Raw genomic sequence first — 71,911 nt, forward strand, 5'->3', positions numbered from 1 at the left:
GGAGTCACAGACCCTGGGTTAGGAAGGGGGAGTCACTGCTCTGTGACCCTGGGTTAGTGAGGGGGGAATCACTGCCCTGTGACCCTGGGTTCGGGAGAGGGAAGTCACTGCCCTATGACCCTTGTTTAGGCAGGAGGAGTCACTGCCCTGTGACCCTGGGGAAGGTAGGCGGTGTCATAGCACTGTGACCCTGGGTTAGAGATGGGGAGTCACTGCCCTGTGACCCTGGGTTAGGATGTGGGGGTCACTGCCCTGTGACCCTGGGTTCTGGAGGGGGAGTCACTGCCCTGTGACCCTGGGTTAGGGAGGGGGTGCCTCTGCCCTGTGACCCTGTGTAAGGGATGGGGAGTCACTGCCCAGTGACCCTGTGTTAGGGAAGGGGAGTCACTGACCCTGGGTTAGGGAGGGGGAGTCACTGCACAGTGACCTGGGTTAGGGAGGGGGTGTCACTGCGCTGTGTACCTGGTTTAGGGAGCGTGAGTCACTGCCCAGAGACCCTGGGTTAGGGAGGGGGGAGTCACTGACCCTGGGTTAGGGAGGGGGAGTCACTGACCCTGTGTTAGGGAGGGGGAGTCCCTGACCCTGGGTTAGGGAGGGGGTGTCACTGATCCAGGGTTAGGGAGGGGGAGTCACTGCTCTGTGACCCTGGGTTATGGATGGGGAGTCACCGACCATGGGTTACGGGGGGCGGAGTCACTGCCCTGTGACCCTGGGTTAGGGAGGGGGAGTCACTGCCCTGTGACCCTAGTTTAGGTAGGGGGAGTCACTGCCCTATGACCCTGGATTAGGGAGGGGGAGTCACCTCCCTGTGACCCAGGGTTAGGGAGGGGGTGTCACTGCCCTGTGACCCTGGGTTAGGGAGGGGGGGTCACTCCTCTGTGACCCTGGGTTAGGGAGAGGGGGTCACTGCACTGTGACCCTGGGTTAGGGAGGGGGAGTCACTGACCCTGGGTTAGGGAGGGGGAGTCACTGCCCTGTGACTCTGGGTTAGGGAGGGGGAGTCACTGACCCTGGGTTAGGGAGGGGGAGTCACTGACCTGTGACCCTGGGTTAGGGAGGGGGGGTCACTGACCCTGGGTTAGGGAGTGGGAGTCACTGCCCTGTGACACTGGGTTATGGACTGTGGGGGTCACTGAACCTGGGTTAAGGAGGGGGAGTCACTGCCCTGTTTCCCTCTATTAGGGAGGGGGAGTCACTGCCCTGTGACCCTGGGTTAGGGAGGGGGAGTCACTGACCTTGGGTTATGGAGGGGGAGTCACTGCCCTGTGACCCTGGGTTAGGGAGGGGGTGTCAATGCCCCGTGACCCTGGGTTAGGGAGGTGGAGTCACTGCCCTATGACCCTGGGTTAGGGAGGCTGTGTCACAGCCCTATGACCCTGGGTTAGGGAGTGGTAGTCACTGCCCTGTTACCCAGGGTTAGGGACGGGGAGTCACTGCCCTGTGACCCTGGATTAGGGAGGGGGGGTCACTGCTCTGTGACCCTGGGTTAGTGAGGGGGAGTCCCTGCCCTGTGACCCAGGGTTAGGGAGGAGGAGTCACTGCCCTGTGACCCCGGGTTAGGGAGGGGGAGACACTGCCCTGTTACCCTGGGTTAGGGAGGGGTGGTCACTGCCCTGTGACCCTGGGTGAGGGAGTGGGACTCACTGACCCTGGGTTAGGGAGGGGGAGTCACTGACCCTGGGTTAGGGAGGGGGAGTCACTGCCCTGTGACTCTGGGTTAGGAAGGGGGAGTCACTGACCTATGACACTGGGTTAGGGAGGGGGGGGTCACTGACCCTGGGTTCGGGAGGGGGAGTCACTGCCCTGTGACACTGGGTTAGGGACGGTGGGGGTCACTGAATCTGGGTTAAGGAGGGGGAGTCACTACCCTGTTACCCTCTATTAGGGAGGAGGAGTCACTGCCCTGTGACCCTGGCTTAGGGAGGGGTAGTCACTGACCTTGGGTTAGGGAGGGGGAGTCACTGTCCTGTGACCCTGTGTTAGGGAGGGGGAGTCACTGACCCTGGGTTAGGGAGGGAGAGTCATTGCCCTGTGACCCTGGGTAAGGAGGGGGAGTCACTGACCCTGGGTTAGGAAGGGAGAGTCACTGCTCTTTGACCCTGGGTTAGTGAGGGGGGAATCACTTCCCTGTGACTCTGGGTTAGGGAGAGGGAAGTCACTGCCCTATGACCCTGTGTTCGGTAGGAGGAGTCACTGCCCTTTGACCCTGGGTATGGTAGGGTGTGTCACAGCCCTGTGACCCTGGGTTAGAAAGGGGGAGTCACTGCCCTGTGACCCTGGGTTAGGAAGTGTGGGTCACTGCCCTGTGACCCTGGGTTCTGGAAGGGGAGTCACTGCCCTGTGACCCTGGGTTAGGGAGGGGGGGTCTCTGCCCTGTGACCCTGGATAAGGGAGTGGGTGTCACTGCCCAGTGACCCTGTGTTAGGGAGGGGGAGTCACTGCACTGTGACCCGAGGTTAGGGATGGGGAGTCACTGCCCTATGACCCTGTATTAGGGAGGGGGAGTCAACTCCCTGTGACACAGGGTTAGGGAGTGGGAGTCACTGCCTTGTGACCCTGGGTTAGGGAGGGGGGGTCACTGCTCTGTGACCCTGGATTCGGGAGGTGGAGTCCCTGCCCTGTGACCCTGGGTTAGGGAGGGGGAGTCACTGCCCTGTTACCCTGGGTTAGGGAGGGGGGGTCACTGCACTGTGACCCTGGGTTAGGGAGTGGGAGTCACTGACCCTGGGTTAGGGAGGGGGAGTCACTGACCCGGGGTTAGGGAGGGGGAGTCACTGCCCTGTGACTCTGGGTTAGGGAGGGGGAGTCACTGACCCTGGGTTAGGGAGGGGGAGTCACTGACCTGTGACCCTGGGTTAGGGAGGGTGGGTCACTGACCCTGGGTTAGGGAGTGGGAGTCACAGCCCTGTGACACTGGGTTAGGGAGGGGGAGTCACTGCACTGTGACCCTGGGTTAGGGAGGGGGAGTCACTGACACTGGGTTAGGGAGGGGGAGTCACTGACCCTGGGTTAGGGAGGGAGAGTCACTGCCCTGTGACCGTGGGTTAAGGAGGGGGAGTCACAGACCCTGGGTTAGGAAGGGGGAGTCACTGCTCTGTGACCCTGGGTTAGTGAGGGGGGAATCACTGCCCTGTGACCCTGGGTTCGGGAGAGGGAAGTCACTGCCCTATGACCCTTGTTTAGGCAGGAGGAGTCACTGCCCTGTGACCCTGGGGAAGGTAGGGGGTGTCATAGCATTGTGACCCTGGGTTAGAGATGGGGAGTCACTGCCCTGTGACCCTGGGTTAGGATGTGGGGGTCACTGCCCTGTGACCCTGGGTTCTGGAGGGGGAGTCACTGCCCTGTGACCCTGGGTTAGGGAGGGGGTGTCTCTGCCCTGTGACCCTGCGTAAGGGATGGGGAGTCACTGCCCAGTGACCCTGTGTTAGGGAAGGGGAGTCACTGACCCTGGGTTAGGGAGGGGGAGTCACTGCACAGTGACCTGGGTTAGGGAGGGGGTGTCACTGCGCTGTGTACCTGGTTTAGGGAGCGTGAGTCACTGCCCAGAGACCCTGGGTTAGGGAGGGGGGAGTCACTGACCCTGGGTTAGGGAGGGGGAGTCACTGACCCTGTGTTAGGGAGGGGGAGTCCCTGACCCTGGGTTAGGGAGGGGGTGTCACTGATCCAGGGTTAGGGAGGGGGAGTCACTGCTCTGTGACCCTGGGTTATGGATGGGGAGTCACCGACCATGGGTTACGGGGGGCGGAGTCACTGCCCTGTGACCCTGGGTTAGGGAGGGGGAGTCACTGCCCTGTGACCCTAGTTTAGGTAGGGGGAGTCACTGCCCTATGACCCTGGATTAGGGAGGGGGAGTCACCTCCCTGTGACCCAGGGTTAGGGAGGGGGTGTCACTGCCCTGTGACCCTGGGTTAGGGAGGGGGGGTCACTGCTCTGTGACCCTGGGTTAGGGAGAGGGGGTCACTGCACTGTGACCCTGGGTTAGGGAGGGGGAGTCACTGACACTGGGTTAGGGAGGGGGAGTCACTGACCCTGGGTTAGGGAGGGGGAGTCACTGCCCTGTGACTCTGGGTTAGGGAGGGGGAGTCACTGACCCTGGGTTAGGGAGGGGGAGTCACTGACCTGTGACCCTGGGTTAGGGAGGGGGGGTCACTGACCCTGGGTTAGGGAGTGGGAGTCACTGCCCTGTGACACTGGGTTATGGACTGTGGGGGTCACTGAACCTGGGTTAAGGAGGGGGAGTCACTGCCCTGTTTCCCTCTATTAGGGAGGGGGAGTCACTGCCCTGTGACCCTGGGTTAGGGAGGGGGAGTCACTGACCTTGGGTTATGGAGGGGGAGTCACTGCCCTGTGACCCTGGGTTAGGGAGGGGGTGTCAATGCCCCGTGACCCTGGGTTAGGGAGGTGGAGTCACTGCCCTATGACCCTGGGTTAGGGAGGCTGTGTCACAGCCCTATGACCCTGGGTCAGGGAGTGGTAGTCACTGCCCTGTTACCCAGGGTTAGGGACGGGGAGTCACTGCCCTGTGACCCTGGATTAGGGAGGGGGGGTCACTGCTCTGTGACCCTGGGTTAGTGAGGGGGAGTCCCTGCCCTGTGACCCAGGGTTAGGGAGGAGGAGTCACTGCCCTGTGACCCCGGGTTAGGGAGGGGGAGTCACTGCCCTGTTACCCTGGGTTAGGGAGGGGTGGTCACTGCCCTGTGACCCTGGGTGAGGGAGTGGGACTCACTGACCCTGGGTTAGGGAGGGGGAGTCACTGACCCTGGGTTAGGGAGGGGGAGTCACTGCCCTGTGACTCTGGGTTAGGAAGGGGGAGTCACTGACCTATGACACTGGGTTAGGGAGGGGGGGGTCACTGACCCTGGGTTCGGGAGGGGGAGTCACTGCCCTGTGACACTGGGTTAGGGACGGTGGGGGTCACTGAATCTGGGTTAAGGAGGGGGAGTCACTACCCTGTTACCCTCTATTAGGGAGGAGGAGTCACTGCCCTGTGACCCTGGCTTAGGGAGGGGTAGTCACTGACCTTGGGTTAGGGAGGGGGAGTCACTGTCCTGTGACCCTGTGTTAGGGAGGGGGAGTCACTGACCCTGGGTTAGGGAGGGAGAGTCATTGCCCTGTGACCCTGGGTAAGGAGGGGGAGTCACTGACCCTGGGTTAGGAAGGGAGAGTCACTGCTCTTTGACCCTGGGTTAGTGAGGGGGGAATCACTTCCCTGTGACTCTGGGTTAGGGAGAGGGAAGTCACTGCCCTATGACCCTGTGTTCGGCAGGAGGAGTCACTGCCCTTTGACCCTGGGTATGGTAGGGTGTGTCACAGCCCTGTGACCCTGGGTTAGAAAGGGGGAGTCACTGCCCTGTGACCCTGGGTTAGGAAGTGTGGGTCACTGCCCTGTGACCCTGGGTTCTGGAAGGGGAGTCACTGCCCTGTGACCCTGGGTTAGGGAGGGGGGGTCTCTGCCCTGTGACCCTGGATAAGGGAGTGGGTGTCACTGCCCAGTGACCCTGTGTTAGGGAGGGGGAGTCACTGCACTGTGACCCGAGGTTAGGGATGGGGAGTCACTGCCCTATGACCCTGTATTAGGGAGGGGGAGTCAACTCCCTGTGACACAGGGTTAGGGAGGGGGAGTCACTGCCTTGTGACCCTGGGTTAGGGAGGGGGGGTCACTGCTCTGTGACCCTGGATTCGGGAGGTGGAGTCCCTGCCCTGTGACCCTGGGTTAGGGAGGGGGAGTCACTGCCCTGTTACCCTGGGTTAGGGAGGGGGGGTCACTGCACTGTGACCCTGGGTTAGGGAGTGGGAGTTACTGACCCTGGGTTAGGGAGGGGGAGTCACTGACCCGGGGTTAGGGAGGGGGAGTCACTGCCCTGTGACTCTGGGTTAGGGAGGGGGAGTCACTGACCCTGGGTTAGGGAGGGGGAGTCACTGACCTGTGACCCTGGGTTAGGGAGGGTGGGTCACTGACCCTGGGTTAGGGAGTGGGAGTCACAGCCCTGTGACACTGGGTTAGGGAGGGGGAGTCACTGCACTGTGACCCTGGGTTAGGGAGGGGGAGTCACTGACACTGGGTTAGGGAGGGGGAGTCACTGACCCTGGGTTAGGGAGGGGGAGTCACTGCCCTGTGACTCTGGGTTAGGGAGGGGGAGTCACTGACCCTGGGTTAGGGAGGGGGAGTCACTGACCTGTGGCCCTGGGTTAGGGAGGGTGGGTCACTGACCCTGGGTTAGGGAGTGGGAGTCATTGCCCTGTGACACTGGGTTATGGACTGTGGGGGTCACTGAACCTGGGTTAAGGAGGGGGAGTCACTGCCCTGTTAGCCTCTATTAGGGAGGGGGAGTCACTGCCCAGTGACCCTGGGTTCGGGAGGGGGAGTCACTGCCCTGTGACACTGGGTTAGGGACGGTGGTGGTCACTGCACTGTGACCCTGGGTTAGGGAGTGGGAGTCACTGACCCTGGGTTAGGGAGGGGGAGTCACTGACCCTGGGTTAAGGAGGGGGAGTCACTACCCTGTTACCCTCTATTAGGGAGCGAGAGTCAATGCCCTGTGACCCTGGCATAGGGAGGGTTAGTCACTGACCTTGGGTTAGGGAGGGGGAGTCACTGTCCTGTGACCCTGTGTTAGGGAGGGGGAGTCACTGACCCTGGGTTAGGGAGGGAGAGTCACTGCCCTGTGACCCTGGGTTAAGGAGGGGGAGTCACTGACCCTGGGTTAGGAAGGGGGAGTCACTGCTCTGTGACCCTGGGTAAGTGAGGGGGGAATCACTGCACTGTGACCCTGGGTTAGGGAGAGGGAAGTCACTGCCCTATGACCCTAGGTTAGGCAGGAGGAGTCACTGCCCTGTGACCCTGGGTAAGATAGGGGGTGTCACAGCCCTGTGATCCTGGGTTAGAGAGGGGGAGTCACTGCCCTGTGACCCTGGGTTAGGAAGTGAGGGTCACTGCCCTGTGACCCTGGGTTCTGGAGGGGGAGTCACTGCCATGTTACCCTGGGTTAGGGAGGGGGGGTCTCTGCCCTATGACCCTGGGTAAGGGAGGGGGAGTCACTGCCCAGTGACCCTGTGTTAGGGAGGGGGAGTCACTGACCCTGGGTTAGGGAGGGGGAGTCACTGCCCAGTGACCTGGGTTAGGGAGGGGGAGTCACTGCGCTGTGTACCTGGTTTAGGGAGGGTGAGTCACTGCCCAGAGACCCTGGGTTAGAGAGGGGGAGTCACTGACCCTGGGTTAGGGAGGGGGAGTCACTGACCCTGTGTTAGGGAGGGTGAGTCCCTGACCCTGGGTTAGGGAGGTGGGGTCACTGATCCAGGGTTAGGGAGGGGAAGGCACTGCTCTGTGACCCTGGGTTAGGGATGGGGAGTCACCGACCATGGGTTACATGGGGCGGAGTCACTGCCCTGTGACCCTGGGTTAGGGAGGGGGAGTCACTGCCCTGCGACCCTAGGTTAGGGAGGGGCAGTCACTACCCTATGACCCTGGATTAGGGAGGTGGAGTCCCTGACCTGTGAGCCCGGGTTAGAGAGGGGGAGTCACTGTCCTGTTACCCTGGGTTAGGGAGGGGGGGTCACTGCACTGTGACCCTGGGTTAGGGAGGGGGAGTGACTGACCCTGGGTTAGGGAGGGGGAGTCACTGACCCTGGGTTAGGGAGGGGGAGTCACTGCCCTGTGACTCTGGGTTAGGGAGGGGGAGTCACTGACCCTGGTTAGGGAGGGGGAGTCACTGACCTGTGACCCTGGGTTAGGGAGGGGGGTCACTGACCCTGGGTTAGGGAGTGGGAGTCACTGCCCTGTGACACTGGGTTATGGACGGTGTGGGTCACTGAACCTGGGTTAAGGAGGGTGAGTCACTCCCCTGTTACCCTCTATTAGGGACGGGGAGTCACTGCCCTGTGACCCTGGGTTAGGGAGGGGGAGTCACTGACCTGTGACCCTGTGTTAGGGAGGGGGAGTCACTGACTCTGGATTAGGGAGGGGGAGTCACTGCACTGTGACCCTGGGTTAAGGAGGGGGAGTCACTGACCCTGGGTTAGGAAGGGGGAGTCACTGCTCTGTGCCCCTGGGTTAGGGAGGGGGGAATCACTGCCCTGTGACCCTGGGTTCTGGAAGGGGAGTCACTGCCCTGTGACCCTGGGTTAGGGAGCGGGGGTCTCTGCCCTGTGACCCTGGATAAGGGAGTGGGTGTCACTGCTCAGTGACCCTGTGTTAGGGAGGGGGAGTCACTGACCCTGGGTTAGGGAGGGGGAGTCACTGCCCAGTGACCTGGGTTAGGGAGGGGGAGTCACTGCGCTGTGTACCTGGTTTAGGGAGGGTGAGTCACTGCCCAGAGACCCTGGGTTAGGGAGGGGGAGTCACTGACCCTGGGTTAGGGAGGGGGAGTCTCTGACCCTGTGTTAGGGAGGGTGAGTCCCTGACCCTGGGTTAGGGAGGGGGGGTCACTGATCCAGGGTTATGGAGGGGGAGTCACTGCTCTGTGACCCTGGGTTAGGAATGGGGAGTCACCGACCATGGGTCACATGGGGCGGAGTCACTGCCCTGTGACCCTGGGTTAGGGAGGGGGAGTCACTGCACTGTGACCCGAGGTTAGGGAGGGGGAGTCACTGCCCTATGACCCTGGATTAGGGAGGGGGAGTCAACTCCCGGTGACCCAGGGTTAGGGAGGGGGAGTCACTGCTTTATGAACCTGGGTTAGGGAGGGGGGGTCACTGCCCTGTTACCCTGGGTTAGGGAGGGGGGGGGTCACTGCACTGTGACCCTGGGTTAGGGAGTGGGAGTCACTGAACCTGGGTTAGGGAGGGGGAGTCACTGACCCTGGGTTAGGGAGAAGGAGTCACTGTCCTGTGACTCTGGTTTAGGGAGGGGGAGTCACTGACCCTGGGTTAGGGAGGGGGAGTCACGGACCTGTGACCCTGGGTTAGGGAGGGTGTATCACTGACCCTGGGTTAGGGAGTGGGAGTCACAGCCCTGTGACACTGGGTTATGGACGGTGGGGGTCACTGAACCTGGGTTAAGGAGGGGGAGTCACTGCCCTGTCACCCTCTATTAGGGAGGGGGAGTCACTGCCCTGTGACCCTGGGTAAGGGAGGGGGAGTCACTGACCTTGGGTTATGGAGGGGGAGTCACTGCCCTGTGACCCTGGGTTAGGAAGTGGGGGTCACTGCCCTGTGACCCTGGGTTCGGGAGGGGGAGTCACTGCCCTGTGACACTGGGTTAGGGACGGTGGTGGTCACTGCACTGTGACCCTGGGTTAGGGAGTGGGAGTCACTGACCCTGGGTTAGGGAGGGGGAGTCACTGACCCTGGGTTAAGGAGGGGGAGTCACCACCCTGTTACCCTCTATTAGGGAGCGAGAGTCAATGCCCTGTGACCCTGGCATAGGGAGGGGTAGTCACTGACCTTGGGTTAGGGAGGGGGAGTCTCTGTCCTGTGACCCTGTGTTAGGGAGGGGGAGTCACTGACCCTGGGTTAGGGAGGGAGAGTCACTGCCCTGTGACCCTGGGTTAAGGAGGGGGAGTCACTGACCCTGGGTTAGGAAGGGGGAGTCACTGCTCTGTGACCCTGGGTTAGTGAGGGGGGAATCACTGCCCTGTGACCCTGGGTTAGGGAGAGGGAAGTCACTGCCCTATGACCCTAGGTTAGGCAGGAGGAGTCACTGCCCTGTGACCCTGGGTAAGGTAGGGGGTGTCACAGCCCTGTGACCCTGGGTTAGAAAGGGGGAGTCACTGCCCTGTGACCCTGGGTTAGGAAGTGAGGTTCACTGCCCTGTGACCCTGGGTTCTGGAGGGGAAGTCACTGCCATGTTACCCTGGGTTAGGGAGGGGGGGTCTCTGCCCTATGACCCTGGGTAAGGGAGGGGGAGTCACTGCCCAGTGACCCTTTGTTAGGGAGGGGGAGTCACTGACCCTGGGTTAGGGAGGGGGAGTCACTGCCCAGTGACCTGGGTTAGGGAGGGGGAGTCACTGCGCTGTGTACCTGGTTTAGGGAGGGTGATTCACTGCCAAGAGACCCTGGGTTAGGGAGGGGGAGTCAGTGACCCTGGGTTAGGGAGGGGGAGTCACTGACCCTGTGTTAGGGAGGGTGAGTCCCTGACCCTGGGTTAGGGAGGTGGGGTCACTGATCCAGGGTTAGGGAGGGGAAGTCACTGCACTGTGACCCTGGGTTAGGGATGGGGAGTCACCGACCATGGGTTACATGGGGCGCAGTCACTGCCCTGTGACCCTGGGTTAGGGAGGGGGAGTCACTGCCCTGCGACCCTAGGTTAGGGAGGGGCAGTCACTACCCTATGACCCTGGATTAGGGAGGGGGAGTCACCTCCCTGTGACCCAGGGTTAGGGAGGGGGAGTCACTGCCCTGTGACCCTGGGTTAGGGAGGGGGGGTCACTGCTCTTTGACCCTGGGTTAGGAAGGTGGAGTCCCTGCCCTGTGACCCCGGGTTAGGGAGGGGGAGTCACTGTCCTGTTACCCTGGGTTAGGGAGGGGGTGTCACTGCACTGTGACCCTGGGTTAGGGAGGGGGAGTGACTGACCCTGGGTTAGGGAGGGGGAGTCACTGACCCTGGGTTAGGGAGGGGGAGTCACTGCCCTGTGACTCTGGGTTAGGGAGGGGGAGTCACTGACCCTGGTTAGGGAGGGGGAGTCACTGACCTGTGACCCTGGGTTAGGGAGGGGGGTCACTGACCCTGGGTTAGGGAGTGGGAGTCACTGCCCTGTGACACTGGGTTATGGACGGTGTGGGTCACTGAACCTGGGTTAAGGAGGGTGAGTCACTGCCCTGTTACCCTCTATTAGGGACGGGGAGTCACTGCCCTGTGACCCTGGGTTATGGAGGGGGAGTCACTGACCTTGGGTTATGGAGGGGGAGTCACTGCCCTGTGACCCTGTGTTCGGGAGGGGGAGTCACTGACTCTGGGTTAGGGAGGGGGAGTCACTGCACTGTGACCCTGGGTTAAGGAGGGGGAGTCACTGACCCTGGGTTAGGAAGGGGGAGTCACTGCTCTGTGCCCCTGGGTTAGGGAGGGGGGAATCACTGCCCTGTGACCCTGGTTTCTGGAAGGGGAGTCACTGCCCTGTGACCCTGGGTTAGGGAGGGGGGGTCTCTGCCCTGTGACCCTGGATAAGGGAGTGGGTGTCACTGCCCAGCGACCCTGTGTTAGGGAGGGGGAGTCACTGACCCTGGGTTAGAGAGGGGGAGTCACTGCCCAGTGACCTGGGTTAGGGAGGGGGAGTCACTGCGCTGTGTACCTGGTTTAGGGAGGGTGATTCACTGCCCAGAGACCCTGGGTTAGGGAGGGGGAGTCACTGACCCTGGGTTAGGTTGGGGGGAGTTACTGACCCTGTGTTAGGGAGGGGGGGTCACTGACCCTGGGTTAGAGAGGGGGAGTCACTGCCCAGTGACCTGGGTTAGGGAGGGGGAGTCACTGCGCTGTGTACCTGGTTTAGGAAGGGTGAGTCACTGCCCTGTGACCCTGGGTTAAGGAGGGGGAGTCACTGACCCTGGGTTAGGAAGGGGGAGTCACTGCTCTGTGACCCTGGGTTAGTGAGGGGGGAATCACTGCCCTGTGACCCTGGGTTAGGGAGAGGGAAGTCACTGCCCTATGACCCTAGGTTAGGCAGGAGGAGTCACTGCCCTGTGACCCTGGGTAAGGTAGGGGGTGTCACAGCCCTGTGACCCTGGGTTAGAAAGGGGGAGTCACTGCCCTGTGACCCTGGGTTAGGAAGTGAGGTTCACTGCCCTGTGACCCTGGGTTCTGGAGGGGAAGTCACTGCCATGTTACCCTGGGTTAGGGAGGGGGGGTCTCTGCCCTATGACCCTGGGTAAGGGAGGGGGAGTCACTGCCCAGTGACCCTTTGTTAGGGAGGGGGAGTCACTGACCCTGGGTTAGGGAGGGGGAGTCACTGCCCAGTGACCTGGGTTAGGGAGGGGGAGTCACTGCGCTGTGTACCTGGTTTAGGGAGGGTGATTCACTGCCAAGAGACCCTGGGTTAGGGAGGGGGAGTCAGTGACCCTGGGTTAGGGAGGGGGAGTCACTGACCCTGTGTTAGGGAGGGTGAGTCCCTGACCCTGGGTTAGGGAGGTGGGGTCACTGATCCAGGGTTAGGGAGGGGAAGTCACTGCACTGTGACCCTGGGTTAGGGATGGGGAGTCACCGACCATGGGTTACATGGGGCGCAGTCACTGCCCTGTGACCCTGGGTTAGGGAGGGGGAGTCACTGCCCTGCGACCCTAGGTTAGGGAGGGGCAGTCACTACCCTATGACCCTGGATTAGGGAGGGGGAGTCACCTCCCTGTGACCCAGGGTTAGGGAGGGGGAGTCACTGCCCTGTGACCCTGGGTTAGGGAGGGGGGGTCACTGCTCTTTGACCCTGGGTTAGGAAGGTGGAGTCCCTGCCCTGTGACCCCGGGTTAGGGAGGGGGAGTCACTGTCCTGTTACCCTGGGTTAGGGAGGGGGTGTCACTGCACTGTGACCCTGGGTTAGGGAGGGGGAGTGACTGACCCTGGGTTAGGGAGGGGGAGTCACTGACCCTGGGTTAGGGAGGGGGAGTCACTGCCCTGTGACTCTGGGTTAGGGAGGGGGAGTCACTGACCCTGGTTAGGGAGGGGGAGTCACTGACCTGTGACCCTGGGTTAGGGAGGGGGGTCACTGACCCTGGGTTAGGGAGTGGGAGTCACTGCCCTGTGACACTGGGTTATGGACGGTGTGGGTCACTGAACCTGGGTTAAGGAGGGTGAGTCACTGCCCTGTTACCCTCTATTAGGGACGGGGAGTCACTGCCCTGTGACCCTGGGTTATGGAGGGGGAGTCACTGACCTTGGGTTATGGAGGGGGAGTCACTGCCCTGTGACCCTGTGTTCGGGAGGGGGAGTCACTGACTCTGGGTTAGGGAGGGGGAGTCACTGCACTGTGACCCTGGGTTAAGGAGGGGGAGTCACTGACCCTGGGTTAGGAAGGGGGAGTCACTGCTCTGTGCCCCTGGGTTAGGGAGGGGGGAATCACTGCCCTGTGACCCTGGTTTCTGGAAGGGGAGTCACTGCCCTGTGACCCTGGGTTAGGGAGGGGGGGTCTCTGCCCTGTGACCCTGGATAAGGGAGTGGGTGTCACTGCCCAGCGACCCTGTGTTAGGGAGGGGGAGTCACTGACCCTGGGTTAGAGAGGGGGAGTCACTGCCCAGTGACCTGGGTTAGGGAGGGGGAGTCACTGCGCTGTGTACCTGGTTTAGGGAGGGTGATTCACTGCCCAGAGACCCTGGGTTAGGGAGGGGGAGTCACTGACCCTGGGTTAGGTTGGGGGGAGTTACTGACCCTGTGTTAGGGAGGGGGGGTCACTGACCCTGGGTTAGAGAGGGGGAGTCACTGCCCAGTGACCTGGGTTAGGGAGGGGGAGTCACTGCGCTGTGTACCTGGTTTAGGAAGGGTGAGTCACTGCCCAGAGACCCTGGGTTAGGGAGGGGGAGTCACTGACCCTGGGTTAGGTTGGGGGGAGTTACTGACCCTGTGTTAGGGAGGGGGGGTCACTGACCCTGGGTTAGGGAGGGGGGTCACTGTCCCTGGGTTAGGGAGGGGGTGTCACTGATCCTGGGTTAGGGAGGGGGGGTCACTGATCCTGGGTTAGGGAGGGGGAGACACTGCCCCTGGGCTAGGGAGGGGGGGTCACCTACACTGGGTTAGGGAGGTGGGTTCACTGACCCTTGGTTACGGAGGGCGGGTCACTGACCCTGGGTTAGGGAGGGGGGGGTCACTGACCCTAGGTTAGGGAGGGGGCGTCACTTGCCCTGGGTTAGGGAGGGGGATCACTGACCCTGGGTTAGGGAGGGCGGGTCCCTGACCCTGGGTTAGGGAGGGGGGGGTGAATGACCCTGGATTAGGGAGGTGGGGTCACTGACCCTGGGTTAGGGAGTGGGGGGTCACTGACCCTGGGTTAGGGAGGGGGGGTCACTGACCCTGGGTTAGGGAGGGAGGGGTCACTGCCCTGTGACCCTGGGTTAGGGATGGGGTGTCACTGACCCTGGGTTAGGGAGGTGGGATCACTGACCCTGGGTTAGGGAGGGAGGTATCACTGACCCTGCGTTAGGGAGGTGGGTTCACTGACCCTGGGTTAGGGAGGGGGGGATCACTGAGGCTGGGTTAGGGAGCGGGGGTCACTGACCCTGGGTTAGGGAGGGGGGGGTCACTGCCCTGTGACCCTTGGTTTGGGAGGGGAAGTTACTGACCCTGGGTTAGGGAGATGGGTTCTCTGACCCTGGCTTAGGGAGGGGGGAGTCACTGACCCTGGGTTAGGAGGGGGAGACACTGACCCTGGGTTAGGGAGGGGGGAGTCACTGACCCTGGTTTAGGGAGGGGTGAGTCACTGATCCTGGTTTAGTGAGGAAGGTTCACTGGGTTAGGGAGGGGGGTGTCTGTGACCCTGCGTTAGGGAGAGGGGTGTCACTGCCTTGTAACCCTGTGTTTGGGAGGGGTGGTCACTGACCCTGGGTTCGGGAGGGTGGGATCACTGACCTTGGGTTAGGGAGGGAGGGTCACTGACAGTGGGTTAGGGAAGGGGGGAATCACTGACGCTGGGTTAGGGAGGGGGAGTCACTGACCCTGTGACTCTGGGTTAGGGACGGGGGGTCACTGATCCTGGGTTAGGGACGGGGGGGTCACTGACCCTGGGTTAGGGAGGGGGTCACTGACCCTGGGTTAGGGAGGGGGGGTCACTGACCTTGCGTTAGGGGGGGTCACTGACACTGGTTTAGGGAGGGTGGGTCACTGACCCTGGGTTAGGGAGGGGGGTCACTGACCCTGGGTTAGGGAGGGGTGTCACTGACCCTGGGTTAGGGACGGGGGGTCACTGATCCTGGGTTATGGAGGGGGGGTCACTGACCTTGGGTTAGTGAGGGGGGTCACTGACACTGGGTTAGGGAGGGGGAGACAGTGACCCTGGGTTAGGGAGGGTGTTCACTGACCCTGTGACCCTGGGTTAGAAAGGGGGGTCACTGACCCTGTGTTAGGGGTGGAGGAATCACTGACCCTGGGTTAGGGAGGGGGAGTCACTGACCCTGTGACCCTGGGTTAGGGACGGTGGGTCACTAACCCTGGGTTAGGGAGGGGGGGGTCGCTGACCCTGGGTTAGGGAGGGGGGGTCACTGACCCTGGGTTAGGGAGGGGGGGTCACTGACCTTGGGTTAGGGAGGGGGGCTCACTGACCCTGGGTAGGGGGGGGGGTCACTGACCTTGGGTTAGGGAGGGGGGCTCACTGACCCTGGGTTAGGGAGGGGTGGGTCAATGACCCTGGGTTAGGGAGGGGGGTGTCACTGACCCTGGGTTAGGGAGGGGGGGTCACTGACCTTGGGTTAGGGAGGGGGGCTCACTGACACTGGATTAGGGAGGGGGGGGTCACTGACCCTGGGTTAGGGAGGGGTGGGTCACTGACCCTGGGTTAGGGAGGGGTGGGTCAATGACCCTGGGTTAGGGAGGTGGAGTCACTGACCCTGGGTTAGGGAGGGCGAGTCACTGACCCTGGGTTAGGGAGGGGGGGTCACTGACCTTGGGTTAGGGAGGGGGGCTCACTGACACTGGGTTAGGGAGGGGGTTCACTGAGCCTGGGTTAGGGAGGGGTGGGTCAATGACCCTGGGTTAGGGAGGGGGGGTCACTGACACTGGGTTAGGGAGGGGGTGTCACTGACCTTGGGTTAGGGAGGGGGGGTCATTGACACTGGGTTAGGGAGGGGGGAGTGTCTGACCCTGTGACCCTGGGTTAGGGAGGGGGGTCACTGACCTGGGTTAGGGAGGGGTGGGTCACTGACACTGGGTTAGGGAGGTGGGAGTCACTGACCCTGTGACCCTGGGTTAGGGAGGGGGGGGGTCATTGTCACTGGGTTAGGGAGGTGGGGGTCACTGACCCTGTGACCCTGGGTTAGGGAGGGGGGGTGTTAATGACCCTGGGTTAGGGAGGGGGGATCACTGACCCTGGGTTAGGGAGGCAGGGTTCACTGACCCTGTGACCCTGGGTTAGGGAGGGGGCGGTTACTGACCCTGGGTTAGGGAGGGGGTGTTACTGAAGCTGGGTTAGTGAGGGGGTGTCACTGACCCTGGGTTAGGGAGGGGGGTCACTGACCCTGGGTTAGAGAGGGTGGCTCACTGACCCTGGGTTAGGGAGGGGGGGGTCACTGACCCTGGGTTAGGGAGGGGTGGTCACTGAGCCTGGGTTAGGGAGGGGGGTCACTGACCCTGGGTTAGGGAGGGGGGGTCACTGACCCTGTGACGCTGGGTTAGGGGTATATGAGATGGTGTGTAATCTCTCTCTCCCTGCTCCCTGTCCTGGGACCATTCACATGTAAATGTCCCCAGACAGCACACACCTCAGTAACTGTGTGACTCACCCTGGCCTGACCATTGAGATGTTAATCAGCACAAGGCTCTCTGACCCACACACACATATCCAGCTCAGGGACCGCCATTTTACACAAGCATTGTAACAATCAATTTTTGCTTCCTCTAGATCTCGAAACAAGACTCCAACCCAGAGAATCCATACCCAGGAAAACCAGGTGAAATAATCTCCCTCCGGGAATTCCCCTTAGTGAGCTGAGGTCTGTTATCTCAGTGTATCTGTGGGGGGAGCTGTGTGTCTGTGTGTGTCTCCCCCTCCCGCTCTCTGTCACTCTCTCTCTCCCTCTGTCTCTGCTTCTCTCTCTTTCTCTCTCCCTCCCACTCTCTGTCCCTCTCTCTCTCCCTCTGTCTCTGCTTCTCTCTCTTTCTCTCTCTCTCCCTCTCTCTGTCCCTCTCTCGCCCTCTTTCTCAGCTTCTCTCTCTTTCTCTCTCCCTCCCACTCTGTCCCTCTCTCTCTCCCTCTGTCTCTGCTTCTCTCTCTTTCTCTCTCTCTCCCTCTCTCTGTCCCTCTCTCTCTCCCTCTGAAACTGCTTCTCTCTCTCTCCCTCCCATTCTCTGTCCATCTCTCTCTCCCTCTGTCTCTGCTCCTCTCTCTCTCATCCTCCCTCTCTCTGTACATCTCTCTCTCTCTCTCTCTCTCTCTGTCTCTGCTTCTCTCTCTCTATCTGTCTCTCTGATGCTCGGACATTGATTACAGAGATCGACTACCCTCTAATTTAATCTCCCTCGAACCTGTCCCATCGAACACACCCAAGGCAGGTACAGCACGTGGTTGATACAGGGTAAAGCTCCCTCGACACTGTCCATCAAACTCTCCCCGGGTCGGTACAGGGGGTTAGATACAGAGCAAAGCTCCCTCTACACTGTCCCATCAAACACTCCCAGGGCAGTTACAGCACGGGGTTAGATACAGAGTAAAGCTCCCTCTACACTGTCCCATCAAACACTCCCAGGGCAGGTACAGGGGGTTAGATACATAGTAAAGCTCCCTTTACACTGTCCCATCAAACACTCACAGGGCAGATACAGCACGGGGTTAGATTCAGAGTAAAGATCCCTCTCTACACTGTCCCACCAAAAACTCCCAGGGCAGGTGAAGGAGGTTAGATACAGACTAAAGCTCCCTCTACACTGTCCCATCAAACACTCCCAGGGCCGGTACAGGGGGTTAGATACAGAGTAAAGCTCCCACGACACTGTCCCATCAAACACTCCAAGGGCAGCTGCAGGGGTTAGATACAGAGTAAAGCTCCCTCTACATTGTCCCATCAAACACTCCCAGGGTAGGTACAGTGTTTAGATACAGAGTAAAGCTCCCTCTACACTGTCCCATCAAAGATTCCCAGGTCAGGTACAGCATGGGGTTAGATACAGAGTAAAGCTCCCTCTACACTGTCCCATCAAACACTCCAAGGGCAGCTGCAGGGGTTAGATACAGAGTAAAGCTCCCTCTACATTGTCCCATCAAACACTCCCAGGGTAGGTACAGTGTTTAGATACAGAGTAAAGCTCCCTCCACACTGTCCCATCAAAGATTCCCAGGTCAGGTACAGCATGGGGTTAGATACAGAGTAAAGCTCCCTCTACATGTCCCATCAAACACTCCTCGGGTAGGTACAGCATGGGGTTATATACAGAGTAAAACTCTGTCTACACTGTCCCATCAAACACTCCCAGGGCAAGTACAGGAGATTAGATACAGAGTAAAGCTCCCTCGACACTGTCCCATCAAACATACCCAGGGCAGGTACAGCACGGGGTTAGATACAGAGTAAAGATTCCTCTACACTGTCCCATCAATCACTCCCAGGGCAGGTACAGGGGGTTAGATACAGAGTAAAGCTCCCTCTACACTGTCCCATCAAACACTCCCAGGGCAGGTACAGGAGGTTAGATACAGAGCAAAGCTCCCTCTACACTGTCCCATCAAACACTCCCAGGGCAGGTACAGGGGGTTAGATACAGAGTAAAGCTCCCTCTACACTGTCCCATTAAACACTCCCAAGGCAGGTACAGGAGGTTAGATACAGAGTAAAGCTCCCTCTACACTGTCCCATCAAACACTCCCAGGGCAGGTACAGGATGTTAGATAAAGAGAAAAGCTCCCTCTACACTGACCCATTAAATACTCCCAGGGCAGGTACAGGAGGTTAGATACAGAGTGAAGCTCCCTCTACACTGTCCCATCATACACTCCCAGGGCAGGTACAGCACGGGGTTAGATACAGATTATACTGTGCTGCACTGTCGGAGGGGCAGTCATGAGGGGGAGCCTGGGATCTTGATCTCTGCCCAGTGACCTGGGTTAGGGAGAGGGGAGTCACTGATCCTGGGTTAGGGAGGGGCAGTCACCGACCATGGGTTAGGGAGGGGGGTCACTGACCCTGGGTTAGTGAGGGGGGTTCACTGACCTTGGGTTAGGGAGGAGGGGGTCACTGACCCTGGGTAAGGGAGGAGGGGTCACTGACACTGGGTTATGGAGGTGGGGTCACTGACCCTGGGTTAGGGAGGGGGAGTCACTGACCCTGGGTTAGGGAGGGGGGTTCACTGACCCTGGGTTAGGGAGGGGGGTCACTGACCCTGGGTTAGGGAGGGGGGGTCACTGATCCTGGGTTAGGGATGGCGGGTCACTGAACTGGGTTAGGGAGGGCGGGTCACTGATCCTGGTTTATGGAGGGGGCGTCACTGACCCTGGGTTAGGGAGGGGGAGGGGTCACTGACCCTGGGTTCGGGAGGGGGAGGTGTCACTGACCCTGGGTTAGGGAGGGCGGGTCACTGACGCTGGGTTTGGGAGGGCGGGTCACTGACCCTGGGTTAGGGAGGGGGAGTCACTGACCCTGGGTTAGGGAGGGTGGGGCCACTGACCCTGGATTAGGGAGGTGGGATCACTGACCCTGGGTTAGGGAGGGGGGATCACTGACCCTGGGTTAGGGAGGGGGGATCACTGACCCTGGGTTAGGGTGGGGGCTTCACTGACCCTGTGTTAGGGAGGGTGGTGTCACTGACCCTGGGTTAGGGTGGGGCGATCACTGACCCTGGGTTATGGAGAGGGGTGCCACTGATGCTGGGTTAGGGAGGGGGGATCACTGACCCTGGGTTATGGAGGGGGGTGCCACTGATCCTGGGTTAGGGAGGGGGTTCACTGACCCTGCGTTAGGGAGGGGGGTTCACTGCCCTGTGACCCTGGGTTAGGGAGGGGGAGTCACTGACCCTGGGTTAGGGAGGGGGCGTCTCTGACACTGGGTTAGGTTGGGGGGAGTCACTGACCCTGGGTTAGGGAGGGATGTCACTGACACTGGGTTAGGGAAGGGGATGACTCACCCTGGGTAAGGGAGTGGTCGTCACTGATCCCGGGTTAGGGAGGGGGTGTCACTGACCCAGGCTTAGGAAGGGGGAGTCACTGACCCTGGGTTAGGTAGGGGGGGGTCACCTACACTGGGTTAGGGAGGTGGGGTCACTGACCCTGGGTTACGGAGGGCGGGTCACTGACCCTGGGTTAGGGAGGGGGGGTCAATGACCCTGGGTTAGGGAGGGGGGGATCACTGACCCTGCGTTAGGGAGGGGGGCTCACTGACCCTGGGTTAGGGAGGGCGGGTCCCTGACCCTGGGTTAGGGAGGGGGGAGGTCAATGACCCTGGATTAGGGAGGTGGGGTTACTGACCCTGGGTTAGGGAGTGGGGGGTCACTGACCCTGGGTTAGGGAGGGGGTGTCACTGACCCTGGGTTAGGCAGGGGGGTGGTCACTGCCCTTTGACCCTGGGTTAGGGATGTGGAGTCACTGACCCTGGGTTAGGGAGGTGGGGTCACTGACCCTGGGTTAGGGAGAGGGGGATCACTGACCCTGGGTAAGAGAGGGGTGGTCACTGACCATGGGTTAGGGAGGGGGAGTCACTGACCCTGGGTTAGGGAGGGGAGTGTTACTGACCCTGGGTTAGGGAGGGGGAGTCACTGACACTGGGTTAGGGAGGGGGGGTCACTGACCCTGGGTTAGGGAGGGGAAGTCACTGACTCTGGGTTAGGGAAGGGGGGTCACTGACCCTGGGTTAGGGAGGGGGGTCACTGACCCTGGGTTAGAGAGGGGGGGTCACTGAACCTGGGATAGGGAGGGGGTGTCACTGACCCTGCCTTAGGGAGGGGGGTCACTGACCCTGGGTTCGGGAGGGAGAGTCACAGCCCTGTGACCCTGGGTTAGGGAGGGGGAGTCACTGACCCTGGGTTAGGGAGGGGGGGTCACTGACCCTGGGTTAGGGAGGGGGGGTCACTGAACCTGGGTTAGGGAGGGATGGTCACTGAACCTGGGTTAGGGAGCGGGAGTCGCTGACCCTGGGTTAGGGAAGGGGTGTCATTGACCCTGGGTTAGGGAGCGGGGAGTCACTGACCCTGGGTTAGGGAAGGGGAGTCACTGACCCTGGGTTAGGGAGGGGGGCGTCACTGACCCTGGGTTAGGGAGGGGTGAGTCACTGCCCTGTAACCCTGGGTTTGGGAGGGTGCTCACTGACCCTGGGTTAGGGAGGGGGGAGTCACTGACCCTGTGACCCTGGGTTAGGGAGGGGGGGTCACTGAGCCTAGGTTAGGGAGGGGGGTCACTGACTCTGGGTTAGGGAGGGGTGTCACTGACCCTGGGGTAGGGAGGGGGGGTCACTGACCTTGGGTTCGGGAGGGGTGTGACTGACTCAGGGTTAGCGAGGGGGGGTTCACTGACCCTGGGTTAGGGAGGGGGAGCCACTGACCTTGGGTTAGGGAGGGGGGATCACTGACCCTGGGTTAGAGAGGGGGAGTCACTGACACTGGGTTAGGGAGGGGGGTCACTGACCCTGAGTTAGAGAGGGGGGGGTCACTGAAACTGGTTTAGCGAGGGGGGGTCACTGACCCTGGGTTTGGGAGGATGGGTCACTGACCCTGGGTTAGGGAGGGGGGGTCACTGACCTTGGGTTCGGGAGGGGGGGTGACTGACACAGGGTTAGGGAGGGGGGGTTCACTGACCCTGGGTTAGGGAGGGGGAGCCACTGACCTTGGGTTAGGGATTGGGAATCACTGACCCTGGGTTAGGGAGGGGGAGTCACTGACAATGGGTTAGGGAGGGGGGGTCACTGACACTGGGTTAGAGAGGGGGGGTCACTGAAACTGGGTTACGGAGGGGGGGTCACTGACCCTGGGTTTGGGAGGAGGGATCACTGACCCTGCGTTAGGGAGGGGGAGTCACTGACACTGTGACCCTGGGTTAGGGAGGGGGAGTCACTTAACCTTGGGTTAGGGAAGGGGGGGTCACTGACCCTGGGTTAGGGAGGGGGGGTCACTGACCTTGGGTTAATGAGAGGGAGTCACTGATCCTGGGTTAGGGAAGGGGTGTCACTGACCCTGGGTTAGGGAAGGGGGGTCACTGACCCTGTGACCCTGGGTTAGGGGTTTATGAGATGGTTTGTAAACTCTCTCTCCCTGCTCCCTGCCCTGGGACCATTCACATGTAAATGTCCCCAGACAGCACACACCTCAGTAACTGTGTGACTCACCCTGGCCCTGACCATTGAGATGTTAATCAGCACAAGGCTCTCTGACCCACACACACCTTTCCAGCTCAGGGACCGCCATTTTACACAAGCATTGTAACAATCAATTTTTGCTTCCTATAGATCTCGCAACAAGACTCCAACCCAAAGAATCCACACCCAAGAAAACCAGGTGAAATAATCTCCCTCCGGGAATTCCCCTTAGTGACCTGAGGTCTGTTATCTCAGTGTATCTGTGGGGGGAGCTGTGTCTCTGTGTGTGTCTCCCCCTCCACCACTCTGTCCCTCTCTCTCTCCCTCTTTCTCTGCTTCTCTCTCTTTCTCTCTCTCTCCCTCTCTCTGTCCCTCTCTCTCTCCCTCTGTCTCTGCTTCTCTCGCTCTCTCTCTCTTCCTCCCTCTCTCTGTTCATCTCTCTCTCTCTCTCTCTGTCTCTGCTCCTCTCTCTCTCTTCCTCCCTCTCTCTGTCCATCTCTCTCTCTCTCTGTCTCTGCTTCTCTCTCTCTCTATCTGTCTCTCTGATGCTCGGACATTGATTACAGAGATTGACTGCTCTCTAATTTAATCTCCCTCAAACCTGTTCCATCAAACACTCCCAGGGCAGGTGCAGCACAGGGTTAGATACAGTGTAATGGTCCCTCTACACTGTCCCATCAAACTCTCCCAGGGCGGGTACAGGGGGTTAGATACAGAGTAAAGCTCCCTCTACACTGTCCCATCAAACACTCCCAGGACAGGTACAGGGGGTTAGATACAGAGTAAAGCTCCCTCTACACTGTCCCATCAAACACTCCCAGGGCAGGTACAGGGGGTTAGATACAGAGTAAAGCTCCCTGTACACTGTCCCATCAAACACTACCAGGGTAGGTACAGGAGGTTAGATACAGAGTAAAGCTCCCTGTACACTCACCCATCAAACACTCCCAGGGCAGGTACAGGGGGTTAGATATAGAGTAAAGCTCCCTCTATACTGTCCCACCAAACACTCCCAGATCAGGTACAGGGGTTTAGATACAGAGTAAAGCTCCCTCTACACTGTCCCACCAAACACTCCCAGGGCCGGTACAGGCGACTCGATACATAGTAAAGCTCCCTCTACACTGTCCCATCAAACACTCCCAGGGCAGGTACAGGGGGTTAGATACAGAGTAAAGCTCCCTCTACACTGTTCCATGAAACACTCACAGGGCAGGTGCAGGTGGTTAGATACAGAGTAAAGCTCCCTCTACACTGTCCCATCAAACACTCCAAGGGCAGCTGCAGGGGTTAGATAAAGAGTAAAGCTCCCTCTACAGTGTCCCATCAAACAATCCCAGGGCAGGTAAAGCACGGGGTTAGATACAGAGTAAAGCTCCCTCTACACTGTCCCATCAAACACTCCCAGGTCAGGTACAGCATGGGGTTTGATACAGAGTAAAGCTCCCTCTACATGTCCCATCAAACAATCCCAGGGCAGGTACAGCACGGGGTTAGATACAGAGTAAAGCTCCCTCTACACTGTCCCATCTAACACTCCCAGGGCAGGTACAGCATGGGGTTAGATATAGAGTAAAACTCCGTCTACACTGTCCCATCAAACACTCCGAGGGCAAGTACAGGAGTTTAGATACAGAGTAAAGCTCCCTCTACATTGTCCCATCAAACACTCCCGGTGCAGGTACAGGGGTTAGGTACAGAGTAAAGCTCCCTCGACACTGTCCCACCAAACACTCCCAGGTCAGGTACAGGGTGTTAGATACAGAGTAAAGCTCCCTCTACACTGTCCCATCAAACACTCCCAGGGCAGGTACAGGCGGCTAGATACATAGTAAAGCTACGTCTACACTGTCCCATCAAACAATCCCACGGCAGGTACAGGGGTTGGATACAGAGTAAAGCTCCCTGTACACTGTCCCATCAAACACTCCCAGGTCAGGTACAGGGGGTTAGATACCGAGTAAATCTCCCTCTACACTGTCCCACCAAACACTCCCAGGTCAGGTACAGGGGGTTAGATACATAGTAAATCTACCTCTACACTGTCCCATCAAACAATCCCACGGCAGGTACAGGGGTTAGATACAGAGTAAAACTCCCTCTACATTGTCCCATCAAACTCTCCCAGGGTAGGTACAGGGGTTAGATACAGAGTAAAGCTCCCTCTACACTGTCCCATCAAACACTACCAGGTCAGGTACAGCATGGGGTTAGATACAGAGTAAAGCTCCCTCTACATGTCCCATCAAACACTCCCAGGGCAGGTACAGCACGTGGTTAGATACAGAGTAAAGCTCCCTCTACACGGTCCCATCAAACACTCCCAGGGCAGGTACAGGCAGCTAGATACATAGTAAAGCTCCCTCTACACTGTCCCATCAAACACTCCCAGGGCTGGTACAGGGGGTTAGGTAAAGAGTAAAGCTCCCTCTACACTGTCCTATCAATCACTCCCAGGGAAGGTACAGGCGGCTAGATACATGGTAAAGCTCCCTCTAAACTGTCCCATGAAAGACTCCCAGGGCAGGTACAGGGGTTTCGATACAGAGTAAAGCTCCCTCTACATTGTCCCATCAAACACTCCCGGTGCAGGTACAGGGGTTAGGTACAGAGTAAAGCTCTCTCTACATTGTCCCATCAAACACTCCCAGGGTAGGTACAGGGGTTAGATACAGAGTAAAGCTCCCTCGACACTGTCCCACCAAACACTCCCAGGTCAGGTACAGGGTGTTAGATACAGAGTAAAGCTCCATCTACACTGTCCCATCAAACACTCCCAGGGCAGGTACAGGCGGCTAGATACATAGTAAAGCTACCTCTACACTGTCCCATCAAACAATCCCACGGCAGGTACAGGGGTTGGATACAGAGTAAAGCTCCCTGTAAACTGTCCCATCAAACACTCCCAGGTCAGGTACAGGGGGTTAGATACCGAGTAAAGCTCCCTCTACACTGTCCCACCAAACACTCCCAGGTCAGGTACAGGGGGTTAGATACATTGTAAAGCTCCCTCCACACTGTCCCATCAAACACTCCCAGGGCAGGTACAGGCGGCTAGACACATAGTAAATCTACCTCTACACTGTCCCATCAAACAATCCCACGGCAGGTACAGGGGTTAGATACAGAGTAAAGCTCCCTCTACATTGTCCCATCAAACTCTCCCAGGGTAGGTACAGGGGTTAGATACAGAGTAAAGCTCCCTCTACACTGTCCCATCAAACACTACCAGGTCAGGTACAGCATGGGGTTAGATACAGAGTAAAGCTCCCTCTACATGTCCCATCAAACACTCCCAGGGCATGCACAGCACGGTGTTAGGTACAGTGTAAAGCTCCCTCTACACTGTCCCATCAAACACTCCCAGATCAGGTACAGCATCGGGTTGGATACAGAGTAAAACTCCCTCTACACTGTCCCATCAAACACTCCCAGGGCAGGTACAGGAGGTTAGATACAGAGTAAAGCTCCCTCTACACTGTCCCATCAAACAATCCCAGGGCAGGTACAGGGGTTAGGTACAGAGTAAAGCTCCCTCTACATTGTCCCATCAAACACTCCCAGGGTAGGTACAGGGGTTAGATACAGAGTAAATCTCCCTTTACACTGTCCCATCAAACTCTCCCAGGGCGGGTACAGGGGGGTAGATACAGAGTAAAGCGACCTCTACACTGTCCCATCAAACATTGCCAGGGCAGGGACAGGGGGTTAGATACAGAGTAAAGCTCCCTCTACACTGTCCCATCAAACACTCCCAGGGCAGGTACAGGAGGTTAGATACAGAGCAAAGCTCCCTCTACACGGTCCCATCAAACACTCCCAGGGCAGGTACAGGGGGTTTGATACAGAGTAAAGCTCCCTCCACACTGTCCCATTAAACACTCCCAGGGTAGGTACAGCACGGGGTTAGATACAGACTACACTGTGCTGCACTGTCGGAGGGGCAGTCGTGAGGGTGCACCTGGGATCCTGATCTCTGCCCAGTGACCCTGGGTTAGGGAGGGAGGAGTCACTGATCCTGGGTTAGCGAGGGGGAGTCACTGACCCTGGGTTTGGGAGGGGGGTGGTCACTGACCCTGTGTTAGGGAGGGGGGTGGTCACTGACCCTGGGTTCGGGAGGGGGGGTCACTGAACCTGGGTTAGGGAGGGAGGTTCACTGACCCTGGGTTAGGGAGGGTGAGTCACTGACCCTGGGTGAGGGAGGGGGAGTCACTGACCCTGGATTTGGGAGGGCGTCAATGACCCTGGGTTAGGGAGGTGGGGTCACTGACCCTGGGTTATTTATGGGGAGTCACTGACCCTGGGTTAGGGAGGGGGAGACAATGACCCTGGGTTAGGGAGGGGGAGATTACTAACCCTGGGTTAGGGAGGGGGGGTCACTGACACTGGATTAGGGAGTGGGGGTCACAGACCCTGGGTTAGGGAGGGGAGTCACTGAACCTGGGTTAGGGAGGGGGGTTCACTGATGCTGGGTTAGGGGGGGGGGTGTCACTGACCCTGGGTTTGAGAGGGGGTGTCACTGACCCTGGGTTAGGGAGGGGGAGTCACTGATACTGGGTTAGTGAGGGGGAGTCACTGATCCTGGGTTAGGGAGGGGGGTCACTGACCCTGGGTTAGGGAGGGGGAGTCACTGACCCTTGGTTAGGGAGGGGGAGTTACTGACCCTGGGTTAGGGATGTGGGGGTCACTGACCCTGGGTTAGGGCGGGGGGGTCACTGACCCTGGGTTAGGGAGGGAGGGGCACTGACCCTGGGTTAGGGAGGGGGGGTCACTGAACCTGGGTTCGGGAGGGGGGCTCACAGACCTTGGGTTAGGGAAGGGGGTCACTGACCCTGGGTTAGGGAGGGGCGGTCACTGACACTGGGTTTGGGAGGGGGGCTCACTGACCCTGGGTTAGGGAGGGAAGGTCACTGACTCTGGGTTAGGGAGGGAAGGTCAATGACTCTGGGTTAGGGAGGGGGGGTCACTGACCCTGGGTTATGGAGCGGGAGTCACTGACCCTGGGTTAGAAAGGGGGAGTCACTGACCCTGGGTTAGGGAGGGGGAGTCACTGACCCTGGGTTAGGGAGGGGGGCTCACTGACCCTGGGTTAGGAAGGGGGAGTCACTGACCATGGGTTAGGGATGGGGAGTCACTGACCCTGGGTTAGGGAGGGGGGTCACTGACCCTGGGTTAGGGAGGTGGGGTCACTGACCCTTGGTTAGGGAGGGGGAGTCACTGACCCTGGGTTAGGGAGAGGAAGTCACTGACCCTGGGTTAGGGAGGGGAAGTCACTCATCCTGGGTAAGGGAGGGCGTCGCTGACCATGGGTTAGGGAGGGGGGTCACTGACCCTGGGTTAATTATGGGGAGTCACTGACCCTGGGTTAGGGAAGGGGGAGTCACTGACCCTGGGTTAGGGAGGGGGAGTCACTGACCCTGGGTTAGGGAGGGGGAGTCACTGACCCTGTGAACCTGGGTTAGGGAGGGGGGGTCACTGACCCTGGGTTAGGGAGGGGGGGTCACTGACCCTGGGTTAGGGAGGGGAGGTTCACTGAACCTGGGTTAGGGAGGGGGAGTCACTGACCTTGGTTTAGGGAGGGGGAGTCACTGACACTGGGTCAGGGAGGGGGGGGGTCAATAACCCTGGGTTAGTGATGGGGAGTCACTGACACTGGGTTAGGGAGGGGGAGTCACTGACCCTGTGACCCTGGGTTAGGGAGGGGGAGTTACTGACCCTGGTTAGGGAGGGGGGTGTCACTGACCCTGGGTTAGGGAGGGAGGGGTCACTGACCCTGGATTAGGGAGGGCGTCAATGACCCTGGGTTAGGGAGGTGGGGTCACTGACCCTGGGTTATTTATGGGGAGTCACTGACCCCGGGTTAGGGAGGGGGTGACAATGACCCTGGGTTAGGGAGGGGAAGGTCACTGACCCTGGGTTAGGGAGGGGGAGTCACTGACCTTGGGTTAGGGTTGGGGGATCACTGACCCTGGGTTAGGGAGGGGGGGTCACTGACCCTGGGTTAGGGAGGGAGGGGCACTGACCCAGGGATACGGAGGGGGGGTCACTGAACCTGGGTTAGTGAGGGGGGCTCACAGACCTTGGGTTAGGGAAGGGGGTCACTGACCCTGGGTTAGGGAGGGGGGGTCACTGACCCTGGGTTAGGGAGGGGGGGGTCACTGACCCTGGGTTAGGGAGGGAAGGTCACTGACTCTGGGTTAGGGAGGGAAGGTCAATGACTCTGGGTTAGGGAGGGGGGGTCACTGACCCTGGGTTAGGGAGGGGGAGTCACTGACCCTGGGTTAGGGAGGGGGAGTCACTGACCCTGGGTTAGGGAGGGGGAGTCACTGACCCTGGGTTAGGGAGGGGGGGTCACTGACCCTGGGTTAGGAAGGGGGAGTCACTGACCGTGGGTTAGGGATGGGGAGTCACTGACCCTGGGTTAGGGAGGGGGGTCACTGACCCTGGGTTAGGGAGGTGGGGTCACTGACCCTTGGTTAGGGAGGGGGAGTCACTGACCCTGGGTTAGGGAGAGGGAGTCACTGACCCTGGGTTAGGGAGGGGAAGTCACTGACCCTGGGTTAGGGAGGGCGTCACTGACCATGGGTTTGGGAGGGGGGTCACTGAGCCTGGGTTAATTATGGGGAGTCACTGACCCTGAGTTAGGGAAGGGGGAGTCACTGACCCTGGGTTAGGGAGGGGGAGTCACTGACCCTGGGTTAGGGAGGGGGAGTCACTGACCATGTGACCCTGGGTTAGGGAGGGAGGGTCACTGACCCTGGGTTAGGGAGGGGGGTCACTGACTCTGGGTTAGGGAGGGGGGCTTCACTGAACCTGGGTTAGGGAGGGGGAGTCACTGACACTGGGTCAGGGAGGGGGGGTCAATGACCCTGGGTTAGTGAGGGGGAGTCACTGACACTGGGTTAGGGAGGGGGAGTCACTGACCCTGTGACCCTGGGTTAGGGAGGGGGAGTTACTGACCCTGGTTAGGGAGGGGGGTGTCACTGACCCTGGGTTAGGGAGGGAGGGGTCACTGACACTGGGTTAGGGAGGGTGGGGTCACTGAACCTCGGTTACGGAGGGGGGATCACTGACATTGGATTAGGGAGGGAGGGTCACTGACCCTGGGTAAGGGAGGGGGAGTCACTGACCCTGGGTTAGGGAGGGGGAGTCACTGACCCTGGGTTAGTGAGTGGGGAGTCACTGACCCTGGGTTAGGAAGCGGGGGGTTACTGACCCTGGGTTAGGGAGGGGTGGTCACTGACCCTGTGTTAGCGAGGCGGGGTCACTGACCCTGGGTTAGGGAGGGGGAGTCACTGACACTGGGTTAGGGAGGGGGAGTCACTGACCCTGGGTTAGGGAGGGGGAGGTCACTGACCCTGGGTTAGGGAGGGGGGGTCACTGACACTGTGTTAGGGAGGGGGGTCACTCAACCTGGGTGAGGGAGGTGGGGTCACTGACCCTGGGTTAGGGAGGGGGACTCACTGACCCTGGGTTAGGGAGGGGGGTCACTGACCCTGGGTTAGGGAGGGGGAGTCACTGAACCTGGGTTAGGGAGGAGGGGTTCACTGACCCTGGGTTAGGGAGGGGAGGGTCACTGACCCTGGGTTAGGGAGGGGGGTCACTGCCCCTGGGTTAGGGAGGGGGGGTCACTGATCCTGTGTTAGGGAGTGGGGGTCACTGACCCTGGGTTAGGGAGGGGTATTCACTGACCCTGGGTTAGGGAGGGGGGGTCACTGACCCTTGGTTAGGGAGGGGGGTCACTGACCCTGGGTTAGGGAGGGGGGTCACTGACCCTGGGTTAGGGAGGGGGGGTCACTGACCTTGGGTTAGGGAGGGGGGCTCATTGACACTGGGTTAGGGAGGGGGGGGTCACTGACCCTGGGTTAGGGAGAGGTGGGTCAATGACCCTGGGTTAGGGAGGGGGGGTCACTGACCCTGGGTGAGGGAGGGGGGGTCACTGACCTTGGGTTAGGGAGGGGGGGTCATTGACACTGGGTTAGGGAGGGGGGGGTGTGTGACCCTATGACCCTGGGTTAGGGGGGGGGGTCACTGACCTGGGTTAGGGAGGGGGGGTCACTGTCACTGGGTTAGGGAGGCGGGGTTCACTGACCCTGTGACCCTGGGTTAGGGAGGGGGTGTTACTGACGCTGGGTTAGGGAGGGGGTGTCACTGACCCTGGGTTAGGGAGGGGGGTAACTGACCCTGGGTTAGAGAGGGTACTCACTGACCCTGGGTTAGGGAGGGGGGTGTCACTGACCCTGGGTTAGGGAGGGGTGGTCACTGAGCCTGGGTTACTGAGGGGGGTCACTGACCCTGGGTTAGGGAGGGGGGGTCACTGACCCTGTGACCCTGGGTTAGGGGTATATGAGATGGTGTGTAATCTCACTCTCCCTTACCCTGCCCTGGGACCATTCACATGTAAATGTCCCCAGACACAACACACCTCAGTAACTGTGTGACTCACCCTGGCCTGACCATTGAGATGTTAATCAGCACAAGGCTCTCTGACCCACACACACCTTTCCAGCTCAGGGACCGCCATTTTACACAAGCATTGTGACAAACAATTTTTGCTTCCTCCAGATCTCGAAACAAGACTCCAACCCAGAGAATCCATACCCAGGAAAACCAGGTGAAATAATCTCCCTCCGGGAATTCCCCTGAGTGAGCTGAGGTCTGTTATCTCACTGTATATGTGGGGGGAGCTGTGTGTCTGTGTGTGTCTCCCCCTCCCGCTCTCTGTCACTCTCTCTCTCCCTCTGTCTCTGCTTCTCTCTCTTTCTCTCTCCCTCCCACTCTCTGTCCCTCTCTCTCTCCCTCTGTCTCTGCTTCTCTCTCTTTCTCTCTCTCTCCCTCTCTCTGTCCCTCTTTCGCCCTCTTTCTCAGCTTCTCTCTCTTTCTCTCTCCCTCCCACTCTCTGTCCCTCTCCCTCTCCCTCTGTCTCTGCTTCTCTCTCTTTCTCTCTCTCTCCCTCTCTATGTCCCTCTTTCGCCCTCTTTCTCAGCTTCTCTCTCTTTCTCTCTCTCTCCCTCTCTCTGTCCCTCTCTCTCTACCTCTGAAACTGCTTCTCTCTCTCTCTCCCTCCCATTCTCTGTCCATCTCTCTCTCCCTCTGTCTCTGCTTCTCTCTCTCTCTCTCTCGTCCTCCCTCTCTCTGTTCATCTCTCTCTCTCTCTCTCTGTCTCTGCTCCTCTCTCTCTCTTCCTCCCTCTCTCTGTCCATCTCACTCTCTCTCTCTCTCTCTGTCTCTGCTTCTCTCTCTCTATCTGTCTCTCTGATGCTCGGACATTGATTACAGAGATCGACTGCTCTCTAATTTAATCTCCCTCGAACCTGTCCCATCAAACACTCCCAGGGCAGGTACAGCACGTGGTTGATACAGAGTAAAGCTCCATCGAAACTGTCCATCAAACTCTCCCCGCGTAGGTACAGGGGGTTAGATACAGAGCAAAGCTCCCTCTACACTGTCCCATCAAACACTCCCAGGGCAGTTACAGCACGGGGTTAGATACAGAGTAAAGCTCCTTCTACACTGTCCCATCAATCACTCCCAGGGCAGGTACAGGGGGTTAAATACAGAATAAAGCTCCCTTTACACTGTCCCATCAAACACTCCCAGGGCAGATACAGCACGGGGTTAGATACAGAGTAAAGATCCCTCTCTACACTGTCCCACCAAAAACTCCCAGGGCAGGTAAAGGAGGTTAGATACAGACTAAAGCTCCCTCTACACTGTCCCATCAAACACTCCCAGGTCAGGTACAGGGGGTTAAATACAGAGTAAAGCTCCCTCTACACTGTCCCATCAAACACTCCCAGGGCAGGTACAGCACGGGGTTAGATACATAGTAAAGCTCCCTCTACACTGTCCCATCAAACACTCCCAGGGCAGGTACAGCACGTGGTTAGATACAGAGTAAAGCTCCCTCTACACTGTCCCATCAAACACTCCCAGGGCAGGTACAGGCAGCTAGATACATAGTAAAGCTCACTCTACACTGTCCCATCAAACACTCCCAGGGCAGGTACAGGGGGTAAGATAAAGAGTAAAGCTCCCTCTACACTGTCCTATCAATCACTCCCAGGGAATGTACAGGCGGCTAGATACATGGTAAAGCTCCCTCTAAACTGTCCCATGAAAGACTCCCAGGGCAGGTACAGGGGGTTCGATGCAGAGTAAAGCTCCCTCTACATTGTCCCATCAAACACTCCCAGGGTAGGTACAGGGGTTAGATACAGAGTAAAGCTCCCTCGACACTGTCCCACGAAACACTCCCAGGTCAGGTACAGGGTGTTAGATACAGAGTAAAGCTCCCTCTACACTACCCCATCAAACACTCCCAGGGCAGGTACATGCGGCTCGATACATAGTAAAGCTACCTCTACACTGTCCCATCAAACAATCCCACGGCATGTACAGGGGTTAGATACAGAGTAAAGCTCCCTGTACACTGTCCCATCAAACACTCCCAGGTCAGGTACAGGGGGTTAGATACAGAGTAAAGCTCCCTCTACACTGTCCCACCAAACACTCCCAGGTCAGGTACAGGGGGTTAGATACAGAGTAAAGCTCCCTCTACACTGTCCCATCAAACACTCCCAGGGCAGGTACAGGCGGCTAGATACATAGTAAAGCTACCTCTACACTGTCCCATCAAACAATCCCACGGCAGGTAAAGGGTTTAGATACAGAGTAAAGCTCCCTCTACATTGTACCATCAAACTCTCCCAGGATAGGTACAGGGGTTAGATACAGAGTAAAGCTTACTCTACACTGTCCCATCAAACACTCCCAGGGCAGGTACAGGAGGTTAGATACAGAGCAAAGCTCCCTCTACACTGTCCCATCAAACATTCCCAGGGCAGGTACAGGGGGTTGGATACAGAGTAAAGCTCCCTCCACACTGTCCCATTAAACACTCCCAGGGTAGGTACAGCACGGGGTTAGATACAGACTACACTGTCCTGCACTGTCGGAGGGGCAGTCCTGAGGGTGCACCTGGGATCCTGATCTCTGCCCAGTGACCCTGGGTTAGGGAGGGAGGAGTCACTGATCCTGGGTTAGGGACGGGGAGTCACTGACCCTGGGTTAGGGAGGGGGGGGTCACTGACCCTGTGTTAGGGAGGGGGGTGGTCACTGACCCTGGGTTAGGGAGGGGGGGGTCACTGAACCTGGGTTAGGGAGGGGGGTTCACTGACCCTGGGTTAGGGAGGGGGAGTCACTGACCCTGGGTTAGGGAGAGGGAGTCACTGACCCTGGGTTAGGGAGGGGGAGTCACTGACCCTGGATTAGGGAGGGCGTCAATGACCCTGGGTTAGGGAGGTGGGGTCACTGACCCTGGGTTATTTATGGGGAGTCACTGACCCTGGGTTAGGGAGGGGGAGACAATGACCCTGGGTTAGGGAGGGGAAGGTCACTGACCCTGGGTTAGGGAGGGGGAGTCACTGACCCTGGGTTAGGGAGGGGGAGATTACTGATCCTGGGTTAGGGAGGGGGAGTCACTGACCCTGGGTTCGGGAGAGGGAGTCACTGACCCTGGGTTAGGGAGGGGGAGTCACTGACCCTGGATTAGGGAGGGCGTCAATGACCCTGGGTTAGGGAGGTGGGGTCACTGACCCTGGGTTATTTATGGGGAGTCACTGACCCTGGGTTAAGGAGGAGGAGACAATAACCCTGGGTTAGGGAGGGGAAGATCACTGACCCTGGGTTAGGGAGGGGGAGTCACTGACCCTGGGTTAGGGAGGGGGAGTTTACTGACCCTGGGTTAGGGAGGGGAGTCACTGACCCTGGGTGAGGGAGGGGGGGTCACTGACCTTGGGTTAGGGAGGGGGGGTCATTGACACTGGGTTAGGGAGGGGGGGGTGTGTGACCCTATGACTCTGGGTTAGGGGGGGGGGTCACTGACCTGGGTTAGGGAGGGGGGGTCACTGTCACTGGGTTAGGGAGGTGGGGGTCACTGACCCTGTGACCCTGGGTTAGGGAGGGGGTGTGTTACTGACCCTGGGTTAGGGAGGGAGGATCACTAACCCTGGGTTAGGGAGGCGGGGTTCACTGACCCTGTGACCCTGGTTTAGGGAGGGGGGGGTTACTGACCCTGGGTTAGGGAGGGGGTGTTACTGACGCTGGGTTAGGGAGGGGGTGTCACTGACCCTGGGTTAGGGAGGGGGGTAACTGACCCTGGGTTAGAGAGGGTACTCACTGACCCTGGGTTAGGGAGGGGGGTGTCACTGACCCTGGGTTAGGGAGGGGTGGTCACTGAGCCTGGGTTAGTGAGGGGGGTCACTGACCCTGGGTTAGGGAGGGGGGGTCACTGACCCTGTGACCCTGGGTTAGGGGTATATGAGATGGTGTGTAATCTCACTCTCCCTTACCCTGCCCTGGGACCATTCACATGTAAATGTCCCCAGACACAACACACCTCAGTAACTGTGTGACTCACCCTGGCCTGACCATTGAGATGTTAATCAGCACAAGGCTCTCTGACCCACACACACCTTTCCAGCTCAGGGACCGCCATTTTACACAAGCATTGTAACAAACAATTATTGCTTCCTCCAGATCTCGAAACAAGACTCCAACCCAGAGAATCCATACCCAGGAAAACCAGGTGAAATAATCTCCCTCCGTGAATTCCCCTGAGTGAGCTGAGGTCTGTTATCTCACTGTATATGTGGGGGGAGCTGTGTGTCTGTGTGTGTCTCCCCCTCCCGCTCTCTGTCACTCTCTCTCTCCCTCTGTCTCTGCTTCTCTCTCTTTCTCTCTCCCTCCCACTCTCTGTCCCTCTCTCTCTCCCTCTGTCTCTGCTTCTCTCTCTTTCTCTCTCTCTCCCTCTCTCTGTCCCTCTTTCGCCCTCTTTCTCAGCTTCTCTCTCTTTCTCTCTCCCTCCCACTCTCTGTCCCTCTCTCTCTCCCTCTGTCTCTGCTTGTCTCTCTTTCTCTCTCTCTCCCTCTCTATGTCCCTCTTTCGCCCTCTTTCTCAGCTTCTCTCTCTTTCTCTCTCTCTCCCTCTCTCTGTCCCTCTCTCTCTACCTCTGAAACTGCTTCTCTCTCTCTCTCCCTCCCATTCTCTGTCCATCTCTCTCTCCCTCTGTCTCTGCTTCTCTCTCTCTCTCTCTCGTCCTCCCTCTCTCTGTTCATCTCTCTCTCTCTCTCTCTGTCTCTGCTCCTCTCTCTCTCTTCCTCCCTCTCTCTGTCCATCTCACTCTCTCTCTCTCTCTCTGTCTCTGCTTCTCTCTCTCTATCTGTCTCTCTGATGCTCGGACATTGATTACAGAGATCGACTGCTCTCTAATTTAATCTCCCTCGAACCTGTCCCATCAAACACTCCCAGGGCAGGTACAGCACGTGGTTGATACAGAGTAAAGCTCCCTCGACACTGTCCATCAAACTCTCCCCGCGTAGGTACAGGGGGTTAGATACAGAGCAAAGCTCCCTCTACACTGTCCCATCAAACACTCCCAGGGCAGTTACAGCACGGGGTTAGATACAGAGTAAAGCTCCTTCTACACTGTCCCATCAAACACTCCCAGGGCAGGTACAGGGGGTTAGATACAGAATAAAGCTCCCTTTACACTGTCCCATCAAACACTCCCAGGGCAGATACAGCACGGGGTTAGATACAGAGTAAAGATCCCTCTCTACACTGTCCCACCAAAAACTCCCAGGGCAGGTAAAGGAGGTTAGATACAGACTAAAGCTCCCTCTACACTGTCCCATCAAACACTCCCAGGTCAGGTACAGGGGGTTAAATACAGAGTAAAGCTCCCTCTACACTGTCCCATCAAACACTTCCAGGGCAGGTACGTAACGGGGTTAGATACATAGTAAAGCTCCCTCTACACTGTCCCATCAAACACTCCCAAGGCAGGTACAGCACGTGGTTAGATACAGAGTAAAGCTCCCTCTACACTGTCCCATCAAACACTCCCAGGGCAGGTACAGGCAGCTAGATACATAGTAAAGCTCACTCTACACTGTCCCATCAAACACTCCCAGGGCAGGTACAGGGGGTAAGATAAAGAGTAAAGCTCCCTCTACACTGTCCTATCAATCACTCCCAGGGAAGGTACAGGCGGCTAGATACATGGTAAAGCTCCCTCTAAACTGTCCCATGAAAGACTCCCAGGGCAGGTACAGGGGATTCGATGCAGAGTAAAGCTCCCTCTACATTGTCCCATCAAACACTCCCAGGGTAGGTACAGGGGTTAGATACAGAGTAAAGCTCCCTCGACACTGTCCCACGAAACACTCCCAGGTCAGGTACAGGGTGTTAGATACAGAGTAAAGCTCCCTCTACACTGTCCCATCAAACACTCACAGGGCAGGTACAGGCGGCTCGATACATAGTAAAGCTACCTCTACACTGTCCCATCAAACAATCCCACGGCATGTACAGGGGTTAGATACAGAGTAAAGCTCCCTGTACACTGTCCCATCAAACACTCCCAGGTCAGGTACAGGGGGTCAGATACAGAGTAAAGCTCCCTCTACACTGTCCCACCAAACACTCCCAGGTCAGGTACAGGGGGTTAGATACAGAGTAAAGCTCCCTCTACATTGTCCCATCAAACTCTCCCAGGATAGGTACAGGGGTTAGATACTAAGTAAAGCTCCCTCTACACTGTCCCATCAAACACTCCCAGGGCAGGTACAGCAGGTTAGATACAGAGCAAAGCTCCCTCTACACTGTCCCATCAAACATTCCCAGGGCAGGTACAGGGGGTTGGATACAGAGTAAAGCTCCCTCCACACTGTCCCATTAAACACTCCCAGGGTAGGTACAGCACGGGGTTAGATACAGACTATACTGTCCTGCACTGTCGGAGGGGCAGTCCTGAGGGTGCACCTGGGATCCTGATCTCTGCCCAGTGAACCTGGGTTAGGGAGGGAGGAGTCACTGATCCTGGGTTAGGGACGGGGAGTCACTGACCCTGGGTTAGGGAGGGGGGGGTCACTGACCCTGTGTTAGGGAGGGGGGTGGTCACTGACCCTGGGTTAGGGAGGGGGGGTCACTGAACCTGGGTTAGGGAGGGGGGTTCACTGACCCTGGGTTAGGGAGGGGGAGTCACTGACCCTGGGTTAGGGAGAGGGAGTCACTGACCCTGGGTTAGGGAGGGGGAGTCACTGACCCTGGATTAGGGAGGGCGTCAATGACCCTGGGTTAGGGAGGTGGGGTCACTGACCCTGGGTTATTTATGGGGAGTCACTGACCCTGGGTTAGGGAGGGGGAGACAATGACCCTGGGTTAGGGAGGGGAAGGTCACTGACCCTGGGTTAGGGAGGGGGAGTCACTGACCCTGGGTTAGGGAGGGGGAGATTACTGACCCTGGGTTAGGGAGGGGGAGTCACTGACCCTGGGTTAGGGAGAGGGAGTCACTGACCCTGGGTTCGGGAGGGGGAGTCACTGACCCTGGATTAGGGAGGGCGTCAATGACCCTGGGTTAGGGAGGTGGGGTCACTGACCCTGGGTTATTTATGGGGAGTCACTGACCCTGGGTTAAGGAGGAGGAGACAATGGCCCTGGGTTAGGGAGGGGAAGATCACTGACCCTGGGTTAGGGAGGGGGAGTCACTGACCCTGGGTTAGGGAGGTGAGTCACTGACCCTGGGTTAGGTAGGGGGGTTCACTGATGCTGGGTTAGGGAGGGGGTGTCACTGACCCTGGGTTTGAGAGGGGGAATCACTGACCCTGGGTTAGGGAGGGGGAGTCACTGATACTGGGTTAGTGAGGTGGAGTCACTGATCCTGGGTTAGGGAGGGGGGGTCACTGACTCTGGGTTAGGGAGGGCGAGTCACTGACCCTGGGTTAGGGAGGGGGAGACACTGAACCTGGGTTAGGGATAGGGGGGTCACTGACCCTGGGTTAGGGAGGGGGGGTCACTGACCCTGGGTTAGGGAGGGAGGGGCACTGACCCTGGGTTAGGTAGGGGGGGTCACTGAACCTGGGTTAGGGAGGGTGGCTCACAGACCTTGGGTTAGGGAAGGGCGTCACTGACCCTGGGTTAGGGAGGCGGGGTCACTGACCCTGGGTTAGGGAGGGGTGTCACTGACCCTGTGACCCTGGGTTAGGGAGGGTGGGTCACTGACCTTGGGTTCGGGAGGGGGAGACACTGACCCTGGGTTAGGGATAGGGGGGTCACTGACCCTGGGTTAGGGAGGGGGGGTCAATGACTCTGGGTTAGGCGGGGGGGGTCACTGACCCTGGGTTAGGGAGGGGGTGTCACTGACCCTGGGTTAGGGAGGGGGAGTCACTGACCCTGGTTTAGGGAGGGGGAGTCACTGACACTGGGTCAGGGAGGGGGGGTCAATGACCCTGGGTTAGTGAGGGGGAGTCACTGACACTGGGTTAGGGAGGGGGAGTCACTGACCCTGTGACCCTGGGTTAGGGAGGGGGAGTTACTGACCCTGGTTAGGGAGGGGGGTGTCACTGACGCTGGGTTAGGGAGGGGGACTCACTGACCCTGTGTTAGCGAGGGGGGGTCACTGAACCTGGGTTAGGGAGGGGGGCTCACAGACCTTGGGTTAGGGAAGGGCGTCACTGACCCTGGGTTAGGGAGGGGGGTCACTGACCCTGGGTTAGGGAGGGGGGGTCACTGACCCTGGGTTAGGGAGGGAAGGTCACTGACTCTGGCTTAGGGAGGGAAGGTCAATGACTCTGGGTTAGGGAGGGGGGGTCACTGACCCTGGGTTAGGGAGGGGGTGTCACTGACCCTGGGTTAGGGAGGGGGAGTCACTGACCCTGGGTTAGGGAGGGGAAGTCACTGACCCTGGGTTAGGGAGGGCGTCACTGACCATGGGTTAGGGAGGGGGGTCACTGAAGCTGGGTTAATTATGGGGAGTCACTGACCCTGGGTTAGGGAGGGGGAGTCACTGACCCTGGGTTAGGGAGGGGGAGTCACTGACCCTGTGACCCTGGGTTAGGGAGTGGGGGTCACTGACCCTGGGTTAGGGAGGGGGGTCACTGGCCCTGGGTGAGGGAGGGGGGGTTCACTGAACCTGGGTTAGGGAGGGGGAGTCACTGACCCTGGTTTAGGGAGGGGGAGTCACTGACACTGGGTCAGGGAGGGGGGGTCAATGACCCTGGGTTATTGAGGGGGAGTCACTGACACTGGGTTAGGGAGGGGGAGTCACTGACCCTGTGACCCTGGGTTAGGGAGGGGGAGTTACTGACCCTGGTTAGGGAGGGGGGTGTCACTGACCCTGGGTTAGGGAGGGAGGGGTCACTGACCCTGGGTTAGGGAGGGAGGGTCACTGACCCAGGGTAAGGGAGGTGGAGTCACTGACCCTGGGTTAAGGAGGGGGAGTCTCTGACCCTGGGTTAGGAAGCGGGGGGTTACTGACCCTGGGTTAGGGAGGGGTGGTCACTGACCCTGGGTTAGGGAGGGGGGGTCACTGACCCTGGGTTAGGGAGGGGGGTCACTGACCCTGGGTGAGGGAGGTGGTGTCACTGACACTGGGTTAGGGAGGGGGACTCACTGACCCTGTGTTAGCGAGGGGGGGTCACTGACCCTGGGTTAGGGAGGGGTGTCAATGACACTGGGTTAGGGAGGGGGGTCACTGACCCTGGGTTAGGGAGGGGGGGTCACTGACCCTGGGTTAGGGAGGGGGGTCAGTGACCCTGGGTTCGGGTGGGGGAGTCACTGACTCTGGGTTAGGGAGGGGGGGTCACTGACCCTGGCTTAGGAAGGGGGAGTCACTGACCCTGGGTTAGGGAGGAGGGGTCACTGACCCTGGGTTAGGGAGGGGGGGGTCACTGACCCTGGGTTAGGGACGGGGGGGTCACTGAACCTGGGTTAGGGAGGGGGTGGAGTCACTGACCCTGGGTTAGGGAGGGTGGGTCACTGACCCTGGGTTAGGGAGGGGGAGTCACTGACCCTGGGTTAGGGAGGAGGGGGGCAGTGACCCTGTGTTAGGGAGGGGGGTCACTGACCCTGGGTTTGGGAGGGGTGGGTCACTAACCTTGGTTAGGGAGGGGGGGTCACTGACCTTGTGACCATGGGTTAGGGAGGTGGGGTCACTTACCCTGGGTTAGAGACGGGGGGGTCACTGAACCTGAGTTAGGGAGGGGTGAGTCACTGACCCTGGGTTACGGAGTGGTGGTCACTGACCCTGAGTTAGGGAGGGAGGGGAGTCACTGACCCTGGGTTAGGGAGTGGGAGTCACTGACTCTGGGTTAGGGAGGGGGGGTCACTGACCCTGGGTTAGGGAGGGGGGTCACTGACCCTGTGACCCTGGGTTAGGGAGGGTGGGTCACTGATCTTGGGTTCGGGATGGGGGGTCACTGACACTGGGTTAAGGAGGGGGGGTCACTGACCCAGTTACCCTGGGTTAGGGAGGGTGGGGGGTCACTGACCCTGGGTTAGGGAGGGTGGGGGGTCACTGACCCTGTGACCCTGGGTTAGCGGATATATGAGATGGTGTGTAATCTCTCTCTCCCTGCTCCCTGCCCTGCGACCATTCACATGTAAATGTCCCCAGACAGCACACACCTCAGTAACTGTGTGACTCACCCTGGCCCTGAGCATTGAGATGTTAATAAGCACAAGGCTCTCTGACCCACACACACCTTTTCAGCTCAGTGACCGCCATTTTACACAAGCATTGTAACAATCAATTTTTGTTTTCTCTAGATCTCGCAACAAGACTCCACTCACAGATAATCCACACCCAGGAAAACCAGGTGAAATAATCTCCCTCCGGGAATTCCCCTTAATGAGCTGATGTCTGGTATCTCAGTGTATCTGTGGGGGGAATCTGTGTGTCTGTGTGTGTCTCTCCCTCCCCCTCTCGATCCCTCTCTCTCTCTCCCTCTGTCTCTGCTTCTCTCCCTTTCTCTCTCTCTCCCTCTCTCTGTCCCTCTCTCTCTCCCTCTGTCTCTGCTTCTCTCTCTCTCACCCCCCCAATCTCTGTCCATCTCTCTCTCTCCCTCTGTCTCTGCTTCTCTCTCTCTCTCTCTCTTCCTCCCTATCTCTGTCCATCTCTCTCTCTCTGTCTCTGCTTCTCTCTCTCTCTATCTGCCTCTCTGATGCTCGGACATTGATTACAGAGATCGACTGCTCTCTAATTTAATCTGACTCGAACCTGTCCCATCAAACACTCCCAGGGCAGGTACAGCACGGGGTTAGATACAGAGTAAAGCTCCCTCTACACTGTCCCATCAAACTCTCCCAGGGCATGTACAGGGGGTTAGATAAAGAGTAAAGCTCCCTCTACACTGTCCCATCAAACACTCCCAGGGCAGGTACAGGGGGTTAGATACAGAGTAAAGCTCCCTCGACAATGTCCCAACAAACACTCCCAGGGCAGGTACAGGGGGTTCGATACAGAGTAAAGCTCCCTCTACACTGTTCCATCAAACACTCCCAGGGAAGGTACAGCACAGGTTTAGATACAGAGTAAAGCTCCCTCTACACTGTCCCATCAAACACTCCCAGGGCAGGTACAGCGTGTTAGATACAGAGTAAAGCTCCCTCTGCACTGTCCCATCAAACACTCCCGGGGCAGGTACAGCACGGCGTGAGATACAGAGATAAGAACACAAGAAACAGGAGCAGGAGTCGGACATATGGCCCCTCGAGCCTGCTCCACCATTTAATATGATCATGGCTGATCCGATCATGGACTCAGGTCCACTTCCCTGCCCGCTCCCTATAAACCTTTATCCCTTATCGGTTAAGGAACTGTCTATCTCTGTCTTAAATTTATTCAATGTCCCGGCTTCCACAGCTCTCTGAGGCTGCGAATTCCACAGATTTACAACCCTCTGAGAGAAGAAATTCCTCCTCATCTCAGTTTTAAATGGGTGGCCCCTTAATCTTTCCCTCTCTGTCCCTCTCTCCCTCTCGCTCTGTCACTCTCTCTCTTTCTGTATCTCTCTGTGTCTTAATCTCCATCTTTCCCTCTCTCCGATCAATCTCTCTCTCTCTCTGTCTCTGTCTCTGTCTCTCTCTCTCTGTCTCTATCTGTCTTTCACTCTCTCTCTCTGTCTTTCTCTCTGTCTCTCTCTCTGTCTGTCTCTCTGTCTCTCTCCATCTCTTTCACTTTCTCCCTGTCTCTCTCTCTCTCTCGCTCTGTCTCTCTCTGTCTCTCTCTCTGTCTCGCTCTGTATTTTTCTCTGTCTCTCGTTCTCTCACTCTCTCACCTTCACTCTCTGTATCTCTCTCTATTTCGCTCCGTCACTCCCTCTCTCTCTGTCTCTCTCTCTCTGTATCTCTCTATAATTTTGTATCTCTGTCTCTCTCTGTCTGTCTGCCTATCTCTGTCTCTCTCTCTCTCTATCTGTCTGTCGATCTCTGTCTGTCTCTCTCTCTCTGTCACTCACTCTCTGTTATGGTTTCTCTCTCCATCTTTACCTCTCTCTCTGTCTCCCTCTCATTCTCGCTCTGTCTCTCTCTCTCTCTGTATCTTTCCCTATCTTTATCTCCGTCTTTCCCTCTCTCTCCATCAATCTCTTTATCTCTGTCTCTTTTTATGTCTCTCTCTCTCTATCTCTCTCTCTCTCTCTCTGTTTTCCTCTCTGTGTCTCTATCTGTCTTTCCCTCCCTCTCGCTATCTCTCTCTGTGTCTTCTCTCCGTCTCTCCCTCTCTCTGTATCTCTATAATTCTGTCTCTCTTACTCGCTCTGTCTGTCTGCTTATCTCTGGCTCTCTCTCTGTCTCTCTCTCTGTCTCTTTCTCTCTGTGTCCCTGTTTCACTCTCTCCCTGTCTCTCTCTCACACTCACTCTGTCTCTTGCTCACTCTGTATTTTTCACTGTCACTCTCTCTCTCTCGCTCTGTCTCTCTCTGTATCTCTCTTGCTCTGTATTTTTCTCTCTCTATCTCACTCTGTTTATTTCTCTGTGTCTCCCTCTGTCTCTCTGACTCTGTCTCTCTCTGTCTCTGTCTCTCTCTCTCTATCTCTCTCTCTGTCTCTGTCTCTCTCTCACGTGCTCTCTGAATCTCCGTCTCTATCTCTCTCTGTCTCTGACTCTCTCTCTCAGTCTTTCTCTCTATCTTTCTTTCCCTCTCTCTGTCTCTCTTTCTCTCTCTCTGTCCCTCTCTGTTCCTCTCGCTCTCTCTCTCTCTCCCTCTCGCTGTCCCTCTCCCTTTCTCCCCCTCTCTCTCCCTCTCTCTCTCCCTCTCTCTCTCTGTCCCTCTCTCTGTCCTACTCTCTCCATCTCTCTGTCTCTCTCTCTCTCTCTCTCTCTCTCTCTCTCTCTCTTTCCCTGTGTTTCTCTCTCTCTATCTGTCTCTCTCCCTCTTTCTCCCCATCACTCTCTCCCTCTATCCCCCTCTCTCTCTGTCTCACTCTCCTGCAATTTTCCATCTCTCTCTCTCTCTCTCTGTCTCTCTCTCTCTTTCTTTGTCTCTCTCACTCTCTCATTTTCTCTCTCTCTGTCTGTCTCTCTCTGTCTCTTACCATCTCTCTCTCGCTCACTGTCACTCTCATTCTCAATATCTCTCTCTGACTCTCTCTCTCTGTCTCACACACTCTCTGTCTCTCTCTCTCTCTCTGTCTCTCTCTCTCTCTCTCTGTCTCTCTCCCTCTCTCGCTCTCTCTCTCTGTCTCTCTCCCTCTCTCTCTCTCTGTCTCTCTCCCTCTCTCTCTCTCTGTCTCTCTATCTCTGTCTCTGTCTGTCTCTCTCTCTCTCTGAATGTCTCTCTCTGTCTCTATCCCTCTCTCCTTCTATCCCTCTCTCTCTTCCTCCCACTCTCTCTGTCTCTCTCTGCATATCTGTCTCTCTCTCTCTGTGTGTCTCTGAGTTTCTCACTCTGTCTCTCTGTCTCTCTCTGCTATCTCTTGCCATCTCTTTGTCTCTCTCACTCTGTCTCTCTCTCTCTGTCCCTCTCTCTGTTCCCCACTCTGTCTCTCTCCCTCTGTCTCTCTCTCTGTCTCTCTCTCTCTCACTCTCTCTCTCGATCTCTCTTTCCCTGTCTCTCTCTATCCCTCTCTCTCTCACTGTCTATCTCGCTCTACCTCTCTCTTTGTCTCTCTCTTTCACTGTCTGTCTCTCTCTCTCTGTCTCTCTCTCTGCCTCTCCTTCTGTTCCCCTCTCTATCTCTCTCTTTCTCTATATATCTCTCTCTCTCTCACCAAATCTCTCTCTCTCTCTCTCTCTCTCTCTCTCTGTATCGCTCTCTCGCTCTCTCTCTCTGTCTCTCTCTCCCTATCTCTCTCTATTCCTCTCTCTCTCTTTGTCTGTCTCTCTCTCCCCCTCTCTGACACTCTCTGCCTCTCTCTCGCTCTATCTGTCACACTCACTCTCTCTGTCTCGCTCTTTCTGTCTCGTTCACTCGTTCTGTCTCTCTCTGTCTCGTTCTCTCTGTCATTTTCTCTCTTTGTCTCTTTCTCTGTCTGTCTATCTCTCTCTCTTTCTCTCTCTGACTCTCTCTCTCACTATGTCTCTTTCTCTGTCTCTCTCTTTCTGTCTCTCCCTCATTCTCTCTATCCCTCTTACTGTCTCTCTCTCTCTCTATCTGTCACACTCACTCTCTCTGTCTCCCTTTGTCTCGGTCATTCATTCTGTCTCTCTCTATGCCTCGTTCTCTCTGTCTCTCTCTCTCTCTCTATATCTCTTTCTCTGTGTCTGTCTGTCTCTATCACTCTCTCTCTCCCTATCTGTCTCTCACTCTCTCTGTCTCTCTCTCTGTCTCTCTCTCTCCCTCTCCCTATCTGTCTCTCACTCTCTGTGTCTCTCTCTGACTCTCTGTCTCTCTCACTCTGTCTCTCTCTCTCTGTCTCTCTCCCTCTCTGTCTCTGTGTCTCTCCCTTTCTGTCTCTCTCTCTGTATGTCTGTCTCTTTCTCCGTCTCTCTCCCACTCGGTATCTCTGTCTCTCTGAAGCTCTCCCTGAACCACAGTGACAATGCACACATCGATCTTCAGTCATCCATTTTACATTTGTTAAAGGTCGCCATTTGATGTTAACACTGGGAGATAGACTACAGAGACCGACAACTCTCTAATTTAACGTGAGCTGCTTAAAGGTGTACCAGCCCTGGTAGTGTTTGATGGGACAGTGTAGAGGGAGCTTTACTCTGTATCTAACCCCCTGTACCTGTCAGGGAGTGTTTGATGGGACAGTATAGAGGGAGCTTTATTCTGTATCTAACCCCCTGTACCTGCCCTGGGAGTGTTTGATGGGACAGTGTAGAGGGAGCTTTACTCTGTATCCAACCCCGTGCTGTACCTGCCCTGGGAGTGTTTGATGGGACAGTGTAGAGGGAGCTTTACTCTGTATCTAACCCCCTGTACCTGTCCTGGGAGTGTTTGATGGGACAGAATAGAGGGAGCTTTATTCTGTATCTAACCCGTGCTCTCTCTCTCACACTGTATTCTCCCTCTCCCTCTCTCTCTCTCTCTGTTCATCTCTCCCTCTGTCAATCTCTGGCTCTCTCTCTCTCTCTCACACACTATCTCTCTCTCTGTCTCTACTCTCTCGCTCTCTCTCTGACTCTCTATCTCTCTGTCTCTCAATCTCTGTCTCGCTTTCGCACTCTCTCTCAGTCTCTCTCTCTCTCTCTCTCACACTATCTATCTCTCTCTCTCTCGCTACTCTCTCGCTCTCTGTCTCTCTATCTCTCTGTCTCTCAATCTCTGTCTCGCTTTCGCACTCTCTCTCTGTCTCTCTCTCTCTCTCACACTATCTCTCTCTCTCTCGCTCGCGCTCTCACGTTCTGTCTCTCTCTCTCTCAGTCTCTCTCTCTATCTGTATCTCTCTCTCCCTCTCTATCTCCGTCCCTATCTATCTCCTCTCTCTCTCTCTGCCTCTCTCTCTCTGTCTCTCTGTCTCTGTCTCTCTGTCTCTCTCAGTCTCTCAGACACTGTAACAAGAGACCTGGAATAAAATGCCGCCACGCATTTCATGCAAAATGGGTGCTCAATCCCACAAAAACTAATCCCACTGCCCCGCTCTCTCCCCATAGTCCAGTATCAATCTCACACAAACTAATCCCACTGCCCCGCTCTCTCCCCATAGTCCTGTATCAATCCCCAAACTAATCCCACTGCCCCCCTCTCTCCCCATAGTCCTGTATCAATCTCCAAGCTAATCCCACTGCCCCGCTCTCTCCCCATAGTCCTGTATCAATCCCCAAACTAATCCCACTGACCCGCTCTCTCCCCATAGCTCTGTATAAATCCCCAAACTAATCCCACTGCCCAGCTCTCTCCCCATAGTCCTGTATCAAGCTCCAAACTAATCCTACTGCCCCGCTCTCTCCCCATAGTCCTGTTTCAATCTCCAAACTAATTCCACTGCCCCGCTCTCTCCCCATAGTCCTATATCAATCCCCAAACAAATCCCACTGCCCCGCTCTCTCCCCATAGTACTGTATTAATCTCCAAACTACTCCCACAGTCCCGCTCTCTCCCCATAGTCCTATATCAATCCCCAAACTAATCCCACTGCCCTGCTCTCTCCCCATAGTCCAGTATCAAACCAAAACTAATCCCATTACCCCAATCTCACCCCATAGTCCTGTATCAATCCCCAAACTAATCCCACTGCCCCGCTCTCTCCACCGTCCTGTATCAATCCCAAACTAATCCCACTGCCCCGCTCTCTCCCCATAGCCATGTATCAATCTCCAAACTAATCCCACTGCCCCGCTCTCCCCACAGTCCTGTATCAATCCCAAACTAATCCCACTGCCCCGCTCTCTCACCATAGCCATGTATCAATCCCAAACTAATCCCACTGCCCCGCTCTCTCCCCATAGCCATGCATCAATCCCCAAACTAATCCCACGGCCCGCTCTCTCTCCATAGTCCTGTATCAATCCCCAAACTAATCCCACTGCCCCGCTCTCTCCCCACAGTCCTGTATCAATCCCCAAACTAATTCCAGTGCCCCGCTCTCTCCCCATAGTCCTTTATCAATCCCCAAACTAATCCAACTGCCCCGCTCTCTCGCCATAGCCCTGTATCAATCCCCAAACTAATCCCACTGCCCCGCTTTCTCCCCATAGCCCTGTGTCAATCCCCAAACTAATCCCACTGCCCCGCTCTCTCCCCATAGCCCTGTATCAATCTCCAAATTAATCCCACTGCCCCGCTTTCTCCCCATAGCACTGTATCAATCTCCAAATTAATCCCACTGCCCCGCTCTCTCCCCATAGTCCTGTATCAATCTCCGAACTAATCCCACTGCCCCGCTCTCTCCTCATAGTCCTGTATCAATCCCCAAACGAATCCCACTGCCCCGCTCTCTCCCCATAGTCCTGTTTCAATCCCCAAAGTAATCCCACTGCCCCGCTCTCTCCCCATAGTCCTGTGTCAATCCCCAAACTAATCGCACTGCCCCGCTCTCTCCCCATAGTCCTGTATCAATCCCCAAATTAAACCCACTGCTCCGCTCTCTCCCCATAGTCCTGTATCAATCCCCAAACTAATCCCACTGCCCCGCTCTCTCCGCATAGTCCTGTATCAATCTCCAAACTAATCCCACTGCCCCGCTCTCTCCCCATAGTCCTGTATCAATCCCCAAACTAATCCCACTGACCCGCTCTCTCCCCATAGCTCTGTATCAATCCCCAAACTAATCCCACTGCCCCGCTCTCTCCCCACAGTCCTGTATCAATCCCCAAACTAATCCCACTGCCCCGCTCTCTCCCCATATTGCTGTATCAAGCGCCAAACTAATCCTACCGCCCCGCTCTCTCCCCATAGTCCTGTTTCAATCTCCAAACTAATCCCACTGTCCCGCTCTCTCCCCATAGTCCTATATCAATCCCCAAACTAATCCCACTGCCCCGCTCTCTCCCCATACTACTGTATCAATCTCCAATCTACTCCCACTGTCCCGCTCTCTCCCCATAGTCCTTTTCTCAATCCCCAAACTAATCCCACTGCCCTGCTCTCTCCCCATAGTACAGTATCAATCCCAAACTAATCCCACTACCCCACTCTCTCCCCATAGTCCTGTATCAATCCCCAAACTAATCCCACTGCCCAGCTCTCCCCACAGTCCTGTATCAATCCCAAACTAATCCCACTGCCCAGCTCTCTACCCATAGCCATGTATCAATCTCCAAACTAATCCCACTGCCCCGCTCTCTCCACATAGTCCTGTGTCAATCCCCAAATTAATCCCACGGCCCCGCTCTCTCCCATAGTCCTGTATCAATCCCCAAACTAATGCCACTGCCCCGCTCTCTCCCCATAGTCCTGTATCAATCCCCAAACTAATCCTACTGCCACGCTCTCTCCCCATAGTCCTGTATCAATCCCCAAGCTAATCCCACTGCCCCGCTCATTCCCCATAGTCCTGAAACAATCTCCAAACTAATCCCACTGTCCCGCTGTCTCCCCAAAGTCCTATATCAATCCCCAAACTAATCCCACTGCCCTGCTCTCTCCCCATAGTTCACTATCAATCCCAAACTAATCCCACTACCCCACTCTCTCCCAATAGTCCTGTATCAATCCCCAAACTAATCCCACTGCCCCGCTCTCCCCACAGTCCTGTATCAATCCCAAACTAATCCCACTGCCCCGCTCTCTCCCCATAGTCCTGTGTCAATCCCCAAATTGATCCCACGGCCCCGCTCTCTCCCATAGTCCTGTATCAATCTCCAAACTAATCCCACTGCCCCTCTCTTTCACCACAGTCCTGTGTCAATCCCCAAACTAATCCCACGGCCCCGCTCTCTCCCCATAGTCCTGTGTCAATCACTAAACTAATCCCACTGCGCCGCTCTCTCCCCATAGTCCTGTATCAATCCCCAAACTAATCCTACTGACCCGCTCTCTCCCCATAGTCCTGTATCAATCCCCAAACTAATCCCACTGCCACGCTCTCTCCCCATAGTCCTGAAACAATCTCCAAACTAATCCCACTGCCCCGCTCTCTCCCCATAGTCCTGTAACAATCCCCAAACTAATCCCACTGCCCCGCTCTCTCCCCATAGTCCTTTATCAATCTCCAAACTAATCCTACTGCCCCGCTCTCTCCCCATAGTCCTGGATCAATCCCCAAACAAATCCCACTGCCCCGCTATCAGCCCATAGTCCTGTATCAATCCCCAAACTAATCCCACTGCCCCGCTCTCTCCCCATAGTCCTATATCAATCCCCAAACTAATCCCACTGCCCCGCTCTCTTCCCATAGTCCTGTATCAATCCCCAAACTAATCCTACTGCCCCGCTCTCTCCCCATAGTCCTGTATCAATCCCCAAACTAATCCCACTGCCCCGCTCTCTCCCCATAGTCCTGTATCAATCCCCAAACTAATCCCACTGCCCCACACTCCTCCCATAGTCCTGTATCAATCCCCAAACTATTCCCACTGCCCGCTCTCTCCCCATAGTCCTGTATCAATCCCCAAACTAATCCCACTGCCCCGCTCTCTGCCAATAGTTCTGTATCAATCCCCAAAGTTATCCCACTGCCCCGCTTTCTCCCCATAGCCCTGTGTCAATCCCCAAACTAATCCCACTGCCCCGCTCTCTCCCCATAGCCCTGTAACAATCTCCAAATTAATCCCACTGCCCCGCTCTCTCCCCATAGCACTGTATCAATCTCCAAATTAATCCCACTGCCCTGCTCTCTCCTCATAGTCCTGTATCAATCACCAAACTAATCCCAATGCCCCACTCTCTCCACAGAGTCCTGTACAAATCCAACCTAATCCCACTGCCCCGCTCTCTCCCCATAGTCCTGTATCAATCCCCAAATTAAACCCACTGCCCCGCTCTCTCCCCATAGTCCTGTATCAATCCCCAAACTAATCCCACTGTCCCGCTCTCTCCCCATAGTCCTGTATCAATCTCCAAACTAATCCCACTGCCCCGCTCTCTCCCCATAGTCCTGTATCAATCCCCAAACTATTCCCACTGACCCGCTCTCTCCCCATATCTCTGTATCAATCCCCAAACTAATCCCACTGCCCCGCTCTCTCCCCATAGTCCTGTATCAATCCCCAAACTAATCCCACTGCTCCGCTCTCTCCCCATAGTCCTGTATCAAGCTCCAAACTAATCCCACTGCCCCGCTCTCTCCCCATGGCCCTGTATCAATCCCCAAACTAATACCACTGCCCCGCTCTCTCCCCATAGTCCTGTATCAATCCCCAAACTAATCTCACTGCCCCGCTCTCTTCCCATAATCCTGTACCAATCCCCAAACTAATCCCACTGCCCCGCTCTCTCCCCGTAGTCCTGTATCAATAACCAAACTAATTCCACTGCCCCGCTCTCTCCCCACAGTCCTGTATCAATCACCAAACTAATCCCACTGCCCAGCTCTCTCCTAATAATACTGTATCAATCCCCAAACTAATCCCACTGCCCCGCTCTCTCCCCATAGTCCTGTATCAATCCCCAAACTAATCCCACTGCCACGCTCTCTCCCCATAGTCCTGTTTCAATACCCAAACTAATACCACTGCCCCGCTCTCTCCCCATAGTCCTGTATCAATCCCCAAGCTAATCCCACTGCCCCGCTCACTCCCCATCGTCTTGCATCAATCTCCAAACTAAACTTACTGACCCGCTCTCTCCCCATAGTCCTGTATCAATCCCCAAACTAATCCCACTGCCCCGCTCTCTCCCCACAGCCCTGTATCAATGCCCAAACTAATTCCACTGTCCCACTCTCGCCCCATAGTCCTGTACCAATCCCCAATCAAATCCCACTGCCCCGCTCTCTCCCCATAGTCCAGTATCAATCTCCAAACTAATCCCACAGACCCGCTCTCTCCCCATAGTCCTTTATCAATCCCCAAACTAAACCCACTGCCCCGCTCTCTCCCCATAGTCCTGTATCAATCCCCAAACTAATCCCATTGCCCCGCTCTCTCCCCATAGTCCTGTATCAATCCCCAAACTAATCCCACTGCCCCGCTCTCTTCCCAAAGCACTGTTTCAATCCCCAAACTAATCCCACTGCCACGCTCTCTCCCCATGGTCCTCTATCAATCTCCAAACTAATCACACTGCACCGCTCTCTCCCCATATCCCTGTATCAATCCCCAAACTGATCCCACTGCTCTGCTCTCTCGCCGTAGGCCTGTATCAATCCCCAAACTAATCCAACTGCTCCGCTCTCTCCCCATAGCCCTGTATCAATGCCCAAACTAATCCCACTGCCCCACTCTCTCCCCATAGTCCTGTATCGATCCCCAAACTAATCCCACTGCCCCGCTCTCTCCCCATAGTCCAGCCTCAATCTCCAAACTAATCCCACTGACCCGTTCTCACCCCATAGTCCTTTATCAATCCCCAAACTAAACCCACTGCCCCGCTCCCTCCCCATAGTCCTGTATCAATCCCCAAACTAATCCCACTGCCCCGCTCTCTCCCCATAGTCCTGTATCAATCCCCGAACTAATCCCACTGCCCCGTTCTCTTCCCAAAGCACTGTATCAATCCCCAAACTAATCCCACTGCCCGGCTCTATCCCCATAGTCCTCTATCAATCTCCAAACTAATCCCACTGCCCCGCTCTCTCCCCATAGTCCTGTATCAATCCCCAAACTTATCCCACTGCCCCAGCTCTCTCCCCATATCCCTGTATCAATCCCCAAACTAATACCACTGCCCCGCTCTCTCCCCATAGTCCTGTATCAATCCCCAAGCTAATCCCACTGCCCCGCTCACTCCCCATAGTCTTGCATCAATCTCCAAACTAAACTTACTGACCCGCTCTCTCCCCATAGTCATGTTTCAATCCCCAAACTAATCAAACTGCCCCGCTGTCTCCCCATATCCCTGTATCAATCCCCATACTAATCCCACTGCCCCGCTCTCTCGCCATAGTCCTGTATCAATGCCCAAATTAATCCCACTGCCCTGCTCTCTCCCCATAGTCCTGTATCAATCCCCAAACTAATCCCACTGCCCCGCTCTCTCCCCATAGCCCTGTATCAATGCCCAAACTAATCCCACTGTCCCACTCTCTCCCCATAGTCCTGTATCAATCCCCAAACTAATCCCACTGCCCCGCTCTCACCCCATAGTCCTGCATCAATCCAAAACTAATCCCACTGCCTCGCTCTCTCCCCATAGTCCAGCTTCAATCTCCAAACTAATCCCACTGACCCGCTCTCACCCCATAGTCCTGTATCAATCCCCAAACTAATCCCACTGCCCCGCTCTCTCCCCATAGTCCTGTATCAATCCCCGAACTAATCCCACTGCCCCGCTCTCTTCCCAAAGCACTGTATCAATCCCCAAACTAATACCAGTGCCCCGCTCTATCCCCATAGACCTCTATCAATCTCCAAACTAATCCCACTGCCCCGCTCTCTCCCCATAGTCCTGTATCAATCCCCAAACTAATCCCACTGCCCCGCTCTCTCCCCATATCCCTGTATCAATCCCCAAACTAATCCCACTGCCCCGCTCTATCCCCATAGTCCTCTATCAATCTCCAAACTAATCGCACTGCCCCGCTCTCTCCCCATAGTCCTGTATCAATCCCCAAGCTAATCCCACTGCCCCGCTCTCTCCCCATAGTCCTGCATCAATCTCCAAACTAAACTCACTGACCCGCTCTCTCCCCATAGTCCTGTAACAATCCCCAAGCTAATCAAACTGCCACGCTCTCTCCCCATATCCTTGTATCAATCCCCATACTAATCCCACTGCCCCGCTCTCTCGCCATAGTCCTGTATCAACGCCCAAATTAATCCCACTGCCCTGCTCTCTCCCCATAGTCCTGATTCAATCCCCAAACTAATCCCACTGCCCCGCTCTCTCCCCATAGCCCTGTATCAATGCCCAAACTAATCCCACTGTCCCACTCTCTCCCCATAGTCCTGAATCAATCCCCAAACTAATCCCACTGCCCCGCTCTCACCCCATAGTCCTGCATCAATCCAAAACTAATCCCACTGCTTCGCTCTCTCCCCATAGTCCTGTACCAATCCCCAATCTAATCCCACTGCCCCGCTCTCTCCCCATAGTCCAGTATCAATCTCCAAACTAATACCACTGACCCGCTCTCTCCCCATAGTCCTTTATCAATCCCCAAACTAAACCCACTGCCCCGCTCTCTCCCCATAGTCCTGTATCAATCCCCAAACTAATCCCACTGCCCCGCTCTCTCCCCATAGTCCTGTATCAATCCCCAAACTAATCCCACTGCCCCGCTCTCTTCCCAAAGCACTGTATCAATCCCCAAAGTAATCCCACTGCCCCGCTCTCTCCCCATAGTCCTCTATCAATGCCCAAACTAATCCCACTGCCCCGCACTCTCCCCATAGTCCAGTTTCAATCCCCAAACTAATCCCACTGCCCTGCTCTCTCCTCATAGCCCTGTATCATTCGCCAAAATAATCGCACTGCCCACTCTCTCCCCATAGTCCTGTATCAATCCCCAAGCTAATCCCACTGCCCCGCTCTCTACCCATCGTCCTGTATCAATGTCCAAACTAATCCCGCTGCCCCGCTCTCTCCCCATAGTCCAGTATCAATCGCGAAACGAATCCCACTGCCCCGATCTATCCTCATAGCCCTGTATCAATCCCCAAACTAATCCCACTGCCCCGCTCTCTCCCCATAGTCCTGTATCAATCCCCAAACTAATCCCATTGCCCCGCTCTCTCCCCATAGTCCTGTATCAATGCCCAAACTAATCCCACTGCCCCGCTCCCTCCCCATAGTCCTGTATCAATCCCCAAACTAATCACACTGTCCCGCTCTCTCCCCATATTCCTGTATCAATCCCAAAACTAATCCCACTGCCCCGCTCACTCGCCATTGTACTGTATTAATGCCCAAATTAATCCCACCGCCCCGCTCTCTCCCCATAGTCCAGTATCAATCAGCAAAGTAATCCCACTGTCCCGCTCTCTCCCCATAGCCCTGTATCAATCCCCAAACTAATCCCACTGCCCCACTCTCTCCCCATAGTCCTGTATCAATCCCCAAACTAATCCCACTGCCCCGCTCTCAACCCATTGTCCTGAATCAATCTCAAACTAATCCCACTGCACCGCTCTCTTCCCCAGGCACTGTATCAATCCCCAAACTAATCCCACTGCCACGCTCTCTCACCATGGTCCTCTATCAATCTCCAAACTAATCCCACTGCCCCACTCTCTCCCCATACTCCTATATCAATGCCAAACTAATCCCACTGCCCCGCTCTCTCCCCATAGTCCTGTATCAATCTACAAACGAATCCACTGCCCCGCTCTCTCCCCATAGCCCTGCATCAATCCCCCAACTAAACCCACTGCCCCGCTCTCTCCCCATAGTCCTGTATCAATCCCCAAACTAATTCCACTGCCCCGCTCTATTCGCATAGTCCTGTATCAATCCCCGAACTAATCCCACTGCCCCGCTCTCTTCCCATAGTCCTCTACCAATTTCCAAACTAATCCCACTGCCCCGCTCTCTCCCCATAGTCTTGTATCAATCCCCAAACTAATCCCACTGCCCCGCTCTCTCCCCATAGTCCTGTATCAATCCCCAAACTAATCCCACTGCCACGCTCTCTCCCCATAGCCCTGTATCAATGCCAAAACTAATCCCACTATCCCACTCTCTCCCAATAGTCCTGTATCAATCCCCAAACTAATCCCACTGCCCCGCTCTCACCCCATCGTCCTGCATCAATCCAAAACTAATCCCACTGCCTCGCTCTCGCCCCATAGTCCTGTACCAATCCCCAATCTAATCCCACTGCCCCGCTCTCTCCCCATAGTCCAGTATCAATCTCCAAACTAATCCCACTGACCCGCTCTCTCCCCATAGTCCTTTATCAATCCCCAAACTAAACCCACTGCCCCGCTCTCTCCCCATAGTCCTGTATCAATCCCCAAACTAATCCCACTGCCCCGCTCTCTCCCCATAGTCCTGTATCAATCCCCAAACTAATCCCACTGCCCCGCTCTCTTCTCAAAGCATTGTATCAATTCCCAAACTAATCCCACTGCCACGCTCTCTCCCCATAGTCCTGTATCAATCCCCAAACTAATCCCACTGCACCGCTCTCTCCCCATATCCCTGTAACAATCCCCAAACTAATCCCACTGCCCCGCTCTCAACCCATAGTCCTGTATCAATGCCAAAACTAATCCCACTGCCCCGCACTCTCCCCATAGTCCAGTATCAATCCCCAAACTAATCCCACTGCCCTGCTCTCTCCTCATAGCCCTGTATCAATGCCCAAAATAATCCCACTGCCCCACTCTCTCCCCATAGTCCTGTATCAATCCCCAAGCTAATCCTTCCGCCCCGCTCTCTCCCCATAGTCCTGCATCAATCTCCAAACTAAACCCACTGCCCCGCTCTCTCCCCAAAGCACTCTATCAATCCCCAAACTAATCCCACTGCCCCGCTCTCTTCCCAAAGCACTGTATCAATCCCCAAACTAATCCCACTGCCCCGCTCAGTCCCCATAGTCCTGTATCAATCCCCAAACTAATCCCACTGCCCCGCTCTATTCGCATAGTCCTGTATCAATCCCCGAACTAATCCCACTGCCCCGCTCTCTTCCCATAGTCCTCTACCAATTTCCAAACTAATCCCACTGCCCCGCTCTCTCCCCATAGTCTTGTATCAATCCCCAAACTAATCCCACTGCCCCGCTCTCTCCCCATAGTCCTGTATCAATCCCCAAACTAATCCCACTGCCACGCTCTCTCCCCATAGCACTGTATCAATGCCCAAACTAATCCCACTGTCCCACTCTCTCCCAATAGTCCTGTATCAATCCCCAAACTAATCCCACTGCCCCGCTCTCATCCCATCGTCCTGCATCAATCCAAAACTAATCCCACTGCCTCGCTCTCGCCCCATAGTCCTGTACCAATCCCCAATCTAATCCCACTGCCCCGCTCTCTCCCCAGAGTCCAGCATCAATCTCCAAACTAATCCCACTGACCCGCTCTCTCCCCATAGTCCTTTATCAATCCCCAAACTAATCCCACTGCCCCGCTCTCTCGCCATTGTACTCTATTAATGCCCAAATTAATCCAACCGCCCCGCTCTCTCCCCATAGTCCAGTATCAATCAGCAAAGTAATCCCACTGTCCCGCTCTCTCCCCATAGCCCTGTATCAATCCCCAAACTAATCCCACTGCCCCACTCTCTCCCCATAGTCCTGTATCAATCCCCAAACTAATCCCACTGCCCCGCTCTCAACCCATTGTCCTGAATCAATCTCAAACTAATCCCACTGCACCGCTCTCTTCCCTAGGCACTGTATCAATCCCCAAACTAATCCCACTGCCACGCTCTCTCACCATGGTCCTCTATCAATCTCCAAACTAATCCCACTGCCCCACTCTCTCCCCATACTCCTATATCAATGCCAAACTAATCCCACTGCCCCGCTCTCTCCCCATAGTCCTGTATCAATCTACAAACGAATCCACTGCCCCGCTCTCTCCCCATAGCCCTGCATCAATCCCCAAACTAAACCCACTGCCCCGCTCTCTCCCCATAGTCCTGTATCAATCCCCAAACTAATTCCACTTCCCCGCTCTATTCGCATAGTCCTGTATCAATCCCCGAACTAATCCCACTGCCCCGCTCTCTTCCCATAGTCCTCTACCAATTTCCAAACTAATCCCACTGCCCCGCTCTCTCCCCATAGTCTTGTATCAATCCCCAAACTAATCCCACTGCCCCGCTCTCTCCCCATAGTCCTGTATCAATCCCCAAACTAATCCCACTGCCACGCTCTCTCCCCATAGCCCTGTATCAATGCCCAAACTAATCCCACTATCCCACTCTCTCCCAATAGTCCTGTATCAATCCCCAAACTAATCCCACTGCCCCGCTCTCACCCCATCGTCCTGCATCAATCCAAAACTAATCCCACTGCCTCGCTCTCGCCCCATAGTCCTGTACCAATCCCCAATCTAATCCCACTGCCCCGCTCTCTCCCCATAGTCCAGTATCAATCTCCAAACTAATCCCACTGACCCGCTCTCTCCCCATAGTCCTTTATCAATCCCCAAACTAAACCCACTGCCCCGCTCTCTCCCCATAGTCCTGTATCAATCCCCAAACTAATCCCACTGCCCCGCTCTCTCCCCATAGTCCTGTATCAATCCCCAAACTAATCCCACTGTCCCGCTCTCTTCTCAAAGCATTGTATCAATTCCCAAACTAATCCCACTGCCACGCTATCTCCCCATAGTCCTGTATCAATCCCCAAACTAATCCCACTGCCCCGCTCTCTCCCCATATCCCTGTAACAATCCCCAAACTAATCCCACTGCCCCGCTCTCAACCCATAGTCCTGTATCAATGCCAAAACTAATCCCACTGCCCCGCACTCTCCCCATAGTCCAGTATCAATCCCCAAACTAATCCCACTGCCCTGCTCTCTCCTCATAGCCCTGTATCAATGCCCAAAATAATCCCACTGCCCCACTCTCTCCCCATAGTCCTGTATCAATCCCCAAGCTAATCCCTCCGCCCCGCTCTCTCCCCATAGTCCTGCATCAATCTCCAAACTAAACCCACTGCCCCGCTCTCTCCCCAAAGCACTGTATCAATCCCCAAACTAATCCCACTGCCCCGCTCTCTTCCCAAAGCACTGTATCAATCCCCAAACTAATCCCACTGCCCCGCTCTCTCCCCATAGTTCTGTATCAATCCCCAAACTAATCCCACTGCCCCGCTCTATTCGCATAGTCCTGTATCAATCCCCGAACTAATCCCACTGCCCCGCTCTCTTCCCATAGTCCTCTACCAATTTCCAAACTAATCCCACTGCCCCGCTCTCTCTCCATAGTCTTGTATCAATCCCCAAACTAATCCCACTGCCCCGCTCTCTCCCCATAGTCCTGTATCAATCCCCAAACTAATCCCACTGCCACGCTCTCTCCCCATAGCCCTGTATCAATGCCCAAACTAATCCCACTGTCCCACTCTCTCCCAATAGTCCTGTATCAATCCCCAAACTAATCCCACTGCCCCGCTCTCACCCCATCGTCCTGCATCAATCCAAAACTAATCCCACTGCCTCGCTCTCGCCCCATAGTCCTGTACCAATCCCCAATCTAATCCCACTGCCCCGCTCTCTCCCCAGAGTCCAGCATCAATCTCCAAACTAATCCCACTGACCCGCTCTCTCCCCATAGTCCTTTATCAATCCCCAATCTAAACCCACTGCCCCGCTCTCTCCCCATAGTCCTGTATCAATCCCCAAACTAATACCACTGCCCCGCTCTCTTCTCAAAGCACAGTATCAATTCCCAAACTAATGCCACTGCCACGCTCTCTCCCCATAGTCCTGTATCAATCCCCAAACTAATCCCACTGCACCGCTCTCTCCCCATATCCCTGTAACAATCCCCAAACTAATCCCACTGCCCCGCTCTCAACCCATAGTCCTGTATCAATGCCAAAACTAATCCCACTGCCCCGCACTCTCCCCATAGTCCAGTATCAATCCCCAAACTAATCCCACTGCCCTGCTCTCTCCTCATAGCCCTGTATCAATGCCCAAAATAATCCCACTGCCCCACTCTCTCCCCATAGTCCTGTATCAATCCCCAAGCTAATCCCTCCGCCCCGCTCTCTCCCCATAGTCCTGCATCAATCTCCAAACTAAACCCACTGCCCCGCTCTCTCCCCAAAGCACTGTATCAATCCCCAAACTAATCCCACTGCCCCGCTCTCTTCCCAAAGCACTGTATCAATCCCCAAACTAATCCCACTGCCCCGCTCTCTCCCCATAGTTCTGTATCAATCCCCAAACTAATCCCACTGCCCCGCTCTATTCGCATAGTCCTGTATCAATCCCCGAACTAATCCCACTGCCCCGCTCTCTTCCCATAGTCCTCTACCAATTTCCAAACTAATCCCACTGCCCCGCTCTCTCCCCATAGTCTTGTATCAATCCCCAAACTAATCCCACTGCCCCGCTCTCTCCCCATAGTCCTGTATCAATCCCCAAACTAATCCCACTGCCACGCTCTCTCCCCATAGCCCTGTATCAATGCCCAAACTAATCCCACTGTCCCACTCTCTCCCAATAGTCCTGTATCAATCCCCAAACTAATCCCACTGCCCCGCTCTCACCCCATCGTCCTGCATCAATCCAAAACTAATCCCACTGCCTCGCTCTCGCCCCATAGTCCTGTACCAATCCCCAATCTAATCCCACTGCCCCGCTCTCTCCCCAGAGTCCAGCATCAATCTCCAAACTAATCCCACTGACCCGCTCTCTCCCCATAGTCCTTTATCAATCCCCAATCTAAACCCACTGCCCCGCTCTCTCCCCATAGTCCTGTATCAATCCCCAAACTAATACCACTGCCCCGCTCTCTTCTCAAAGCACAGTATCAATTCCCAAACTAATGCCACTGCCACGCTCTCTCCCCATAGTCCTGTATCAATCCCCAAACTAATCCCACTGCACCGCTCTCTCCCCATATCCCTGTAACAATCCCCAAACTAATCCCACTGCCCCGCTCTCAACCCATAGTCCTGTATCAATGCCAAAACTAATCCCACTGCCCCGCACTCTCCCCATAGTCCAGTATCAATCCCCAAACTAATCCCACTGCCCTGCTCTCTCCTCATAGCCCTGTATCAATGCCCAAAATAATCCCACTGCCCCACTCTCTCCCCATAGTCCTGTATCAATCCCCAAGCTAATCCCTCCGCCCCGCTCTCTCCCCATAGTCCTGCATCAATCTCCAAACTAAACCCACTGCCCCGCTCTCTCCCCAAAGCACTGTATCAATCCCCAAACTAATCCCACTGCCCCGCTCTTTTCCCAAAGCACTGTATCAATCCCCAAACTAATCCCACTGCCCCGCTCTCTCCCCATAGTCCTCTATCAATGCCCAAACTAATCCCACTGCCACGCACTCTCCCCATAGTCCAGTTTCAATCCCCAAACTAATCCCACTGCCATGCTCTCTCCTCATAGCCCTGTATCAATCCCCAAAATAATCCCACTGCCCCACTCTCTCCCCAAAGTCCTGCATCAATCCCCAAGCTAATTCCACTGCCCCGCTCTCTCCCCATAGTCCTGCATCAATCCCCAAACTAATCCCACTGCCCCGCTCTCTCCCCATAGTCCTGTATCAATGCCCAAACTAATCCCGCTGCCCCGCTCTCTCCCCATAGTCCAGTTTCAATCGCGAAACGAATCCCACTGCCCCGATCTATCCTCATAGCCCTGTATCAATCCCCAAACTAATCCCACTGCCCCACTCTCTCCCCATAGTCCTGTATCAATCCCCAAACTAATCCCACTGCCCCGCTCTCTCCCCATATTCCTGTTTCAATCCCCAAACTAATCCCACTGCCCCGCTCTCTCGCCATTGTACTGTATCAATGCCCAAATTAATCCCACCGCCCCGCTCTCTCCCCATAGTCCAGTATCAATCAGCAAACTAATCCAACTGTCCCGCTCTCTCCCCATAGCCCTGTATCAATCCCCAAAATAATCCCACTGCCCCACTCTCTCCCCATAGTCCTGTATCAATCCCCAAACTAATCCCACTGCCCCTCTCTCAACCCATAGTCCTGAATCAATCCCAAACTAATCCCACTGCCCCGCTCTCTTCCCGAGGCACTGTATCAATCCGCAAACTAATCCCACTGCCACGCTCTCTCACCATGGTCCTCTATCAATCTCCAAACTAATCCCACTGCCCCACTCTCTCCCCATACTCCTATATCAATGCCAAACTAATCCTACTGCCCCGCTCTCTCCCCATCGTCCTGTATCAATCTACAAACTAATCCACTGCCCCGCTCTCTCCCCATAGCCCTGTATCAATCCCCAAACTAAACCCACTGCCCCGCTCTCTCCACATAGTCCTGTATCAATCCCCAAACTAATTCCACTGCCCCGCTCTATTCGCATAGTCCTGTATCAATCCCCGAACTAATCCCACTGCCCCGCTCTCTTTCCATTGTCCTGTACCAATTTCCCAACTAATCCCACTGCCCCGCTATCTCCCCATAGTCTTGTATCAATCCCCAAACTAATCCCACTGTCCCGCTCTCTCCCCATAGACCTGTATTAATCCCCAAACTAATCCCACTGCCCCGCTCTCTCCCCATAGCCCTGTGTCAATGCCCAAACTAATCCCACTGCCCCGCTCTCTCCCCATAGCCCTGTATCAATCCCCAAACTAATCCCACTGCCCCGCTCTCTCCGCATAGTCCTGTATCAATCCCCAAACTAATTCCACTGCCCCGCTCTATTCGCATAGACTTGTTTCCATCCACGAAATAATCCACTGCCCCGCTCTCTTCCCAAAGCACTGTATCAATCCCCAAACTAGTCCCACTGCCCCGCTCTCTCCCCATAGTCCTCTATCAAGCTCCAAACAAATCCCACTGCCCCGCTCTCTCCCCATAGTCTTGTATCAATCCCCAAACTAATCCCACTGCCCCGCTCTCTCCCCATATCCCTGCATCAAACTCCAAACTAATCCCACTGCCCCGCTCGCTCCCCATTGTCCTGTATCAATCCCCAAACTAATCCCACTGCCCCGCTCTCTCGCCATAGTACTGTATCAATGCCCAAATTAATCCCACCGCCCCACTCTCTCCCCATAGTCCAGTATCATTCACAAAACTAATCCTACTGTCCCGCTCTCTCCCCATAGCCCTCTATCAATCACCAAACTAATCCCACTGCCCCTCTCTCTCCCCATATCCCTGTATCAATCCTCAAACTAATCCCACTGCCCCCCTCTCTCCCCATACTCCTATATCAATGCCAAACTAATCCCACTGCCCCGCTCTCTCCCCATAGTCCTGTATCAATCTACAAACTAATCCACTGCCCCGCTCTCTCCCCATAGCCCTGTTTCAATCCCCAAACTAAACCCACTGCCCCGCTCTCTCCCCATAGTCCTGTATCAATCCCCAAACTAATTCCACTGCCCCGCTCTATTCGCATAGTCCTGTATCAATCCCCGAACTAATCCCACTGCACCGCTCTCTTCCCATAGTCCTCTACCAATCTCCAAACTAATCCCACTGCCCCGCTCTCTCCCCATAGTCTTGTATCAATCCCCAAACTAATCCCACTTCCCCGCTCTCTCCCCATATCCCTGTATCAATCCTCAAACTAATCCCACTGCCCCGCTCTCTCCCCATCGTCCTGTATCAATGCCAAAACTAATCCCGCTGCCCCGCTCTCTCCCCATAGTCCAGTATCAATCGCCAAACGAATTCCATTGCCCCGCTCTATCCTCATAGCCCTGTATCAATCCCCAAACTAATCCCACTCCCCACTCTCTCCCCATAGTCCTGTATCAATCCCCAAACTAATCCCACTGCTCCGCTCTCTCCCCATAGTCCTGCATCAAACTCCAAACTAATGCCACTGCCCCGCGCTCTCCCCATAGTCCTGTATCAATCCCCAAACTAATCCCACTGTCCCGCTCTCTCCCCATAGCCCTGTATCAATCCCCAAACTTATCCCACTGCCCTACTCTCTCCCCATTGTCCTGTATCAATCCCCAAACTAATCCCACTGCGCCGCTCTCAACCCATTGTCCTGCATCAATCCCAAACTAATCCCACTGCCCCGCTCTCTTCCCAAAGCACTGTTTCAATCCCAAAACTAATCCCACTGCCACGCTCTCTCCCCATGGTCCTCTAACAATCTCCAAACTAATCACACTGCCCCGCTCTCTCCCCATATCCCTGTATCAATCCTCAAACTTATCCCACTGCCCCGCTCTCTCGCCGTAGACCTGTATCAATCCCCAAACTAATCCCACTGCTCCGCTCTCTCCCCACAGCCCTGTATCAATGCCCAAACTAATCCCACTGCCCCGCTCACTCCCCATAGTCCTGCATCAATCTCCAAACTAAACTCACTGACCCGCTCTCTCCCCATAGTCCTGTATCAATCCCCAAACTAATCAAACTGCCCCACTCTCTCCCCATATCCCTGTATCAAACCCCAAACTAATCCCACTGCCCCGCTCTCTCCCCATAGCCCTGTATCAATGCCCAAACTAATCCCACTGTCCCACTCTCTCCCCATAGAACTGTATCAATCCCCAAACTAATCCCATTGCGCCGCTCTCACCCCACAGTTCTGCATCAATCCAAAACTAATCCCACTGCCTCGCTCTCTCCCCATAGTCCTGTACCAATCCCCAATCTAATCCCACTGCCCCGCTCTCTCGCCGTCGTCCTGTATCAATCCCCAAACTAATCCCACTGCCTCGCTCTCTCCCCATAGTCCTGTACCAATCCCCAAACTAAACCCACTGCCCCGCTCTCTCCCCATAGTCCTGTATCAATCCCCAAACTAATCCCACTGCCCCGCTCTCTCCCCATAGTCCTGTATCAATCCCCGAACTAATCCCACTGCCCCGCTCTCTTCACAAAGCACATTATCAATCCCCAAGCTAATCCCACTGCCCCGCTCTCTCCCCATAGTCCTGTATCAATCCCCAAGCTAATCCCACTGCCCCGCTCTCTCCCCATAGTCCTGCATCAATCTCCAAACTAAACTCACTGACCCGCTCTCTCCCCATAGTCCTGTATCAATCCCTAAACTAATCAAACTGCCCCGCTCTCTCCCCATATCCCTGTATCAATCCCCATACTAATCCCACTGCCCCGCTCTCTCGCCATAGTCCTGTATCAATGCCCAAATTAATCCCACTGCCCTGCTCTCTCCCCATAGTCCTGTATCAATCCTCAAACTAATCCCACTGCCCCGCTCTCTCCCCATAGCCCTGTATCAATGCCCAAACTAATCCCACTGTCCCACTCTCTCCCCATAGACCTGTATCAATCCCCAAACTAATCCCACTGCCCCGCTCTCACCCCATAGTCCTGCATCAATCCAAAACTAATCCCACTTCCTCGCTCTCTCCCCATAGTCCTGTACCAATCCCCAATCTAATCCCACTGCCCCGCTCTCTCCCCATAGTCCAGTATCAATCTCCAAACTAATCCCACTGACCCGCTCTCTCCCCATAGTCCTTTATCAATCCCCAAACTAAACCCACTGCCCCGCTCTCTCCCCATAGTCCTGTATCAATCCCCAAACTAATCCCACTGCCCCGCTCTCTCCCTATAGTCCTGTATCAATCCCCGAACTAATCCCACTGCCCCGCTCTCTTCCCAAAGCACTGTATCAATCCCCAAACTAATCCCACTGCCCTGCTCTATCCCCATCGTCCTCTATCAATCTCCAAACTAATCCCACTGCCCCGCTCTCTCCCCATAGTCCTGTATCAATCCCCAAACTAATCCCACTGATCCGCTCTCTCCCCATATCCCTGTATCAATCCCCAAACTAATCCCACTGCCCCGCTCTCTCCCCATAGTCCTGCATCAATCCCCAAGCTAATCCCACTGCCCCGCTCACTCCCTATAGTCCTGCATCAATCTCCAAACTAAACTCACTGACCCGCTCTCACCCCAAAGTCCTTTATCAATCCCCAAACTAATCAAACTGCCCCGCTCTCTCCCCATATCCCAGTATCAATCCCCATACTAATCCCACTGCCCCGCTCTCTCGCCGTAGTACTGTATCAATGCCCAAATTAATCCCACTGCCCTGCTCTCTCCGCATCGTCCAATATCAATCCCCAAACTAATCCCACTGCCCCGCTCTCTCCCCATAGTCCAGCTTCAATCTCCAAACTAATCCCACTGACCCGCTCTCACCCCATAGTCCTTTATCAATCCCCAAACTAAACCCACTGCCCGGCTCTCTCCCCATCGTCCTGTATCAATCCCCGAACTAATCCCACTGCCCCGCTCTCTTCCCAAAGCACTGTATCAATCCCCAAACTAATCCCACTTGCCCCGCTCTATCCCCATTGTCCTCTGTCAATCTCCAAACTAATCCCACTGCCCCGCTCTCTCCCCATCGTCCTGTATCAATCCCCAAACTAATCAAACTGCCCCGCTCTCTCCCCATATCCCTGTATCAATCCCCATACTAATCCCACTGCCCCGCTCTCTCGCCATAGTCCTCTGTCAATCTCCAAATTAATCCCACTGCCCCGCTCTCTCCCCATAGTCCTGCATCAAACTCCAAACTAAACTCACTGACCCGCTCTCTCCCCATAGTCCTGTATCAATCCCCAAACTAATCAAACTGCTCCGCTCTCTCCCCATATCCCTGTATCAATCCCCATACTAATCCCACTGCCCCGCTCTCTCGCCATAGTCCTGTATCAATGCCCAAATTAATCCCACTGTCCCACTCTCTCCCCATAGTCCTGTATCAATCCCCAAACTAATCCCACTGCCCCGCTCTCACCCCATAGTCCTGCATCAATCCAAAACTAATCCCACTGCCTCGCTCTCTCCCCATAGTCCTGTACCAATCCCCAATCTAATCCCACTGCCCCGCTCTCTCCCCATAGTTCAGTATCAATCTCCAAACTAATCCCACTGACCCGCTCTCTCCCCATAGTCCTTTATCAATCCCCAAACTAAACCCACTGCCCCGCTCTCTCCCAATAGTCCTGTATCAATCCCCAAACTAATCCCATTGCCCGCTCTGTCCCCATAGTCCTGTATCAATCCCCAAACTAATCCCACTGCCCCGCTCTCTTCCCAAAGCACTGTATCAATCCCCAAACTAATCCCACTGCCCCGCTCTCTCCCCATAGTCCTCTATCAATGCCCAAACTCATCCCACTGCCCCGCACTCTCCCCATAGTCCAGTTTCAATCCCCAAACTAATCCCACTGCCCTGCTCTCTCCTCATAGCCCTGTATCAATCCCCAAAATAATCCCACTGCCCCACTCTCTCTGCATAGTCCTGTATCAATCCCCAAGCTAATCCCACTGCCCCGCTCTCTCCCCATATTCCTGCATCAATCTCCAAACTAAACCCACTGCCCCGCTCTCTCCCCATAGTCCTGTATCAATCCCCAAACTAATCCCGCTGCCCCGCTCTCTCCCCATAGTTTAGTATCAATCGCGAAACGAATCCCACTGCCCCGATCTATACTCATAGCCCTGTATCAATCCCCAAACTAATCCCACTGCTCCACTCTCTCCCCATAGTCCTGTATCAATCCCCAAACTAATCCCACTGCCCGCTCTCTCCCCATAGACCTGCATCAAACTCCAAACTAATCCCACTGCCCCGCTCTCTCCCCATAGTCCAGTATCAATCCCCAAACTAATCACACTGCCCCGCTCTCTCCCCATATTCCTGTATCAATCCCCAAACTAATCCCACTGCCCCGCTCTCTCGCCATTGTACTGTATCAATGCCCAAATTAATCCCACCGCCCCGCTCTCTCCCCATAGTCCAGTTTCAATCAGCAAACTAATCCCACAGTCCCGCTCTCTCCCCATTGCCCTGTATCAATCCCCAAACTAATCCCGGTGCCCCACTCTCTCCCCATAGTCCTGTATCAATCCCCAAACTAATCCCACTGCCCCGCTCTCAACCCATAGTCCTGAATCAATCCCAAACTAATCCCACTGCCCCGCTCTCTTCCCAAGGCACTGTATCAATCCCCAAACTAATCCCACTGCCACGCTCTCTCACCATGGTCCTCTATCAATCTCCAAACTAATCCCACTGCCCCGCTCTCTCCACATATCCCTGTATCAATCCTCAAACTAATCCCACTGCCCCGCTCTCTCCCCATACTCCTATATCAATGCCAAACTAATCCCACTGCCCCGCTCTCTCCCCATAGTCCTGTATCAATCTACAAACTGATCCACTGCCCCGCTCTCTCCCCATAGCCCTGTATCAATCCCCAAACTAAACCCATTGCCCCGCTCTCTCCCCATAGTCCTGTATCAATCCCCAAACTAATTCCACTTCCCCGCTCTATTCGCATAGTCCTGTATCAATCCCCGAACTAATCCCACTACCCCGCTCTGTTCCCATAGTCCTCTACCAATCTCCTAACTAATCCCACTGCCCCGCTCTCTCCCCATAGTCTTGTATCAATCCCCAAACTAATCCCACTGCCCCGCTCTCTCCCCATATCCCTGTAACAATCCCCAAACTAATCCCACTGCCCCGCTCTCTCCCATAGTCCTGTATCAATCCCCGAACTAATCCCACTGCCCCGCTCTCTTCACAAAGTACTGTATCAATCCCCAAACTAATCCCACTGCCCCGCTCTCTCCCCATAGTCCTGTATCAATGCACAAACTAATCCCGCTGCCCCTCTCTCTCCCCATAGTCCAGTATCAATCGCCAAACGAATCCCACTGCCCCGCTCTATCCTCATAGCCTTGTATCAATCCCCAAACTAATCCCACTCACCCACTCTCTCCCCATAGTCCTGTATCAATCCCCAAACTAATCCCACTGCCACGCTCTCTCCCCATAGTCCTGCATCAAACTCCAAACTAATCCCACTGCCCCGCTCTCTCACCATAGTCCTGTATCAATCCCCAAACTAATCCCACTGTCCCGCTCTCTCCCCATAGCCCTGTATCAATCCCCAAACTTATCCCACTGCCCCACTCTCTCCCATCGTCCTGTATCAATCCCCAAACTAATCCCACTGCCCCGCTCTCAACCCATAGTCCTGCATCAATCCCTAACTAATCGCACTGCCCCGCTCTCTTCCCAAAGCACTGTTTCAATCCCCAAACTAATCCCACTGCCTCGCTCTCTAACCATGTTCATCTATCAATCTCCAAACTAATCACACTGCCCCGCTCTCTCCCCATATCCCTGTATCAATCCCCAAACTGATCCCACTGCCCCGCTATCTCGCCATAGTCCTGTATCAATCCCCAAATTAATCCCACTGCTCCGCTATCTCCCCATAGTCCTGTATCAATGCCCAAACTAATCCCACTGCCCCATTCTCTCCCCATAGACCTGTATCAATCCCCAAACTAATCTCACTGCCCCGATCTCTCCCCATAGTCCTGCATCAATCCCAAACTAATCCCACTGCCTCGCTCTCTCCCCATAGTCCTGTACCAATCCCCAAACTAAACCCACTGCCCCGCTCTCTCCCCATCGTCCTGTATCAATCCCCAAACTAATCCCACTGCCCCGCTCTCTCCCCATAGTCCTGTATCAATCCCCGAACTAATCCCACTGCCCCGCTCTCTTCCTAAAGCACTGTATCAATCCCCAAACTAATCCCACTGCCCCGCTCTATCCCCATAATCCTCTATCAATCTCCAAACTAATCCCACTGCCCCGCTCTCTCCCCATAGTCCTGTATCAATACCCAAACTAATCCCACTGCCCCGCTCTCTCCCCATATCCCTGTATCAATCCCCAAACTAATCCCACTGCCCCGCTCTCTCCCCATAGTCCGGTGTCAATCCCCAAGCTAATCCCACTGCCCCGCTCTCTCCCCACAGTCCTGCATCAATCTCCAAACTAAACTCACTGACCCGCTCTCTCCCCATAGTCCTGTATCAATCCCCAAACTAATCAAACTGCCCCGCTCTCTCCCCATATCCCTGTATCAATCCCCATACTAATCCCACTGTCCCGCTCTCTCGCCACAGTACTGTATCAATGCCCGAATTAATCCCACTGCCCTGCTCTCTCCCCATAGTCCTGTATCAATCCCCAAACTAGTCCCACTGCCCCGCTCTCTCCCCATAGCCCTGTATCAATGCCCAAACTAATCCCACTGTCCCACTCTCTCCCCATAGTCCTGTATCAATCCCCAAACTAATCCCACTGCCCAGCTTTCACCCCATAGTCCTGCATCAATCCAAAACTAATCCCACTACCCCACTCTCTCCCCATAGTCCTGTATCAATCCCCAAGCTAATCCCACTGCACCGCTCTCTTCCCATAGTCCTGTATCAATCCCCAAACTAATCCCACTGCCCCGCTCTCTCCCCATATCCCTGTAGCAAACCCCAAACTAATCCCACTGACCCGCTCCCTCTCCATAGTCCTGTATCAATGCCCACACTAATTCCACTGCCCCGCTCTCTCCCCATAGTCCTGTATCAATCCCCAAACTAATCCCACTGACCCGCTCTCTCCCCATATCCCTGTATCAATGCCCAAACTAATCCCGCTGCCCCGCTCTCTCCCCATAGTCCAGTATCAATCGCCAAACGAATCCCACTGCCCGGCTCTATCCTCATAGCCCTGTATCAATCCCCAAACTTATCCCACTGCCCCATTCTCTCCCCATAGTCCTGTATCAATCCCCAAACTAATCCCACTGCCCCACTCTCTCCCCATAGTCCTGTATCAATCCCCAAACTAATCATCTCTGCCCCGATCTCTCCCCATAGTCCTGCATCAATCCCCAAACTAATCCCACTGCCCCGCGCTCTCCCCATAGTCCTGTATCAATGCCAAAACTAATGCCACTGCCCCGCTCTCTTCGCATAGTCCGGTATCAATCCCCAAACGAATTCCACTGCCCCGCTCTATTCGCATAATCCTGTATCAATCCCCGAACTAATCCCACTGCCCCGCTCTCTTCCCAAAGCACTGTATCAATCCCCAAACTAGTCCCACTGCCCCGCTCTCTCCCCATAGTCCTCTATCAATCTCCAAACTAATCCCACTGCCCCGCTCTCTCCCCATAGTCTTGTATCAATCCCCAAACTAATCCCACTGCCCCGCTCTCTCCCCATATCCCTGTATCAATCCCCAAACTTATCCCACTGCCCCGCTCTCTCCCCATAGTCCTGTATCAATGCCCAAACTAATCCCGCTGCCCCGCTCTCTCCCCATAGTCCAGTATCAATCGACAAACGAATCCCACACCCCGCTCTATCCTCATAGCCTTGTATCAATCCCCAAACTAATCCCACTGCCCCACTCTCTCCCCATAGTCCTGTATCAATCCCCAAACTAATCCCACTGCCCCGTTCTCTCCCCATAGTCCAGCATCAATCTCCAAACTATTCCCACTGACCCGCTCTCTCCCCATAGTCCTTTATCAATCCCCAAACTAAACCCACTGCCCCGCTCTCTTCCCATCGTCCTGTATCAATCACCAAACTAATCCCACTGCCCCGCTCTCTCCCCATAGTCCTGTATCAATCCCCGAACTAATCCCACTGCCCTGCTCTCTTCCCAAAGCACTGTATCAATCCCCAAACTAATCCCACTGCCCCGCTCTATCCCCATAGTCCTCTATCAATCTGCAAACTAATCCCACTGCCCCACTCTCTCCCCATAGTCCTGTATCAATCCCCAAACTAATCCCACTGCCCCACTCTCTCCCCATATCCCTGTATCAATCCCCAAACTAATCCCACTGCCCCGTTCTCTCCCCATAGCCCTGGATCAATCCCCAAGCTCATCCCACTGCCCCGCTCTCTCCCCATCGTCCTGCATCAATCTCCAAACTAAACTCACTGCTCCACTCTCTCCCCATAGTCCTGTGTCAATCCCCAAACTAATCACACTGCCCCGCTCTCTCCCCATTTACCTATATCAATGCCCAAACTAATCCCACTTTCCCACTCTCTCCCCATAGTCCTGTATCAATCCCCAAACTAATTCCACTGCCCCGCTCTCTCCCCATAGCCCTGTATCAATCCCCAAGCTAATCCCGCTGCCCCGCTCTCTCCCCATAGTCCTGCATCAATCTCCAAACTAAACTCACTGCTCCGCTCTCGCCCCATACTCCTGTATCAATCCCCAAACTAATCACACTGCCCCGCTCTCTCCCCATATCCCTGTATCAATCCCCAAACTAATCCCACTGCCCCGCTCTCTCGCCATAACCCTTTATCAACCCCAAACTAAATCCACTGCCCCGCTCTCTTCCCATAGTCCTGTATCAATCCCCAAACTAATCCCACTGCCCCGCTCTCTCCCCATAGTCCTGTATCAATCCCCGAACTAATCCCACTTCCCCGCTCGCTTCCTAAAGCACTGTATCAATCCCAAAACTAGTCCCACTGCCCCGCTCTATTCCCATAGTCTCCTATCAATCTCCAAACTAATCCCACTGCCCCGCTCTCTCCCCATAGTCCTGCATCAATCCCCAAACTAATCCCACTGCCCCGCTCTCTCCCCATATCCCTGTATCAATCCCCAAACTAATCCCACTGCCCCGCTCTCTCCCCATAGCCCTGTATCAATCCCCAAACTAATCCCACTGCCCCGCTCTCTCCCCACAGTCCTGCATCAATCTCCAAACTAAACTCACTGCTCCACTCTCTCCCCATAGTCCTGCATCAATCCCCAAACTAATCCCACTGCCCCGCTCTCTCCCCATATTCCTGTATCAACCCCCAAACTAATCCCACTGCCCCGCTCTCTAACCATAGTCCTGTATCAATCCCCAAACTAATCCCACTGCCCCGCTCTCTCCCCATAGTCCTCTATCAATATCCAAAATAATCCCACTGCCCCGCTCTCTCCCCATATCCCTGTATCATTCCCCAAACTAATCCCACTGCCTCGCTCTCTCCCCATATCCCTGTATCAATCCTAAAACTAATCCCACTGCCCCGCTCTCTCCCCATAGCCCTGTATCAATCCCCAAACTAATCCCACTGCCCCGCTCTCTCCCCACAGTCCTGCATCAATCTCCAAACTAAACTCACTGCTCCACTCTCTCCCCATAGTCCTGTGTCAATCCCCAAACTAATCACACTGCCCCGCTCTCTCCCCATTTCCCTGTATCAATGCCCAAACTAATCCCACTGTCCCACTCTCTCCCCATAGTCCTGTATCAATCCCCAAACTAATCCCACTGCCCCGCTCTCACCCCATCGTCCTGCATCAATCCAAAACTAATCCCACTGCCTCGCTCTCTCCCCATAGTCCTGTACCAATCCCCAATCTAATCCCACTGCCTCGCTCTCTCCCCATAGTCCAGTATCAATCTCCAAACTAATCCCACTGACCCGCTCTCTCCCCATAGTCCTTTGTCAATCCCCAAACTAAACCCACTGCCCCGCTCTCTCCCCATAGTCCTGTATCAAACCCAAACTAATCCCACTGCCCCGCTCTCTCCCCATAGTCCTGTATCAATCCCCAAACTAATCCCACTGCCCCACTGCCTTCCCAAAGCACTGTATCAATCCCCAAACTAATCCCACTGCCCCGCTCTCTCCCCATAGTCCTCTATCAATCTCCAAACTAATCCCACTGCCACGCTCTCTCCCCATAGTCCTGTATCAATCCCCAAACTAATCCCACTGCCCCGCTCTCTCCCCATATCCCTGGAATAATCCCCAAACTAATCCAACTGCCCCGCTCTCTACCCATAGTCCTGTATCAATGCCCAAACTAATCCCACTTCCCCGCGCTCTCCCCA

The sequence above is a fragment of the Pristiophorus japonicus genome, chromosome 28 (genome assembly GCF_044704955.1).
Source record: "Pristiophorus japonicus isolate sPriJap1 chromosome 28, sPriJap1.hap1, whole genome shotgun sequence".
Lineage (NCBI taxonomy): Eukaryota > Metazoa > Chordata > Chondrichthyes > Pristiophoridae > Pristiophorus > Pristiophorus japonicus.